General features: G+C 36.2%; 2 protein-coding genes, 1 long non-coding RNA gene and 1 other non-coding gene across 4 annotated transcripts; 1 reads left to right on the top strand and 3 right to left on the bottom strand.

Annotated features, from left to right (window-relative positions):
• Nucleotides 1-2746: 2746 nt before the first annotated feature.
• LOC145112172 (uncharacterized) lies at nt 2747-3766 on the bottom strand. Its single transcript, XM_079048377.1, has 2 exons — nt 3082-3766; nt 2747-3003 (listed from the first exon to the last, which is right to left on the bottom strand). The coding sequence occupies exons 1-2, from the start codon at nt 3764-3766 to the stop codon at nt 2747-2749; spliced, it is 942 nt and encodes a 313-aa protein (XP_078904503.1).
• Nucleotides 3767-25668: 21902 nt separating this feature from the next.
• LOC145115072 (uncharacterized) lies at nt 25669-26092 on the bottom strand. The gene is made up of 3 exons (XR_013711411.1): nt 26042-26092; nt 25865-25960; nt 25669-25721 (listed from the first exon to the last, which is right to left on the bottom strand). It is a non-coding gene; the product is annotated as an uncharacterized LOC145115072 (long non-coding RNA).
• Nucleotides 26093-29162: 3070 nt separating this feature from the next.
• LOC145118347 (small nucleolar RNA R71) lies at nt 29163-29269 on the bottom strand. The gene has a single exon (XR_013713302.1). It is a non-coding gene; the product is annotated as a small nucleolar RNA R71 (small nucleolar RNA).
• Nucleotides 29270-49674: 20405 nt separating this feature from the next.
• LOC145112170 (uncharacterized) lies at nt 49675-50121 on the top strand. Its single transcript, XM_079048376.1, has one exon. It carries the CDS (start codon nt 49675-49677, stop codon nt 50119-50121), a length of 447 nt encoding a protein of 148 aa, XP_078904502.1.
• Nucleotides 50122-72089: the final 21968 nt, after the last annotated feature.

The following is a 72089-nucleotide window of genomic DNA, read 5'->3' as shown; positions in this document are numbered from 1 at the left end:
ATATGTTCGGCTTCACATGAAGACAATGCAACCGTATCCTGCTTCTGTGAACACCAAGTAATTGGTGACTTTCCAAGATAGAACACATGCCCCGTAGTGCTTCTTCCATCATCTTCATCCGCATTATGACTGCTGTCACTATATCCCATTAAATTTCCATGATTCTCATGTGGATAGAAAATACCATACCCGATAGTTCCCTTCACATACCATAGTATTTGTTTAACCGCCGCCATATGTGATACTTTCGGTGTTTGCATATAAACGACTAACAATTCCAACCGAGAATGCAAGATCGGGTCTAGTTTGCAATAGATATCTCAGTCTTCCCACCAAACTTCTATACTCGGTAGCGTCAACCTCCTTTTCATCTTGTTCTTTTCAGAATTTCTTATTACAATCCATAGGAATCAATGTAGGATTGCAATTACTCATCCCCGCATCTTTTAGAACTTTCTTTGGATACGCTTCTTGAGTAACAATTACACCCCTCATACTTTGATATACTTCAATGCCCAAGTAATACCTAAGTATACCAAGGTCTGACATCTCGAACTTGGTTGACATTGCAGCTTTAAACCGCTTAATGATATCTACACTTGAACCCGTTACAATCAAGTCATCCACATAAACACCTACGACAATCAAATCATCACCGATCCTATGTCGATACACAACCTGTTCTTGCACACAACGTTTAAATTTCATAGCTTTTAGAATACCATCTAACTTAATATTCTATGTTCGGGGAGCCTGTCTTAACCCATATAATGCTTTATCTAACTTGTAAACCATTCTTTCACACCCGGCTTTAACAAATGCCTCAGGTTGTTCAACGTAGACATCTTCTTGAAGTTCACCATGAAGGAATGCCGACTTTACATCAAGATGGTGAATCTCCCATCCTTTTGATGCCGCTAGAGCTAACATGATCCTCACCGTTTCAATGCGAGCCACCGGTGCAAAAACTTCATCAAAATCAACACCCGCTTGTTGCAAGTATCCTTTTGCAACTAACCTAGCCTTATACTTACTTATTGCCCCACTAGCATCACGTTTGATTTTAAACACCCATTTTAGACCTATCACAATCACAGCCAACGGTCTTTTAGCGAGCCACCATGTCTTATTCTTCATAATGGAGTCAATTTCCTCCTCCATTTCTTTTACCCACCTAGGATTTTTCACCGCTTCCAAGAAGCTAGCTGGTTCGTCTTAATTCATTGATAAGAAAAGAAAATGATCTTCAATAAATAGATTGACAACATAATCATCAAAACTTCTTGGTCGCTAAATCTGCCTTGACGAACACCTTAGTTGTTCGTTATTGACCTAATCGTCAACTTGCGGCTCGTTATTGATCTCATCGTCAACTTGTGGCTCGTGAATTATATTATCAGGATCTCCATGATTAGCAAACTCTTCATGCCCGATTCTCGTTTTGGTTTAAATCACCCATAAGAGGCCCTGCTCCAGTGTCTACGATTGTTTCCCATTGGACACAAAACATTCCAGGCATCAACTCGTCTTCTAGCCCACTACTCCAAGCCCAAGTGGCCTTCTCATCAAAGATGACGTCTCGAGATATGATTATTTTTCTGGTAGATGGATCAAATAGTCTGTACGCCTTGGACCCCGGCTCCGACCGAAAGGAGACTAATTTCTTTGATCTATACAACCAAAAACCCGTTTTAAGTTTGGACCCAATACTTTGGCATATGCTATACAACCAAAAACCCGAAGGTGTTCAATGTTGGGTTTTCGTCCAAAATAGTTCTCGTAGGGTGTTGTATCAGACAAGGCCTTTGTGGTAATCCTGTTGATGATATATGATGCATGTCTCACAGCTTCACCCCAACAATAATTCGGTACCTATGTTGCCTTCATCAAACTTCGTGTCATCTCAAGAAGGGTGCGATTTCTTCTCTCAACCACCCCGTTCTGCTGCGGTGTATATGGTAGTATAAGGTGCCTCATCATACCATGGCTATCACATAGACTATTAAAATCTTGAGATGTAAACTCACCGACACGATCTGTCCTTAATGTTTTTACCGAATTACCCGTTTCCTTCTCAACTTTAAGCACAAAAGTTTTAAAGAAAGACAATGCATCACTTTTTTCTTTTAATAAATAACTCCACATAAACCTCGAGAAGTCATCTATTATTACGAAAATATATCCATTTCCTCCCATTGTGGGAGGTGTTATAGGCCCACACAAGTCACCATGAGTTATCTCTAACATTCGTTTTGCCCAAAATTGCGAATTCTTCGGAAAAGTGCTCCAAGAGTGTTTTCCTACTAAGCAAGATTCACATACCTTGTTTGACCCGCTGACTTTAGGTAGACCATTTACCGTCTTCTTTTTTCACATCGATGTTAACGTTCCAAAGTTTACGTGGCCAAGCCTTGCATGCCAAAGCCACTCAACGTCATCTAACCTACCATGCAAGCATACAGGTTTTCCAATAGCAATCTGAGTCTTATACAAACGATTAACTAACCTCTTCACCTTGAACAGTAATGTGTTTGTATTATCATACAAACATAAGTACTCACCCTTCATGCTAACTTCACAACCACACTCCGTTGCCTGCCCTAGGTTGATAATGTTTGTCTTTAAATCTGCAAATCTGAACATATGAATTATCACCAAACCGAACCCTACCTCCTATTCGAGTATTTATCTCACTGAAGTAACAGCGATTACCACTCATGTGAATGCTTGCTCCATTATCAAGGTATCAAACGTCATTGTCACCCATTTGTGGGTATCTTGATGGAATTACTACAGCCTCGTTTAACAGCACAGTTTCGAATAGGGTTTCCGCCATGAACACCGCCGGATCTTGCTCATCAACTTCGCCGAGATTAACCTCTTGTTGTTTGACCTTACGTTCCGGACAACGATTAGCGAAGTGTCCGAATTTATCACACCGATAACATTGGACTTTTGAGTGATCTTTCTCTTTACCTTTTATCTTTTCAGTTTCACTACTGGCTGAATTCAATGACAGGTTTTATTGTTGATTTTTCCCGTTATTATTCCTACTTCCACGACCCCGTCCACAACATTTACCCTTCCCACGATTGGACTCAATGTTCCGCGATGACGACACAGATTTGTTGAGTAGGAGTTTGCCTTGATCAATGGTTTGAGAGTCATCACAGGTCCTCTCTTCGTATGCCTTCAGCCTTCCAACGACATCTTCAAACCCAACTGACCCAAGGTCTAAGATTTTCTCTATAGAAGCAACTATGAGGATGAATCTTCTTGGTAAACTTGTTAGAAATTTTTTAACCATCTTCTTTTCATCGATCGTTTCCCCAAGAGAAGATGATTTAGACGCTATACCTGAAAGTTGGCTCGCATATTCATCAATTATATCCAACTCCTTCATCTTAATATTGTCAAACTCGGTAATTAGGGTTTGCAATCTAGCCTCCCTCACCCTGTCCGCACCCAGATTACGAGTTTTTATGGCGTCCCAAATTTCTTTTGCCGTATCCATCAACCCAACTTGTAAAATAAGATCTTCAGGTATCGCTTGGAAGATCACGGCAATAGCAACGTTATTCTTCTTTGGATCATTCGCTCCCGGATCTATGACATCCCACACCTGATGAACATTCAATATCCCTTTCATGCGAATTGCCCACACAGTATAATTCGTTGCATTCAACATTGGTACTTGAAACGAAAAAGGCGTTCCTTTATCGATTCCCCCTGGACCAAAAGACGACGGCGTATCTCCATCCACCATGTCTTCTTTTCTACAAGGCTCTGATACCAAATCAAAGCAAAACAGGAACTAACCAAACACACAATGGTTATTATTGAGAAAAACTAAAACACAAAAAAACTCAATTGGTTCACGCTTGATATCACAGCTCGATATCTTAGCATATATATTTCTAGAATACAAGACACAACAAACTTGCATCTATTTAGGATCCTAGCATCAATCCTTATTGGTATCTAATTTGTCAACCCACAAAACTAGATAACTCCTATTATACCTCATCGTATATAGGATAATTCAGAAATTTCCAACAAATTTCACACACACATACTCTGATATTAACATTATCAAAAAAAATGTTTTGTGGATACACTTTCAGAGGGTAAAAAATCATCTAATGATGCTCAACAAAAAGAGATTGAACTATTTGCTAACACATAACTAACATCTTATATCTTTGTTTCTATTCTCTAATATTTAATGAATTTTTAGTTTTTGAGTATGTGATGATTTTGCTTGTGTACTTATTAGTCTGATAGTGTTTTTAAGTAAGTTATTGAAATTTGAAGTTTTTATGTCATTAATTACTAATAGTTTTAAACTCTTAAAACCACAAATTAAAAGAACCAAATCCACATGGCAAATAACAGCACAAAAAATAACAGAAAGAAAATCCCACGAAATCCACATAGTCAAATACCAAACTACAAACTGCGTAAAAAAACAACATAACCACACCATTCAGTTCAAAAAATGAAATAATTGTTGTTGCGGTTTGCGATTTGGTTTGGTCAATAATTGCATCGAACCGCACTGTCCTCACCCCTATCTGTAGGTGGTATCTTTTTATCTACTAGTGGTGGCTTTGCTAATTTGTTAAACGCACTTTTGTTAACTACATTTGTGTGGTTCTTTTCGGTATTCGTGTTTGTAGAGGCGAGCAACCAAGTAGAGTGTGTTTCTCGGTTGGAGGGGTATATTACTCATTGATTTCGTCGTAGCAGTATAAGTGGATAATTTGAAGGAGTCCTTAGAGGGGTTCCAATTAGCAAGCGTGGAAGCTGAATGGGCTCAGGATTTTGTGAGGTTTTTTAATCAAAACCGGAGGCTGTCGTGGATGGGATTTGTGAATTCGAGGTTAAATTATGTCATCAAGGAGCAACGCTTTACTGATGCCTTGACTGAAATGTTTTAGATGATCAGTATGTCGAGAAGAAGCAACTTTTTGATCATTTGGCTTCTCTTGAGATAGATTTGGATTGGGTTTTTATATTAGTTTCCAAACAATGTGCTATAGTTCCCTAGATTTTTAGTTGCTCGACTATTTTCATGCATCATGTGTTGAGTACGGTATTCGTTTATATAGGGATCTTTTTTGTCTAAAGCATGATTTGCATCCCCCTATTGCCGTGGCTCCATCTCGTTCTCAACTTCAAAATGAGATTATTGTTGGGCTTGGTGACCTAGCTTCTACGAATTATGTCTATGAATATGGAGCGTAGCTCATAGGCTTTCACTAGCTTAGGTTGGGATACGTGGTATTGTTGAAGTGATTGGGTAACATCCCATATTTTATAATACACTTCAAGACCTAGCTTCTACGAATTATGTCTTTGAACATGGAGTGAACACCATAGCTTACACTAACATGGAGTGAACGACATAGCTTACACTAACTCATGTCATGGATGGGTGGTATTCTTGAAGACGTCGGGCAACATCCCAAATTTTATATCAAACACCAGGCAATCAAGAATATAAGAACTTTGAGGCATGTTGTTGGGCAAAACTAGAAATTAATAACTCGAAGTTTATTAAATGGAAACTAATAGAAAAATGAAGTAAATTAATTATTCATTTATTAAAAATTATATGTATGTTGAATAATTTTGTGATAATGTAGAAGGGTATTTTGAAATATTACCAGTTTAAAAATAGTGGGAAAAATCAGTTACTTGTTGTTTTTGGGTAATTTTGAAAATATATAGAAGAAAAAGGGCTTAATGTAAACATAGGTTAAATGATGGGATCAAAAGTTGGAATTCGGGAGCACCTTAACTTCTTTTCTTGTGAGCATCGATGGAATGTTAACAAAAGAAAAGAAAACCATGGTTTCCTTGTGTGGTTATTGGGGTTGAACAAAAACCGAACCGCAAACCGAAAAACCGCAAAATAACTGGCAAAACCGATATCGAAAAACCGAAACTGAATATATAACCGATGGCGCGGTTTTAGAAATTTAAAAAACCGCAACTTTTCGGTGTGGTGCGGTTTTATATTTAAAAAAACTGCAAAATAACCGAACCACACTGCGATATTAAAATATTATTATTAATTGAATATATATTTTATATTTTTAATAAAAATACAAATCCCAAAAAGAAAAGCCTCGTTCCCAGTTCTTTCACACGATTTCTTTCATTCGAGTTTTGTGTTCTAAAAACCGACTGGAGCAGCCAACGATCAAACCATTGAAGCCTCTAACAACCATCGAGCATCGATTCCGGCGACCGGAAGGCAACTCTCGAATCCCGGTGACCTGAAAACTGAAGCAATCTTCCTCTTCGTCTCAGGTAAACTGTAACTGCATTCGAGTTAATCTCATACTTGGATTTGACCATTCTTGTAGTTTTTTCAATTTCCTTTTCTGATCTTCTAGTCAACTGTGCTTAGACCTTAGTATGCTATAGCATTTTCACCAATAATCAACAAAGGACCACCTAACTCTTTTTTATTTTCTAACAATGAATTTACATATTTGTTTGAAGATATCTTTTTATATGCGACCAACACTTCGAATCTACTGTATTTTATCTCAAGGTCATTAATAAAGTATGGGGAGATGTATTATTGTATCCTCTGTCAATTTACTAGTATTTGAGAAAATACAGACTTGTTGAATCGTCCTTCAATTGCAAGATGATCTAGTTTTAATTAAGTTTTAATAATACTACTACATCAAATTCTCCAGATGCATAAGTTAACAGTTAACACCAACTCAGTATGTTTTCACCTGTTTTGAGTTTTAATTCCACTTGATAACTGTATAAAAAACATTTTATCTCATTGTTTTTAGATGTTTGCAACTCACCATGTTTTCAGCTGATTGAGTACTAACGTAATATGTATTACAACATGGCTACTAATGAAGGTCTGATTAATGTCGATGATCAACAAGACGATGGAGTTCAAGTCCCAGGTGAAGGTGATATTGAAGAAGAAAATAATGCAAAACCTAAGTTATGGTTCATTGTATGGCAGCATTTTCCATATGTTAAAGGCGCAAAAAAATCAGAATGCACACATTGTAAAAAGATTTTAGCTTGTGGCACTAGAGAGAAGGGTACCTCCTTATTCCTCATTCATCTAGTTAATTCTTGTAGGCGCATCCCCCTTTATGAAGGTAAAGACAAAGATGCAAAGAAACAAACAAAATTCAGCTTTTAGCCAAAAGATACCAAGGCGGGTGGGGCTTTGGCTAAGCATTCCTTTAGCTAGGAGAAGTGTAGATTGGCCCTTGCCAAAGTGTGCATTAAAGACCATCGACCGTTTAGCATTGTTGACGATGAGGGTTGTAAGGAATTTGTGTGGGAATTTGTCACACGCCCAAACCGGAACGGCGGAAACGTTCGGGGGCGGTTGACGTCATGCGTAGTATCACAACAGTTGTATCATAGTAAGCGAAGTAAACACTACCATTACATTACAATAAGAATATTTACATTGTTTGAAAACATAGTTTGTTCATATCAATATATAACAAAAGTAAAAGATGTGACACCATAATGCTCCATCTTCTCCAAAAGTTGACAAGAGTACCTGTCTATTGTTGTCCTGAGAATACAAGCAGTTTTAAAAATATCAGCATAAAGCTGGTGAGTTCATAAGCGTTTAGTTCTGGTGAAACAAATGTTTCTTTGATCCTTTGAAAAGTGTTTCCCAAGAAAATCCTATATTTTCTTATGAAAGATGTTTGATTATCCATTAGTTATATGTTAAACAGCCTGTTTATGTAAGGTTGAGTTATCCCAGGAAAATCCTATATTTTCCTTAAAAGTTGATAGTTGGTTATCTGTTCTTGTCTGAGGTGTACAAGTATCTACCATACTTGTATCGTTAGATGTAGTTTCCTTGAAAACCCTGTTTGTTCCCTATGAGGTGTATTAGCCTTATTACATAAATAAAACTAATAAATAGGTAGTGAACTAAATCCTAAGGGTATTATTAATACCCTCTAGTAATCAAATCGGTTATTACTTTGAGGTTAGTTCACTTGTTTCATTATTACAAAAGTAAATCACTGTTATCGAGGTTGCGAGTTTTATAACCATACATTAAACTAGATATGGCGCGTAACGGGGCCAGTATCCTTTTATGACTTTGTCACCCCAGGCATGGCTGCCTAACTGTAGCTAGTGGTTTAGGTGTTGGATAGTCAGTCCCGTATAGATTTTGGTTACAAGGGTTAGACCTACACTCTCTAATCTGGTGGAGTGTTACCAAGGACGTGTTTCCAACTTAAAATAACAAACTTACAACTAATAATACTGAAAATCCTGTTTATGATTTGTATAAATCCTTTACAAAATATCACATTTTATGACAAGATTTACAAGTTCCTTGCTTTAGTTTTGAAAACTGTTTCTACGAGTTGATTTCTTAATCGTTTGGTAAAATGGTTTTCTGTGTTAAAAGCATGCTGAACATATAATCATTTTATGCAAAATGAGATAACTTGAGCACAAGTTTCCTTGTACATTTGCTTGTATTCCCCCCCCCCCCTTGAAAACATGAAAAACTCGGAAAAAGCGTAGGGGTATGAACTCACCGTTTGACGTGGGATTCGAGTGTAAGTTGCTAGGAATTGTTGAGTGTCAATTAAAGCCTCGGACACAAACGGATCCTATTTAGCATGAAGAAGTACATATATACATTAGGTGAGGGCATAACACTATTCGTTATGGAAGGAAACCACCTTAGGGACTAGGAAACACTTAAAACTAAGTGTTAGAATCACATGTGATTTGAAAATGGGGAGTTTGCGGTCGTAAAAGGAGTGTACGGTCCATGGGTTTACGGCCCATGGGTTTACGGTCCATGGGTTTACGGTCCATGGGTTTACGGCCCATGGGTTTACGGTCCAAGGGTTTACGGTCCATGGGTTTACGGCCTTAAACTTTTGGCGAAAAGTGCAATTTTTGGTGTTTCAAGGTCCTTTCTAGCCTTCTGGAAGTGTTCTAGGCTTAGTTTCTAGGTTTAGGAGGGTGTTGTGGCAACTTTGCACCACTTAAATAGAGTTTACGGTCAAGGGAGATTGCCTTGACTGTAAACACCCTTCTGGTCACGATTTATAGATGTTTAACAAGTGATTCTTGTATCCAACAAGCTAAGGGTAGAGTACTTACATAATGGAAGCTTGAAAGGGTGGTTAGAGTCCAAAAACACTAGTGTGTGTTCTTGCTGTTCTTGGTGAGAGAGAAAATCTAGAAAAAGATGAGATTCATGAGATAGGCGTATGGATTTACCACTAGGAGTGAGATAGAAACACAATCAAGGTGAAGAATCACTTACATTCTTGAGGATCATTGAGCAAAATCGAAGTTTGTAGAGAGAGAGAGAGAGTAGAGAGAGAAAGCTTTTGGAGTGTGTAAAGTGAGAAATGAAGGCCACTCATCCCTTATATAGGGGTGAGTTTACGGCCAAGGGGTGGGGTGGAGGGTTTATGGCCATGAACAGTGTTTACGGTCGTAAACAGAGTTTACGGTCGTAAACTGAGTTTGCGGCCGTAAACTCCTCTTGAAGGGTTGTTTGGCCCGAATGCTATGTTTTGACTTAGAAAACCTCGTTTTCGAATACGGAACTCGATCGAACTGAGTTTAGAATATTCCGTTAGACCAAAAATAATACTAACGTGAATGGAAATAAATCCGAATTGATTTATTTAAACGTAAAGTCCTTCCTAAACTATCACATTTGACGGAATTAAATAAAAACCCAAATTTGATTAACGGAAATTGAGTAAGGATAATGGAAAAAGTTTCGGGTTGTCACATCATCCCCCCGTTAGAGGGAATTTCGTCCCGAAATTCGAACATAGAATACAAATCAAGGATTAGAAAAGAGATGCGGATACTTCTGTTTCATCTGATCTTCGCGCCCCCAAGTGAATTCAGGTCCTCGCTTGGCATTCCAGCGAACCTTCACTATCGGGATGCGACTTTGTTTCGTTCGTTTGATCTCTCTATCCATGATTTCGACTGGTTCTTCTACGAAGTTCAGATTCTCGTTGATTTCAATCTCGTCGAGAGGAATCATAAAGGTTTCGTCGGATACGCATTTCTTAAGATTCGAAACGTGGAATACAGGATGAATGTTGCTAAGTTCTTGCGGTAAACGAAGTTTCTAGGCTATGGGACCGATCCTAGCGAGGATCTCGAAGGGTCCTATGTATCTTGGATTTAGCTTTCCACGCTTTCCGAAGCGTATCATGCCTTTCCGGGGTGAGACTTTTAGCAGGACACGGTCTCCAACCTGGAACTCCAAGGGTTTTCGTCGTTTATCGGCGTAGCTCTTTTGTCTATCTTGTGAGGCCTTAAGTCGTTCTCGGATTTGTACGATCTTTTCGGTGGTTTCGCGGATGATTTCTGAACCAGTGAGAGTATTGTCAGGGACTTGCCCCTTGGCTAGCTGCGTGTCACCTACCTCAGCCCAACACAGAGGGGATCTGCACTTGCGACCATAGAGGGCTTCGAAAGGCGCAGCCTTAATGCTGGTGTGGTAACTGTTGTTGTAGGAAAACTCGACTAAGGGCAAATGGGTGTCCCACGACTCACCGAAGTCAATGACACATGCTCTCAACATGTCTTCCAAGGTCTGGATGGTTCTCTCACTCTGCCCATCTGTCTGAGGATGGTAAGCTGTGCTCATATCTAGCTTAGTGCCAAGAGCCTTCTGCAGGGACTGCCAAGATCTCGAGGTGAACCTGCTATCTCGATCGGAGATAATGGACACAGGCACACCGTGCAATCGGACTATCTCTTGGATGTAGATTCGCGTGAGTCTCTCCATTTTGAAAGTTTCTTTGATTGGTAGGAAGTGAATGGATTTAGTCAGTCGGTCGACAATTACCCAGATGGCGTCGTGCCCACTCGGAGACTTGGGTAATTTGGTAATAAAATCCATAGTAATTCTCTCCCACTTCCACTCAGGTATCTCCGGCTGGTGGAATAGACCTGAGGGCTTCTGATATTCGACCTTCACCTTAGCGCAAGTCAGGCACTTGCCCACGAAGGTAGCGATCTCTGCTTTCATGTTCGAACCTGGATGAACGGAGTATTTAGTCTTGTGAGCATCGCTCATTACAACCTCTCTGTAACCACCGAACTTTGGGGTCCAGATCCGGTCCATGAAATAATAGACTCCGTCTCCCTTGATTTCTAGGTTCTTTTCCATTCCTCTCAAGGCTTCACCCGGCATGTTCTCTGGTTTTAAGGCTTCCAGCTGAGCCTCCTTGATTTGCGCGGATAAATGGGAATGGATAGTCATGGTCAGTGCATTCACTCTACGACCTGATTACTCCTTTCGGCTGAGGGCATCTGCCACCACATTGGCCTTGCCGGGATGGTAGCGGATTTCGCACTCGTAATCGCTGAGTAGCTCAACCCATCGCCGTTGTCTCATGTTTAGTTCCTTCTGGTCGAAAATGTGTTGTAGGCTCTTATGGTCACTGAAGATAGTGCACTTGGTTCCGTAGAGATAATGTCTCCATATCTTCAGTGCGAAGACCACTGCTCCCAATTCCAAGTCGTGCGTCGTGTAGTTGACTTCGTGTGCTTTCAGCTGTCTTGAAGCATAAGCAATGACTTTTCCCCGTTGCATGAGCACACAGCCTAGGCCCTGATTGGATGCATCACAGTAGACAACGAAGTCCTCCGTCCCTTCGGGCAGAGACAGGATAGGTGCGTTGCATAGGGCCAACTTCAATGTTTGGAACGCAGTGTCTTGTTTTTCACTCCATCAAAAGGGTACGTCTTTCTGAGTTAGAGTGGTTAAGGGTTTGGCAAATCTAGAGAAATTCTGGATAAATCTGCGATAGTAGCCAGCGAGACCCAAGAATTGACGGATTTCTGTGGGTGTCTTCGGTGTTGACCAGTTCTCTATCGCTTTGATTTTGGAGGGGTCCACGTGTATGCCTTCTTCGCTTACCACGTGACCTAGGAAGGTTACTTTTCGAATCCAGAATTCGCACTTGGAGAATTTCGCGTACAGCTTCTTCGTCCTTAGGGTTTCCAGCACCGATCTCAAGTCCTTAGGGTTTCCAGCACCAACTTTCCCTTGGAATTCGGGAGCACCTTAACTTCTTGTCTTGTGAGCGTCGATGGAATGTTAACAAAAGAAAAGAAAACGTTGGTTTCCTTGTGTGGTTATTGGGGTTGAACAAAAACCGAACCGCAAACCGAAAAACCGCAAAATAACCGGAAAACCGATACCGAAAAACCGAAACCGAATATCTAACCGATGGTGCGGTTTTAGAAATTAAAAAAACCACAACTTTTCGTTGTGGTGCGGTTTTATATTTCAAAAAACTACAAAATAACCGAACCGCACTGTGATATTAAAATATTATTATTAATTGAATATATATTTTATATTTTTAATAAAAATACAAATCCCAAAAAGAAAAGTCTCATTCCCGGTTCTTTCACACGATTTCTTTCATTCGAGTTTTGTGTTCTAAAAAACGACTGGAGCAGCCACCGATCAAACCACTGAAGCCTGTAGCAACCATCGCGCATCGACTCCGACGACCGGAAGGCAACTCTCGAATCCCGGTGACCTGAAAACTGAAGCAATCTTCCTCTTCGTCTCACGTAAACTGTAACTGCATTCGACTTAATCTCATACTTGGATTTGACCATTCTTGTAGTTTTTTCAATTTCCTTTTCTGATCTTCTAGTCAACTGTGCTTAGACCTTAGTATGCTATAGCATTTTCAGCAATAATGAAGAAAGGACCACCTAACTCTTTTCTGTTTTCCAACAATGAATTTACATCTTTGTTTGAAGATATCTTTTATATGCGACCAACACTTCATTTTATCTCAAGGTCATTTATAAAGTATCAGGAGATGTATTATTGTATCCTCTGTCAATTTACTAGTATTTGAGAAAATACAGACTTGTTGAATCGTCCTTGAATTGCAAGATGATCTAGTTTTAAGTAAGTTTTAATAATACTACTATATCAAATTCTCCAGATGCATAAGTTAACAGTTAACACCAACTCAGTATGTTTTCACCTGTTTTGAGTTTTAATTCCACTTGATAACTGTATAAAAAACATTTTATCTCATTGTTTTTAGATGTTTGCAACTCACGATGTTTTCAACTGATTGAGTACTAAAGTAATATGTATTTCAACATGGCTACTAATGAAGGTGTTATTAATGTCGATGATCAACAAGACGATGGAGTTCAAGTCCCAGGTGAAGGTGATATTGAAGAAGAAAATAATGCAAAACCTAAGTTATGGTTCATTGTATGGCAGCATTTTCCATATGTTAAAGGCGCAAAAAAATCAGAATGCACACATTGTAAAAAGATTTTAGCGTGTGGCACTAGAGAGAATGGTACCTCCTCATTCCTCAGTCATCTAGTTAATTCTTGTAGGCGCATCCCCCTTTATGAAGGTAAAGACAAAGATGCAAAGAAACAAACAAAATTAAGCTTTTAGCCAAAAGGTACCAAGGCGGGTGGGCCTTTGGCTAAGCATTCCTTTAGCTAGGAGAAGTGTAGATTGGCCCTTGCCAAAATGTGCATTAAAGACAATTGACCGTTTAGCATTGTTGATGATGAGGGTTGTAAGGAATTTGTGTGGGAATTGAATCCGGAATTTAAGATGACATCTAGATATTGTATAGAGATTTATGAACTAGAGGCAAAAAAAAGTTAAAGAGATGTTGAAAGGCCAAACAGTGTGCCTAACTATCGACACATGGTCATCTATTTAGAACGTGAATTATATGTTTGTTATGGCTCTTTGGATTGACGATGCATGGATTTTAAAAAAGAAAATTATAAACTTTTGCCCTATAGAGAATCATAGGGGTGAAACCATTGGGACTTTGGTTTATGAGTGCATACAAAGGTGGGGGATTGAAATTGTGTTTACTGTGACAGTGGATAATGCGTCTTCAAATGAAGGGGATATAAGATTTTTGAAGAGGATGTTGAAGGGACCGAATGGTATATTAGATTTTAAATATTTTCACCTTCTTTGTTATGCATAAATCATCAATCTTGTTGTTAGAGATGGTTTGGAAAAGCAATTCAATTATGTTACTAGAATTCGAAATGCAGTGACGTATGTTCGATCATCACCGACTCGGTATAAAACATTTGAAGACCGTGTTGTTGGTGTTGAAGTAGAATCCAAACAAAAGTCATCTCTTGATGTTGACACGAGATGGAATTCAACATATCTGATGTTGGAAACAGTCGTACTTTATGAGAATGCGTTTGAAAGGTATGTTTATTTGTTTTATATTTATATTATTTTTCCTTTAACTAACATCGAATGCTTGTTTTATATTCTCAATAGGCTTTATATGATAGACCCTTCTTACGGGGCTTATTTTCGCACCGTGGCAGATGACGATGTGGACGGGAGCATAAGAAAAAGGAAAAGAAAGGCTAAAGTAGTTGGTGCACCAAGTGATGTTGATTGGGACAAAGCTAGTTATGTTTAATTATTTTAGTTATTACTTTGTATATATCATTTTAATACTTACATATTGATATTGGCATTTAAAATAGGAATTTGATCAAGTACTTGAAGATATTTTCCGATGTTACAACTAAGATGTCTGGTTCGAAGTATGTAACCGTGAATATTTTTTTTCTGAGTTTGTAAAAATGCAAGCTACCATCACTAAGATGACCTTGAGTCAAGTTGAACAAAAGAAGAAGATGGCGATATCGATGAAAGAAAAGTATGAAAAATATTGGGATAACGTAGATAATGTGAATTTGAGAGATTGTTGAGGTAATAACCAAACCGTAGTAAGTTCAATTTTCAAGATTATTCAAATAAATGTTGAAATTGGATTTGGACTTATGAATTGCGATTTGTGATAAGCATAGAAACATGATTGCACGGAAAAAAAAACTTTAATATCTTGAATGGGACAGATTTGAGTTTTACTAAACTTTATTCAAACTGGAGGAGTTTGTTGGATAAGCTAGTAACAACATATGCTTACACATACATGAAGAACCAAAATCAAATATCAATGTTTTTTTCATTGTCTTGTAACTGTCAAAGTGCATACTCATGATTAAACATAATACTTCCACAGATGTTCTATGGTTCTCAGTTAATGTTGTATGCAACAATTTCACATATTAATTGGTTGTGATAAGGAAATTGCATAGCTTTAACAGCATGATTCATTGGCTTTAATTTACATTATCCTTGGCTGTATAAGTAATCAAAACAATAGTTAATCATTGTTATAACTTTCTTCGTATATCTAAGCATTATCTTCGTTTTTCATGCGATGGAATTGTTTTCAAGTGGGACCCAATTCGTCTTGTAATGCATCAATGTCTTGCCAACTTATAATTTACTTTGGTTAAAGAACAAAATCATGTGAGACTTAATGGTTGATATATCACCATCATATGGTCATGGACCCAAGTGCTACATATTGTTTACCAATTATATTTTGGATGATAGGTCATGAACAAAAGCAACTATCTTCGTTAACTCAATTTCACTCCCAAAATTCACATTTCCAAAATAATCAACGGTGAAATTAGTTTCTCATTCATACAAACAAATTATAGTGAGCTCAAAATTGCTCCTTGATCTGATTTCATACAAGTGGAAAAATTGTCTCGATTTAACTACAAATAATAATAAAAAAAAACTAGTGGTTAGTTGGTTGTAAGAATGTTGTATAGAAGTCAAAATGCGCCCAACTGAGAAGCAATATCACTGAATGTATATTCACTGCATGGAATTGTGAGGCCGCCCATTTGATGAACATACCCAAATTCTTGCTCTGCCTGATCTAGTAGTTCTTGAAATGCAGGTTGGCTTAACAACCATACAGGAACCACAAACCGCTTCTTCTCTTGCTCACCAACATAAATTGCTAAATAGCCTTTTGGGGTTTCCATAGATTTGGTTGTGCTGCTTCCGTTGGATAATGATCTTCTGAGAATTTGTTTTGCTTGAATGATCCGAGGAAAAAGGATGGCCATTTTTAAGGATGGTAGTTTCTGTTCACTTCAAAAGCCTGATTGTGGATGGATACTCTCAAAGCATGCACTTCATCTTGGTGAAAAGTTGCCAAGGATTTCAGAGGTAGTTGTGGTTGTGTGATTCATATCGAATGTTTTTTATGTACAGAGATTCAAATAGATCTTGATTGAGGATGGTGACATATGGTGGAAGAAAAGGCAAACTCACATGGCTTTGTCTTCCAATCTGTAAGACAGATCCAATGTCTAATTCACCTATTAATGATAGGGCCACATATGTTTCAAGAAAACCCCAGAGCCCTTAGCCACAATTTCGTGCTTGTTAGGAGGCATTACCACATTCCTCTTAATATTACATGGGACCATGATACTTCTACCGTTTTTCATACCCACGTTAATTCAGAATACTGGTGATACAAGTTATATTCTTTTTTAATTCTTTTTCTATACACAAGTACATGATTAATACATATTATTGCCTGTGACTTTGTGGTTGTGCTATTCAAGATCATACTATTATAAAAGTTAGAAGACACAGCACATGATCTTGCCTTCCTGTTGCAATATCACCATCTGACATTTAATTTCCTTTTTCTCACTTATTTTACATTTCATTCTCGAATAAACCTTTGTATATAGAATATGATAGGCAAAAGCACCGGCATAATTTCCTCTCAAACTCGTCCTGAAAATCGTTCGGAATACTCTCAAATTGTTTTGTTCCTCTGTGATAACCCTTCAGAATAATGGTTATTCGTATGCCTTGGATCTTTCAAGCTAGACAAATACTCTGATGGTCTTTGTCAAATGGGACCCGGACAACAGCAATGGATCTACCAAAACGGTATTTTGCAGTTTATGTTGGAGAGCAAGAAAAGAAGCGTTTTATGATTCCAGTGTCATTGTTAAGCCATCATTCATTCCAGGACTTATTACGTTAGACAGAGGAAGAGTTTGGATATGACCATCCAATCGGCGGCCTAACAATCCCGTGTAGTGAGCAGACATTCTTTGAACTTGCAAGTTGCCTAGGAGCATTTTGAAGTCAAGTTACATCATTCTTTTTGTTAACACATTTTTGTAAACCACGGATCACAGACCATTTTGCAACATGCGAGACTGAGCCACTTGTCCCGGTTGTATAAAATGTGAATTTTGACTTGTTTGGAATACCATGTCTATTATTTGACGATACAAGCTTATACTTGTAGGAGAAAGAGCTACCATCCTTGTTAACTATGTTTGCTTGATGCAGTTTTATAAGAAAAGCCAAGATATAACGTTAAATACAATACTCTCCGTTTCACTCCCAAAAAAAATCAATTTTCTAAAATAGTAGACAATAAAATTTGTTTCTCATTCGTACATTGAACAAAATATAGTGAAATAAAAATTGTTCCTTGGTCTGATTTTATACAATTAGGAAAATTGTCGATATTTTTGGCCTTAATTTCACACACACATACTCTGAGATTAACATTTTCAAAAAAAAAAAAAAAGTTATGTGGATACACTTTCAGAGGGTAAAAGATCATCTAATGATGCTCAACAAAAAGAGATTGAAGTATTTGCTAACACATAACTAACATCTTATATCTTTGTTTCTATTCTCTAATATTTAATGAATTTTTAGTTTTTGAGTATGTGATGATTTTGCTTGTTTACTTATTAGTCTGATAGTGCTTTTAAGTAAGTTATTGAAATTTGAAGTTTTTATGTCATTAATTACTAATACTTTTAAACTCTTAAAACCACAAATTAAAAGAACCAAATCCACATGGCAAATAACAGCACAAAAAATAACAGAAAGAAAATCCCACCAAATCCACATAGTCAAATACCAAACTACAAACTGCATAAAAAAACAACATAACCACACCATTCAGTTCAAAAAATGAAATAATTGTTGTTGCGGTTTGCGATTTGGTTTGGTCAATAATTGCATCGAACACTGTCCTCACCCCTATCTGTAGGTGGTATCTTTTTATCTACTAGTGGTGGCTTTGCTAATTTGTTAAACGCATTTTTGTTAACTACATTTGTGTTGTTCTTTTCGGTATTCGTGTTTGTAGAGGCGAGCAACCAAGTAGAGTGTGTTTCTCGGTTGGAGGGGTATATTACACATTGATTTCGTCGTAGCAGTATAAGTGGATAATGTGAAGGAGTCCTTAGAGGGGTTCCAATTAGCAAGCGTGGAAGCTGAATGGGCTCAGGATTTTGTGAGGTTTTTTAATCAAAACCGGAGGCTGTCGTGGATGGGATTCGTGAATTCGAGGTTAAATTATATCATCAAGGAGCAACGCTTTACTGATGCCTTGACTCAAATGTTTTAGATGATCAGTATGTCGAGAAGAAGCAACTTTTTGATCATTTGGCTTCTCTTGAGATAGATTTTGATTGGAATTTTATATTAGTTTCCAAACAATGTGCTATAGTTCCCTAGATTTTTTAGTTGCTCGACTATTTTCATGCATCATGTGTTGAGTACGGTATTCGTTTATATAGGGATCTTTTTTGTCTAAAGCATGATTTGCATCCCCCTATTGACGTGACTCCATCTCGTTCTCAACATCAAAATGAGATTATTGTTGGGCTTGGTGACCTAGGTTCTACGAATTATGTCTTTGAATATGGAGCCTAGCTCATAGGCTTTCACTAGCTTAGGCCGTGATACGTGGTATTGTTGAAGTGATTGGGTAACATCCCAAATTTTATAATACACTTCAAGACCTAGCTTCTACGAATCATGTCTTTGAACATGGAGTGAACGCCATAGCTTACACTAACATGGAGTGAACGACATAGCTTACACTAACTCATGTCATGGATGGGTGGTATTCCTGAAGACGTCGGGCAACATCCCAAATTTTATATCAAACACCAGGCAATCAAGTATATAAGAATTTTAAGGCATCTTGTTGGGCAAAACTAGAAATTAATAACTCGAAGTTTATTAAATGGAAATCAATAGAAAAATGAAGTAAATTAACTATTCATTTATTAAAGATGATATGTATGTTGAATTATTTGGTGATAATGTAGAAGGGTATTTTGAAATATTACCAATTTAAAATAGAGGGAAAAATCAGTTACTTGTTGTTTTTGGGTAATTTTGAAAATAAATAGAAGATAAAGGGCTTAATGTAAACATAGCTTAAATGATGGGATCAAAAGCTGGAATTTGGGAACACCTTAAGTTCTTTTCTTGTGAGCGTCGATGGAATGTTAACAAAAGAAAAGAAAACGTTGGTTTCCTTGTGTGGTTATTGGGGTTGAACAAAAACCGAACCGCAAACCGAAAAACCGTAAAATAACCGGAAAAATCGATACCGAAAAACCGAAACCGAATATACAACCGATGGTGCGGTTTTACAAATTAAAAAAACCACAACTTTTCGGTGTGGTGCGGTTTTATATTTCAAAAAACTGCAAAATAACCGAACCGCACAGCGATATTAAAATATTATTATTAATTGAATATATATGTTATATTTTTAATAAAAATACAAATCCCAAAAAGAAAAGTCTCGTTCCCAGTTCTTTCACACGATTTCTTTCATTCGAGTTTTGTGTTCTAAAAAACGACTGAAGCAGCCAACGATCAAACCATTGAAGCCTGTAGCAACCATCGAGCATCGACTCCAGCGACCAGAAGGCAACTCTCGAATCCCGGTGACCTGAAAACTGAAGCAATCTTCCTCTTCGTCTCAGGTAAACTGTAACTGCATTCGAGTTAATCTCATACTTGGATTTGACCATTCTTGTAGTTTTTTCAATTTCCTTTTCTGATCTTCTAGTCAACTGTGCTTAGACCTTAGTATGCTATAGCATTTTCAGCAATAATCAACAAAGGACCACCTAACTCTTTTTTGTTTTCCAACTATGAATTTACATCTTCGTTTGAAGATATCTTTTTATATGCGACCAACACTTCGAATCTACTGTATTTTATCTCAAGGTCATTAATAAAGTATGGGGAGATGTATTATTGTATCCTCTGTCAATTTACTAGTATTTGAGAAAATACAGACTTGTTGAATCGTCCTTGAATTGCAAGATGATCTAGTTTTACTTAAGTATTAATAATACTGCTACATCAAATTCTCCAGATGCATAAGTTAACAGTGAACACCAACTCTGTATGTTTTCACCTGTTTTGAGTTTTAATTCCACTTGATAACTGTATAAAAACATTTTATCTCATTGTTTTTAGCTGTTTGCAACTCACCATGTTTTCAGCTGATTAAGTACTAACGTAATATGTATTTCAACATGGCTACTAATGAAGGTGTGATTAATGTCAATGATCAACAAGACGATGGAGTTCAAGTCCCAGGTGAAGGTGATACTGAAGAAGAAAATAATGCAAAACCTAAGTTATGGTTCATTGTATGGCAGCATTTTCCATATGTTAAAGGCGCAAAAAATAAGAATGGACACATTGTAAAAAGATTTTAGCTTGTGGCACTAGAGAGAATGGTACATCCTCATTCCTCATTCATCTAGTTAATTCTTGTAGGCGCAGCCCCCTTTATGAAGGTAAAGACAAAGATGCAAAGAAACAAACAAAATTAAGCTTTTAGTCAAAAGGTACCAAGGCGGGTGGGCCTTTGGCTAAGCATTCCTTTAGCTAGGAGAAGTGTAGATTGGCCCTTGCCAAAATGTGCATTAAAGACAATCGACCATTTAGCATTGTTGATGATGAGGGTTGTAAGGAATTTGTGTGGGAATTGAATCCGGTATTTTAAGATGACATCTAGATATTGTATAGAGATTTATGAACAAGAGGCAAAAAAAAGTTAAAGAGATGTTGAAAGGCCAAACAGTGTGCCTAACTATCGACATATGGTCATCTATTCAGAACGTGAATTATATGTGTCTTATGGCTCTTTGGATTGACGATGCATGGATTTTAAAAAAGAAAATTATAAACTTTTGCCCTATAGAGAATCATAGGGGTGAAACCATTGGGACTTTGGTTTATGAGTGCATACAAAGGTGGGGGATTGAAATTGTGTTTACTGTGACAGTGGATAATGCGTCTTCAAATGAAGGAGCTATAAGATTTTTTTAGAGGATGTTGAAGGGACCGAATGATATATTAGATTTTAAATATTTTCACCTTCTTTGTTATGCATAAATCATCAATCTTGTTGTTAGAGATGGTTTGGAAAAGCAATTCAATTTTGTTACTAGAATTCGAAATGTAGTGACGTACGTTCGATCATCACCGGCTCGGTATAAAACATTTGAAGACCGTGTTGCTGGTGTTGAAGTAAAATCCAAACAAAAGTCATCTCTTGATGTTGACACGAGATGGAATTCAACATATCTGATGTTGGAAACAGTCGTACTTTATGAGAATGTGTTTGAAAGGTATGTTTATTTGTTTTATATTTATATTATTTTTCCTTTAACTAACATCGAGTGCTTGTTTTATTTTCTCAATAGGCTTTATATGATAGACCCTTCTTACGGGGCTTATTTGCGCACCGTGGCAGATGACGATGTGGAGGGGAGCATAAGAAAAAACAAAAGAAAGGCTAAAGTAGTTAGTGCACCAAGTGATGTTGTGATATTGCCATATTTATACATATTTTTAGGCAATATTTATTTACATTTTTATTGATATTTTGGTTATTTGCATGGAATTATGGTATTTATATGGATAAATTGTTAATTGCAGTCAAAGTAAAGCATTTTCGAAGAAAGGGACCAGAATTGACAATACTTGGAACATTGGAGACTTGGAGTACAAAAGTTGAAGAAATTCATGGATTTAAACCACGTCATGACGTCAACCATAAGCCCACGACGTGGCATGAATATTCCAGAAGATAAGTACGTGCGAAGCAAGAATCCTTGCCCGATACGGATAACTCTCAAATCACGACGTGAAGCTTCCTGTCACGACGTGGATAACGATTTTCGGGAAAACTATATAAACTCTTGGCCATTACGAATTGAGAACTTTTTGGCTGATAGAAGGAAGACCTGGAGACGATTTTCAGAGGAGAAGAAATTCTGGAATAGGGTTTCAACACCAAGGAAGAAGAAGTTCATAATTTGATTCATGGTTTGGTACACTTTTATTATATTTTTGATTCTGGATTGTGTTTGCTTATTTGCTAGGATGTCCGGCTAAATCTACCTGCTTCTTTTAGCTAGATGAAGCTGGAACTCATGGTTTTATTTAATTAAACTAGATTTTGCTTGTTGGTTATGTCTTGTGTTTGATTGGTTTACCTAGCATGCTTGACTTGTAAATTTAATTGCTTAAACTTCTTATTTTGGGTAGTTAATGAGCATTATTCTGCATGAATTTGAACACCTAGTAATTTAGTGAACATTAGATTATTAGAGCTAAGATCAAACCAATCTTAGTTAAGAACTTGAATTAATGAATTAGGCTGTGCTAGAGAACTCATATTATGACCATAATTGTGTTTATCAAATCAATCTTACATAGCTCCAATCCAGTAAATAATTGATTATGTGTTAGCTATTGTATGACCATACATAGTTCTACATGAATTAGTTAATATTACTAAATTTAGACCTAAATTGCTAATACTGTTTTAATTGGTTACCAACAGTAATTGTCATGACTAATTTATAAACCATTGAGTGAAAGCGGATTCGAACTAACAGAAGTGTTTGTTTATTGATTGAATTTGCGTTAAAGAATTAAGTTCATCTAAACTTGTAAAATTAGATAAAAACCCTTTCTTTGTTAGTAATTAGGTTAATTTAGTAGTAGATAAATTAATTAGTCAACACCGTTCCCTGTGATCGACACCCGACTTACCCAACTATTCTATAATTTTGACTAGGTACACTGCCTAGGTGCAATTTAGTTAGTAAGGAAGTTAGGTTATAAATATTAAAATTAAGTGTAGCTATTTGAACGCATCAAGTTTTTGGCGCCGTTGCCGGGGAACGACTTAGTAATTGCTAATTTATTTGCTTTAAATTAATCGATCCTTTTTGTGGAGTAAAACCTACAAAGAGTTATTTTTTTTTTCAGTTTCAATTTTTTCTGCATTACAGAACTCACGACGTGAGCTTTACAGGCTCACGACGTGAATACTGTGATCCTCGTTTTCTTAGTTTTTAGTTTGTCTTTCTTAGTTCAGTTTTACGTTTTTTGTTTATTTTGTTTATCTTGCAGAAGTACATGACCAGAGGGTCCAACACACCTTTGGTGCCACCTCTTGAAGATCCAGAGTCTGCCCTTCAAAAAAAGAAAGATAAGAACGCGAAAGAAGATCACACACCAAAGAAGACACCCTTACAAGAACTCAAGTCAATTTTCTCAAAGAAGTCGGGGAAGAAAACGGGAGAGTCAAGTTCATCCTCAAAGGAAAAGAGCAAAGTTGAGAGCATCGATCAAATACCGATCCCAAACGAATCTGAATACGAATCTGAGACCGAGTTTGGACTATTTACAAGTGAACCCGAAGACGAGCAAAGAGACGAGACGGAAAACATTGAAGAAATGACGATGAGAGCTTATAAGAAGCGAATTTGAGACGATGTTGGTCCCGGTTTAGTACAACCCGCGATTCCTACCACTGCCACATTCGAGCTGAAGGGACATATCTTCACTGCACTGAAGGATATTCCATTCTATGGAAAAGATCATGAGGATGCTTTTAAGCACCACTACTAGAAAAACAGTCTTTTACGACGTGCAATACGTGTTGTAAAACGCTCAGACGACGCGCAAATGCGCGTCAAGGAAGGCCCTGTCATAACGAGTGACGACACCCTTTTGCGCGTCGTCTATAGACGACGCGCATTTACGACGCGCATTTATGACACGCAATGCGTATAATTAAAAACCCTGTCAAGAAAGGCCATGTCATAAATGAAGACGACACACATTTTTGCGTATCGTAAATTTAAATGCTTAAAAAAAATATATTTATATATTTATTAATTTTTAAATTAAATTTGCATTTAATGTCTCATAATAGAAATAAAATACCATATACAAAAAATACATTCCATTACATAAAATTTAATGTCATACAATTCTATTTCTTACAATATATAAATTTGCATTCATCTAATCTACTATGTGTTTCATACTAACAATTGAAATGAAGAATGCAACACTTGCATTTGCAACATCTTATCTCTTTCAGCTTGAGCTTTCTTTTCCTCTTCTAACTCAGAGTTATTCGCTTTCATCAACCCTGTAAACACAACACAAAATCACTTGTCATTTTCATTCTACTTTTAAAATTAATTCTTATTAGGACATTCTACTTTTAAACCTACCAATCTAGCAAATTTTTCAAAGAATATAATTTATAATTTTTTTTATGGAGAGTACATTGCTATTTCTTAAGCTACAATACTCCACAACCATTTTGTTATTATAATTATATTATGATTCTAAAATAAAATAAGGGGGCCATATTCGTATAATAGAAAAAGTAAAATAGCTTTCTAATAGTAGAAGAAATTTCACATACCAAAGCAACAGAATTAGAAAGTGCTCGAGAGCGTGCATTCAGAGACTGAAAATAAACCGATACAAGTTGAAACGATAAAAAGGACCTGATAATCATATTTAAAAACAATATGAGAAAATAAAACTGTGTGTGAAAATCCATGATATAAACAATTTCGTTATTAATAAAAAATGTATGTTTATAAATTCCAACAAGGCAAAGAAGGGGTGCTAATACTAACCAGGCCACCTCCTTCGTCATCATCAAAATCATCAGGATTTACACCCATTTCTTGCATTCCAGATTGATCAGTAATGGCAGATACCTGTAAATTAGTAGATTATTAATAGTGTTTGACACAATTTTAGAGAAAATGACAGCAGATTTGGCGAAATGTAAAGAAAAAATATTCAAGGCAAACTTGTAAACAGGTGGCACATTTTCTGCAAAGGTGTTCATTCTGCATCATGTCAAAAAGAAACATCTACATATAGTTTCCATGATTAAGTGCATGCTTCTTTTTGACTTGATAGACTTAATATTTGTTTTTTAACCTATTAAATAGTGTGTCAAAATTAAGTTGTTATTGATATTATGTTTGGTTTTAAGTTACTAATCATGTTGTGATAATAAATAATTGCAATTGTATATAATTATTTATATCAAATAACCAGCCATTTACAATTTCAGTTTTTAAAAGTTCTTGATTAAACAGTCAGTTCTTGTTCAGCATCACTTCCAAACAGAAAGGGTAAAATGGTCATTCACTAACATCCAGACGATTAATCTTAACACAATCACATGAGAAATTTGTACCTTCATCATTCGACCTGCAATCTCCAATTTTCCATTTAAACTCTATGCAGCTCTAGCATCTTCAAGGCGTGCAAACTGAATAGTAACACAAAAAAGTCTTGTTCTTCTTAATCCCTTTAAATCAATAAAAGCCAGCATCTAAAATCTAAATATATGGAAAAGTAAACTCACCTGAATGAAACCAAAACCTTTACAATTTCCAGTCTCATCAGTAGGTAACTGCACCAGCTCTACAACACCAAATGATTCAAACACCTGAAATCTAAACATAAGGAACCTACAACCTCATATTCATATCATTCTTAACTCTATATGTATGATAACAAGTAAAATTGTGTATTTAATTATTACCTTGGCTGTCACAAGCTCCCATAAAGCAATCGCAAAATTGAAAAGATCCGCCTTTTCATCATATTGTTGATGATTTATAACCTGCAAACCACGACAATACATAAGTAGCTCCATTCATCATGGTAAATTTAGAGTTTAGAGGATGATTCACAAATTAGTTAGGGTTTATCACGGAAAAAGGAAATATATTCAAATATTATATGTAAAGAGGAAGAAAGAGAAACCTCAGGAGCCATCCATCTGTATGTTCCAGTCTCTGCTGTCATAACTCCCCCTTGACTCAGAAACCGGGCAACCCCAAAATCTGCCACCTTCACAACCTAAAATTAAATTTAAAAAAACAGAGAAACAGTTAACAAGCTAATAAGTCAAAGTGTAATTAATGCCTTTCTAGTTTTTACATTTTGAGTGTCCATGAGCAAGTTTGCAGTCTTGAGATCCCTATGAATTATGTTGGTTTCTCATTTGAGGCGTCCAACTTCTTAGAAGGCCTTTGCCTCTGATCAAGAAAAATTGGAGGAGGGTCAGCAGACGAAAAATGAGTCCCAAGAATCAGCTGGGATGGTGCCTGAAACTGAAACTGCTGGTTAAAGCAGCAGTGGTACTGGTAATGATGATCAAGTTCCTCCTTCTATTCCTTTGAATGGCTCTAGAGGCACACCTGCAGTAGATGATGAATCTCAAGGGGGCACAAATGCAACTTTGGGACATCCTCATGATATGCAGTTTGAGAGCAATGATAGTGGTGTGAGGGATGTTGAGGCAGTGAGCCAAGAAAGTAGTGGAAGTGGAGCTACATTAGGAGAAAGCCTTCGGAGTTTGGATGTTGAAATTGGAAGCGCTGATGGCCATGACGATGGTCCCACAAGGAGAACAAATGTTGTTTGGATCAGAAGTTTAGGAACTTGGCTCCACACGTCCCACTTCTGCTTTAAAGTCCAAACCTGTGATACTCATCTTCCCAATATTAACTGCATATTTTTAAGGTGCTCATTATTCATTAACAACTGAAAAACACAAATCCCAGTGAGTTTGAACTAGATATGCTTACCAACAGCATCCAATCCAGTTAATTTGGGCATGAACTGCCTAATATTCCCTTATGCTGCTTCATCGGCTTTAAGCGTTTCACACTCAAAAGAAATTGCAACCTTCCTCTTCTCTTGCTCCTTGGCAACTAAACTAACCACATCCTTCTCCCATATGTCAAGAAATGGAAAAATTCATGAGTTTATTTGAATATTTACAATGTAAATAATGTCTAGAAGGATTCTTAATTTACATAATGAATACCCACCTATGAGCATGATCAATGTTACATAAGCGTGCAGCATCATGGCCTCTTCGTTCAACCACTACATCCCTTTCTTTCTTGCTCTGTAACAACATGTAAAAACTGATTACAAAAGCTTATATAAGTGCTTAAAACATTGAGCAAGCTAAAGATTAAACTTACATTGAAGTCTATTATAGTCATTTTGACTAAACGGTAGTCTTCACCCCTGCTACATTCCCTTTCACATGCTATCTCTGTTTTCATGGCAACACATTTATTACCAAAAAGCATTGCATCTTTTAAAGTTCTTTCTACATGTTTCTACACTTGACAGATTTTAAATAGTAACTATTCAAGTGGAACATATATGAACAAGAAAACAAAATGCATCTGAAAATTTTAAGACAAGAAGATTAAAATGTGATTTCTAGATATACCTCAAGGTTGGAAACTCAGCCTCCACAGAAGACTCGCCTGCTTCATTTCCATTTTCTGGATTATTTGTAAATGAAGACCTGCTTTGGGTTTGTGGGTTTGTGACAGCTGGCGCTGGTCTGTCAGTCCTCTGTGGAAAAATTGCTCAAAGGCGCTGAAACATATAGAGCAACATGAATCAAGAAAATATATATTTCTTCCAAGAAATCTCAATAAAAAAGTTCAAGACAATATATATTTTTCTAACATAACTTACCAATAATACAAGAAGATATATGAAGAAACATAAATCAAAAAGTTCTAGAAAGATAAGAGCAGTAGTTTTCTTTGTGCTTACTGTTAATACAAGAAGTTGAACTTTTGGATTCTTGCTTCCAAGACGCTTTTTTATGCCTTTAACAACATCCTTAGCTTGCCTGAATAGTAATTACATCAATGTTAATACCATATGAAGATATATACATATTTGCTTGATCTTCCGATAACAACAAGCAGCGATTGGAAGAACTTGTGGATTCAAAATCTTATGGGAAAGTACCTGATTGTATATTTCAAAAATAAAATGACTTTTAACAAAAATTTGGAAAGACAAACCACCCAAATCAGAAAAAACTCTTACACAAATCAAACCATGTGATCTTGATAGAAAAATAAAAACTGAATACAAATTAGGGCTCACATAATCAAATCTAGAAAATAAAATCACCTTTAAGAAAACGGTGGAGGCATATTATCTTGATAGCAAAGATGATTGAAGGGGGTCGATTGGGCAGAGTTATAAGATCGCTTGTGGTAGGGAGGCAATGAATGGATGAAACAAGCCCTAACAAATCCAGAACCGAGCAACGTGTGGTGATGATGGAGCGTAGCCACGATTTGAGGTTCGGGAGTGGTGCTTCTAGACAAAGAACCACCGAGTGCAGATGTGTAAGTAAGACAAGCTGATGACATCGCGTGAGGATGGTTTGGGCTCGAAACGTAAAGCTTACATGGAAACCAGATCTTGGTGAAGACCAAAATATGCAAAGAAATAGTGTGTTCGTCGCCCCTTACGTGCTTTCAACCAGGCGAGAGGGATGAGATGGAAATACGAGAGTGAGATAGAAAAAATTAGGGTCGGATTTAGGAACCCTAAATCATCGGCTCAAATTGTTAACTGGGAGGTAAGAACCCTAAATCCTCAGCTCATTAGGGACGAATTAAGAGTGTAAGAACTTGATGGAACCGAGAATTAGGTTTTTGGTGGAGGTGATGGATCGAGGAATTGAGGAAGCTGTGGATGAAGACGAAGGCCCTAATTCGAAGAGGTAGGGAATTTTTGGGATGAATAGGCGGGGGTTAATTTTTTGGATTTCATTTTTCCCCCTAAAAACGCGTGTTTCCTAAAAAAAATATAAAGCGACACAGTTACACGACGCACATTTTTTGATAGGTGCCCTCCGTATTTTTTTTTTCTGACACTAATTTTAGGGCATACAAAAATGCGTATCCTCTATGCTTCAAATTTTGGAAAACCGACATTAATTTTTAGGGCAGGCACAAATGCGCGTCCTCTATCAGTGTGTGTCATTAATTGCGTGTCGTAAAAGGCTATTTTTCTAGTAGTGCACCTAGATGAAGTTAATGACATTGCGGATTATTTTAATGTTCCGAATGTGAATAGAGATACCGTCTTATTAAGGATGCTTCTCGTTACTTTTAAGGGAGCTGCAAAAGACTGGTTGAAAGCACTTCCTCCGGATACAATCACTACTTGGGCTCAAATGCGTGAAAATTTTCTAGATCAGTTTTGCCCACCTTCCAAGATAGCTAAACTCAAGAAGGCAATAGCCAACTTTGAGCAACAACCGGGGGAGTCATTATACGAAGCTTGGGAGCGCTACAAGGGGTTGTTAAGGAATTGTCCTCAACATGATCTAAATGTTCAACAAGAGATGTCTATTTTCTACGATGGGGTCAATGTTATGACAAGACAACTCCTTGACTCTCAAGGGCCATTGACATAGAAGAATCCAAGGGAGGTCAAGGAGTTAGTTGAAGAATTCGCAAGACACTCTTGTGAGTACCACAACCCAAGACAAGATGGAGCAAAAGGTAGTAGGGGTGCACATTCTGAAGAAATGGTTGCCATGATGGCGATGCTCAATACTATGGACCGGAGATTGACACAAATGGACCAATCAATTCATACAATTAAAGTTGGGTGTGAACGATGTAATGGACCACACTTGACTAAAGATGCAACTTGGATGAGTATGGGAAGAAAAGGGCTCAAGTTTGCTACTCGAGTGGGGATAAGTTTGATGAGGATTGGAGAAAACCAAAGAAAGAGTGGCTGCCATATGATGAATACAAGAAGCAAAAGGAAGATAAATTTAAGCAGACAGGCCGAGGCTTCTATCAAAAAGAGCAACCAGCAGTCGAGAACAAAGTAAACTTGGAAAATATTTTGACCCGATTTATGGAAGCATCCGAGAAAAGGCATGATGATACCGATGCAGTGCTAAAGGAACACATGAATATGATGAAAGAACAACACAAAATGATGATTGACTAGCAAGCTTCATTAAGAAATCATCAAGCATCGATTCATAGTTTAGAAGTCCAAGTTGGTCAACTCACTACTTTGGTGAACAACAAATTTTCCTCACAACTTCCCGAAAAGAAAGCTCAACCTCATGTTATGGCTATTGATACTGAAGAAGAAGCAATCTCTGAGTTTTTGGAGGCACTAGAAGTGGAACCAAAGCAGCCCGATCCAAAGCCGAAGAAGCCGAAGCTCGAAAATGAAGATGTTGTTGAAATACCAGACTCACGTCGTGAGCCCGCCATTCTCACGTCGTGGGCCCAGTCAGAACAGAAAAATTCAGAATCCGTTCCGGCTTACCGACCGCCTTTGTCGTTTCCATCCCGAGCTAATCTCAGTCCACTGGAAAGAGAACATCTAGAGTTTATCAAGCAAGTAAAGGGTATTCCTATTAATACTCATTTTATAGATTCACTATCCAAAATTCCAGAATACGCGAAGTTCCTACAAGATCTTGTAAACACTCGTCAGCAAGTTCCTACAAGAAAGCCGAAGCTCGAGAAAGGGAAGCCCGTGAAGCCCAAGTCACTCTGGAAACTCAAAAGCTTCTATTTCATTCTTGGTCTATGGAGCGTATTCTGAACGAAGCCGTTGATAATCCAATTATTTACTGGCTTGAGCCCGTGGTATCATTTGATTTGGAGAACTCTCTGGATTCGCAGCTTGATCTTCCAATCACTCCGAAGGCTTTTCAGTTTTGTAGCTTTGAAAAGATTGCGAATGCTCCTCTTCCAAACCATGATGTTGATTAGGTGCTTTTCTCGTTCTATCTCAAGAACATGAAGCCTCAGTACCAAACTTGGAGTTCAATGAAGATTACTGCTGTCAAAGTTTTTGGACCAATTGAAACTCAGAGTTTTATCAATGCTCATTTCAAGGTTGCTCGTGGGGCTGTGAGTTCTGTTTTTGAATTTACTCTCGCTGATTTGCCCTGCCTTAACCCATTCGACTGGATTTCTCTTTGGCATCTTTTGTTAAAGGATGAAAAGAAATTCGAACCTATTGTGGGGCATCTGAAAAGGATGTTGGTCTCTTGCATTCAAGAAGTTGGTAAGATGGATGTGGAGATTGCAACCATGCTCAGAAAGAAACTCACCGTGCTGCCCAAAGAAACTCCAAAAGACCTCGAAAAGATGAAGTTGGGACGCATTCATAAGGACAACTGGAGTATGGCATTTCTGATACGAGAAAGGGACGGTATGAATTTTTCAAAGATGTTGTTTTTTTCTTCCTAACAAGCATATTTACTCCACTTCGTGCATGGAATACATTTTAGAGTTAATAGAACAGTGCAAAACGAACAGTGTTGTGGATAAGAAGTCCTTTGCAGATATGATAAGATGGTATATTTTGGTTCGCAAATCTTTGCTTAGTCTAATGTCGATTCTCTTCAAAGTTCAAAAGCGTCAACAAGACTGAAGAATCTGCCTTCCGTATTTGACACAAAGGGGGCGACTGTGTGAAATTTATTATGTATGTATTTAGCCTTTTTTACGGATTGGGCCATTCCATCCGTCTTTATGATGCTAGGGTTAGGTTTTAAATATTGCTTGCATGTATTGTATTAGGGTTAATCGTTTTGTGATTCCCTACGGTTCCTTTACAAAGAATTTCTTCATCAAGCTCTTCTAAGGCATTGATTATTAATCATTCGGCACAACTTCGATCATTGCTCTTATTGTTTTGATTCATATTCCAGTTTAGAATCTTTCGATCTATTCATTTTTGAACTAACAATATCTTCCTTTGGCGGAATTTTCGTATAACAAAAGTTATCACACCAGCATTGATCGACCTCCTTTTGAGATGCTCTACGAAAGGAAGTGTAGGACCCCGATTTGTTTATGAGAGGTCGTTTAGCGTGTCATGGGGAGTACCGAGGTGGTGCTCAAGATGACGAAATTGATTCAGCAGGTCCGCGACAGACTTCAGATAACATAGAGTCGAGAAAAGAGCTATGCGGATAGACGTTGGTCAGACTTGGAATTTCAGGTTGGAGATATGGTACTCCTGAAGGTATCACCCTGGAAAGGTGTCACCCGATTCAGGAAGCGGGGCAAATTGGGCCCCAGATATATTGGTCGTTTCAGGGTTTTTGCCCTGGTAGGCAGGGTGACGTATGGTTTGGATCTGTCGGAGGAGCTTAGTCAGATTCATAACACTTTTCATATCTCAACTGTGGAAGTGTTTGGTTGATGATTCCGTAGTGGATCCATTAGAGGACATTTAGGTGAATGATCGCCTGAATTATATACAGAGACCACTGGCGATCCTTGACAGGAGGTCGAAGACTTTGCGAAACAAGATGGTGTATCTAGTGAAAATGTAGTGGCAACACCGAAAGGGTTCTGAATGGACATGGGAGCCTAAGGAAGAGATGAGGGAGCATTACCCGGAGTTATTCGCGGCAGCAGACTTCGAGGACGAAGTATAATTCAAGTAGGGAAGAATTTTAACACCCGGTTCAAGGCACTTTTCATTTTCAACCTTTGGGCATACGCACCCAGGGGACAAACCCTAATTTATAGGGTGTGGACCCTATTTAAGCAACATTATGACCCATGATCCCTTCATTTCTCAAACTCCATTATCCTTTGAGCCTCATTTCGAAACCCTATCCCCTCTAGAGAATATTTTACCCTCTTTGTGTGTGTTTTAGTGTGTGTTGGTGAGCTCAGAGGAAGAAGAGCTTTGAAGAAGGAGCTTTAATCAAAGGAGATTGTGTAGATCCAGATTCTACTCATCATTTCCAGCTTCATTGAGATATAAAGCTTGGAACTTGCCAACTTGCTGACGTATTTTAAAATGCGTGGTATGGGCATGGTTGCTAAGTTGGAGAGGTTTTGGACAAAGGTTTACGAGAGGGTTGATTTTTCTTTTGCATGTCACGGTTGGAGGAACTTGTTTACAATTAAAGAACCCGTTTATCAGGAATTGTCGGTGGAGTTTTTCTCTACCGTAAGCTTTGAGGAAAGGACTATGGATTTTGATTACAACCGGGTGCTTTTTTTTCCGGTTGGGTGGGGTTTATCGCGAGTGCAGTCTTCGCGAGTTCGCATGGTGCATGGGCTTGTACACGGAGGTGGAAACCCAATCTCCATTTTTTGTGCCATTCTTGCTTGGATGTGTTCGGTATTTTACACTCGACACTTTCGATGCCCAATTTTGGAGGATTATCTCAAATCACACGTATGATTCTCGTGATTCTAGTGAATCACAGATTTGGAATCCCGTGTATCGTTTTCTTCATCGCCTTGTCACCTTTTCTATCAATCATAAGCACCATGGTGATAAGGTTTCCCTCCAGAATTTGTTTTACTTGTGGAGTATTATCACTCGCGGGGTTTGTTGCGACCTTCCCTATATGCTTGCTCGATTTTTGGGGAAGAAAGCGGTTAATTCTAGGCCCGGGAGTCCGATTACGGGTGGACATTTGGTTACCCGCCTTGGCCGATCATACAATATTTTGACTCATAATTTTGTTCGGAACCTTACCCGATTCCCGGACAATGATTTGACAATTCAAGTGTTGGGGGTTATGAGAGTAGTGGTAAATGTCGGGGGAGGGTATGTTATACCCCCGGAGGATGTTGAGCAACAAATGGAACAACTCGAGCAACAACCTCCACCGAGGCCCGGAAGGCGGAATGTTAGAGCCCGGGGAGACGTGGAGAGAGAACGTCAAGCAGCACCACAATATGAGGGTGGAGTACCCACCGACCCGTTTCAAAGTTGGGTTGGTTCTTACTTGGATAATCTTCGTGGTGGGATGTCTTATACCACCCAACTTCTTGAAACCATGTTTTCATACATGGGTGTGGTTCGACCACCTTCCGTGCCACCGCAAGGCCCTTACATACTGACTTGGGAGGACTTTGGATACCGAGGGGAGATGGAGAAAGACCGAGTGGAGCTCAAGGACGTGAAGATGATGATTGATCGCTTTATTTTAGTTTTTATTTGGTTTTTAGTTTTTATTAGCTTTTGTTTGGTTTGGAACTTAATTTGGTTTGTAAGACTTGTTAAATTATTATGTTACTGATATCTTTCCTTTGGTTGCTATATTTCAGATTTGTTACGGAGTCTAGGGAAGGAAGTCGGGAGTTATGAGCATTTACGTTTAGCCAAGGGTCGTTTAGAGTTTCAAGTCAAGATTCGAGACCCACAATTGGAAATAAGCGTGGGGTGCGTCAAAAAGAGAGGATGGAGTCAGAAAGGGTCCTTAAAATACTAAATTAGAAGGGTCTTAACCAATTGAGACATTGGTAAAAATTCCAAAGTTGAAAGAAAAATGGGAAAATTATATTTCTGATAGCCCAGTTTTCACGACGTGGTTCAACATTTCACATCGTGAATCGCAACTCAGTGGAGTTTTCAGAACGCGTTTTAAGCGAAACCACGACGTGGCTATTCTACTCACGACGTGATTTCTAATTTTTCACAGAAGTAAAATCCATTGATGCATTTTACTTTTTGGCTTGCCATGGTTCTTCGTGGGATCATTATGAAGATAATTATGGCTAGTTTCCTCTACCATACAATGTGGCGTATGCTTTCCCACATTATTCTACACGCTTTGGAGATTTGCATCCACTCTTATGGAAGATTGAAGTTTCGATTAGTTGCTTGTTGGCTCATTCACATATTTCGCGAGTTCAAGGTCCAAGTTCCGATTTAGAAGAAGTCCATATTCGAGATACACATTTCATCCACACGATTAGATTTCGATCACGCCACTATCCCAGGGGAGTCTGTTCCTTTTTCTCCCTTTTATTGCTTTTATTTAGTTTATGCATACAATGAGGGCATTGTATGTAATAAGTATGGGGTAGGAGGTCGAAAAAGTAATTGCTTAGATTGCTAAAAGTCAATTGCTAGAATTTAGTAGAATTAAAAATTTGGATACAGAATTAAAAATCTACATAACAATTCTAGTAATAATGATAATCTAAAAACTTAAGTTGCTAGCGTTGTGTGGGATGATCTGATAAGATCTCAAATGTTTAGTTGAGCCAATATACGTTATAGTGCATTTGTGACCTCCTTTATTCTAGTAAATCATGGGACAAAAACACAACCTCGCTTAGTTTGAGGGATGCAATATGTTTAGCAGCCTGTACTTGAAATGTATCCAGGAAAATTAATATACTTAACCAATAAAGGTTGAAGTTAAGCGCCCCTGCTTAAGCATGTAGGTTTTGAGTGGAAAAAGTGAGATATTTATAAAAAAACGAGAGAGAAAAATTACCAAAAAGTGAAAAATTGAAGAATTTTTGGAGTTATAGAAGTATCAAAGTTGAAGATCAAAGATCAAAAATTCTGAAAAAAATCAAAAGTTTAAGATACCAAAAATTACAAAAGATGGTGAATTCAAAGAAATTGAAGATCAAATATCGAAGAAGTGAAGAATTCAAGAGCTCCATAGTGTGGTATCTTAAAAGTTGTAATTCTCTAGTTTATGTATGCTTGGGTAGCTTTACAAAAATACCTTGAGGTTAGAAAGTTTTCTGCGGATGGATTCGGAGGGATGCATAAAATGAGCATTGTTCAAAAGAAGTGGGCGCGTGTTTATGAGGATTGTGAGTATTTAGAATTGAGGGGGGTTATTTAGGAAACATTTTAGACACAAATGCACGCGTTGAGGTCTTGGCATAATGGCTGAGTTTGAGTTGGATCGTTCTATGTGATGTTGGTGATAATGGTTTAATTTAAAAATAATCAGATTTGCTTGAGGGCAAGCAAAGCATAAGTGTGGGTATTTTGATATTGCCATATTTATACATATTTTTAGGCAATATTTATTTACATTTTTATTGATATTTTGGTTATTTGCATGGAATTATGGTACTTATAAGGATAAATTGTTGTTTGCAGTCAAATTAAAGCATTTTCGAAGAAAGGGACCAGAATTGACAATACCTGGAACATTGGAGACTTGGAGTACAAAAGTTGAAGAAATTCACGGATTTAACCCATGTCACGACGTGAACCATAAGCCCACGACGTGGCATGAATATTCCAGAAGATAAGTACGTGCAAAGCAAGAATCCTTACCCGATACTCGATTGAACTGAGTTTAAAATATTCCGTTAGACCAAAAATAATACTAACGTGAATGGAAATAAATCTCAATTGATTTATTTAAACGTAAAGTCCTTCCTAAACTATCACATTTGACGGAATTAAATAAAAACCCAAATTTGATTAACGGAAATTGAGTAAGGATAATGGAAAAAGTTTCGGGTTGTCACATCATCCCCCCGTTAGAGGGAATTTCGTCCCGAAATTCGAACATAGAATACAAATCATGGATTAGAAAAGAGATGCAGATACTTCTGTTTCATGTGATCTTCGCGCTCCCTAGTGAATTCAGGTCCCCGCTTGGCATTCCAACGAACCTTCACTATCGGGATGCGACTTTGTTTCGTTCGTTTGATCTCTCTATCCATGATTTCGACTGGTTCTTCTACGAAGTTCAAATTCTCGTTGATTTCAATCTCGTCGAGAGGAATCATAAAGGTTTCGTCGGATACGCATTTCTTAAGATTCGAAACGTGGAATACATGATGAATGTTGCTAAGTTCTTGCGGTAAACGGAGTTTGTAGGCTACGAGACCGATCCTAGCGAGGATCTCGAAGGGTCCTATGCATCTTGGATTTAGCTTTCCACGCTTTCTGGAGCGTATCATGCCTTTCCGGGGTGAGACTTTTAGCAAGACACGGTCTCCAACCTGGAACTCCAAGGGTTTTCGTCGTTTATCGGCGTAGCTCTTTTGTCTATCTCGTGAGGCCTTAAGTCGTTCTCGGATTTGTACTATCTTTTCGGTGGTTTCGCGGATGATTTCTGAACCAGTGAGAGTATTGTCAGGGACTTGCCCCTTGGCTAGCTGGGTGTCACCTACCTCAGCCCAGCCCAGAGGGGATCTGCACTTGTGACCATAGAGGGCTTCGAAAGGCGCAACCTTAATGATGGTGTGGTAACTATTGTTGTAGGAAAACTCGACTAAGGGCAAATGGGTGTCCCACGACTCACCGAAGTCAATGACACATGCTCTCAATATGTCTTCCAAGGTCTGGATGGTTCTCTCACTCTGCCCATCTGTCTGAGGATGGTAAGCTGTGCTCATATCTAGCTTAGTGCCAAGAGCCTTCTGCAGGGACTGCCAAGATCTCGAGGTGAACCTGCTATCTCGATCGGAGATAATGGACACAGGCATATCGTGCAGTCGGACTATCTCTTGGATGTAGATTCGCGTGAGTCTCTCCATTTTAAAAGTTTCTTTGATTGGTAGGAAGTGAGTGGATTTAGTCAGTCGGTCGACAATTACCCAGATGGCATCGTGCCCACTCAGAGACTTGGGTAATTTGGTAATAAAATCCATAGTAATTCTCTCCCACTTCCACTCAGGTATCTCCGGCTGGTGGAATAGACCTGAGGGCTTCTGATATTCGACCATCACCTTGGCGCAAGTCAGGCACTTGCCAACGAAGGTAGCGATCTCTGCTTTCATGTTCGAACCTGGATGAACGGAGTATTTAGTCTTGTGAGCTTCGCTCATTACAACCTCTCTGTAACCACTGAACTTTGGGGTCCAGATCCAGTCCATGAAATAATAGACTCCGTCTCCCTTGATTTCTTGGTTCTTTTCCATTCCTCTCAAGGCTTCACCCGGCATGTTCTCTGGTTTTAAGGCTTCCAGCTGAGCCTCCTTGATTTGCGCGGATAAATGGGAATGGATAGTTATGGTCAGTGCATTCACTCTACGACCTGATTACTCCTTTCGGCTGAGGGCATCTGCCACCACATTGGCCTTGCCGGGATGGTAGCGGATTTCACACTCGTAATCGCTGAGTAGCTCAACCCATCGCCGTTGTCTCATGTTTAGTTCCTTCTGGTCGAAAATGTGCTGCAGGCTCTTATGGTCAGTGAAGATAGTGCACTTGGTTCCGTAGAGATAATGTCTCCATATCTTCAGTGCGAAGACCACTTCTCCCAATTCCAGGTCGTGCGTCGTGTAGTTGACTTCGTGTGCTTTCAGCTGTCTTGAAGCATAAGCAATGACTTTTCCCCGTTGCATGAGCACACAGCCTAGGCCTTGATTGGATGCATCACAGTAGACAACGAAGTCCTCCGTTCCTTCGGGCAGAGACAGGATAGGCGCGCTGCATAGGGCCAACTTCAATGTTTGGAACGCAGTGTCTTGTTTTTCACTCCAACAAAAGGGTACGTCTTTCTGAGTTAGAGTGGTTAAGAGTTTGGCAAATCTGGAGAAATTCTGGATAAATCTGCGATAGTAGCCAGCGAGACCCAAGAATTGACGGATTTCTGTGGGTGTCTTCGGTGCTGACCAGTTCTCTATCGCTTTGATTTTGGAGGGGTCCACGTGTATGCCTTCTTCGCTTACCACGTGACCTAGGAAGGTTACTTTTCGAATCCATAATTCGCACTTGGAGAATTTCGCGTACAGCTTCTTCGTCCTTAGGGTTTCCAGCACCGATCTCAAGTCCTTAGGTTTCCATCACCAACTTTCCTTTGGAATTCGGGAGCACCTGAACTTCTTGTCTTGTGAGCGTCGATGGAATGTTAACAAAAGAAAAGAAAACGTTGGTTTCCTTGTGTGGTTATTGGGGTTGAACAAAAACCGAACCGCAAACCGAAAAACCGCAAAATAACCGGAAAACCGATACCGAAAAACCGAAACCGAATATATAACCGATGGTGCGGTTTTAGAAATTAAAAAAACCACAACTTTTCATTGTGGTGCGGTTTTATATTTCAAAAAACTGCAAAATAACCGAACCGCACTGTGATATTAAAATATTATTATTAATCGAATATATATTCTATATTTTTAATAAAATAAAAAATCCCAAAAAGAAAAGTCTCGTTCCCGGTTCTTTCACACGATTTCTTTCATTCGAGTTTTGTGTTCTAAAAAACGACTGGAGCAGCCACCGATCAAACCATTGAAGCCTGTAGCAACCATCGCACATCGACTCCGACGACCGGAAGGCAACTCTCGAATCCCGGTGACCTGAAAACTGAAGCAATCTTCCTCTTCGTCTCACGTAAACTGTAACTGCATTCAACTTAATCTCATACTTGGATTTGACCATTCTTGTAGTTTTTTCAATTTCCTTTTTTGATCTTCTAGTCAACTGTGCTTAGACCTTAGTATGCTATAGCATTTTCAGCAATAATGAACAAAGGACCACCTAACTCTTTTCTGTTTTCCAACAATGAATTTACATCTTTGTTTGAAGATATCTTTTTATATGCGACCAACACTTCATTTTATCTCAAGGTCATTAATAAAGTATGAGGAGATGTATTATTGTATCCTCTGTCAATTTACTAGTATTTGAGAAAATACAGACTTGTTGAATCGTCCTTGAATTACAGGATGATCTAGTTTTAATTAAGTTTTAATAATACTACTACATCAAATTCTCCAGATGCATAAGTTAACAGTTAACACCAACTCAGTATGTTTTCACCTGTTTTGAGTTTTAATTCCACTTGATAACTGTATAAAAAACATTTTTTCTCATTGTTTTTAGCTGTTTGCAACTCACCATGTTTTCAGCTGATTGAGTACTAACGTAATATGTATTTCAACATGGCTACTAATGAAGGTGTGATTAATGTCGATGATCAACAAGACGATGGAGTTCAAGTCCCAGGTGAAGGTGATATTGAAGAAGAAAATAACGCAAAACCTAAGTTATGGTTCATTGTATGGCAGCATTTTCCATATGTTAAAGGCGCAAAAAAGATCAGAATGCACACATTGTAAAAAGATTTTAGCTTGTGGCACTAGAGAGAATGGTACCTCCTCATTCCTCAGTCATCTAGTTAATTCTTGTAGGCACATCCCCCTTTATGATGATAAAGACAAAGATGCAAAGAAACAAACAAAATTAAGCTTTTTGCCAAAAGGTACCAAGGCGAGTGGGCCTTTGGCTAAGCATTCCTTTAGCTAGGAGAAGTGTAGATTGGCCCTTGCCAAAATGTGCATTAAAGACAATCGACCGTTTAGCATTGTTGATGATGAGGGTTGTAAGGAATTTGTGTGGGAATTGAATCCGGAATTTAAGATGACATCTAGATATTGTATAGAGATTTATGAACTAGAGGCAAAAAAAAGTTAAAGAGATGTTGAAAGGCCAAACAGTGTGCCTAACTATCGACACATGGTCATCTATTTAGAACGTGAATTATATGTTTCTTATGGCTCTTTGGATTGACGATGCATGGATTTTAAAAAAGAAAATTATAAACTTTTGCCCTATAGAGAATCATAGGGGTAAAACCATTGGGACATTGGTTTATGAGTGCATACAAAGGTGGGGGATTGAAATTGTATTTACTGTGACAGTGGATAATGCGTCTTAAAATGAAGGGGATATAAGATTTTTGAAGAGGATGTTGAAGGGACCGAATGGTATATTAGATTTTAAATACTTTCACCTTCTTTGTTATGCATAAATCATCAATCTTGTTGTTAGAGATGGTTTGGAAAAGCAATTCAATTATGTTACTAGAATTCGAAATGCAGTGACGTATGTTCGATCATCACCGGCTCGGTATAAAACATTTGAAGACCGTGTTGTTGGTGTTGAAGTAAAATCCAAACAAAAGTCATCTCTTGATGTTGACACGAGATGGAATTCAACATATCTGATGTTGGAAACAGTCGTACTTTTTGAGAATGCGTTTGAAAGGTATGTTTATTTGTTTTATATTTATGTTATTTTTCCTTTAACTAACATCGAGTGCTTGTTTTATATTCTCAATAGGCTTTATATGATAGACCCTTCTTACGGGGCTTATTTTCGCACCGTGGCAGATGACGATGTGGACGGGAGCATAAGAAAAAGGAAAAGAAAGGCTAAAGTAGTTGGTGCACCAAGTGATGTTGATTGGGACAAAGCTAGTTATGTTTAATTATTTTAGTTATTACATTGTATATATCATTTTAATACTTACATATTGATATTGGCATTTAAAATAGGAATTTGATCAAGTACTTGAAGATATTTTCCGATGTTACAACTACGATGTCTGGTTCGAAGTATGTAACCGTGAATATTTTTTTTCTGAGTTTGTAAAAATGCAAGCTACCATCACTAAGATGACCTTGAGTCAAGTTGAACAAAAGAAGAAGATGGCGATATCGATGAAAGAAAAGTATGAAAAATATTGGGACAACGTAGATAATGTGAATTATCTACTTTATGCTGAAGTTGTTTTGGATCTGCACAATAAGCTTGGAAACGTTACTTATTGCATTGAACTGATCTATGGTAAGGATTGTGAGAAAAGCAATAAGATATTGGGATTGGTGACTAAGACTCTTGAAGATTTGTTTAACCATTACAAGGGCAAAACGGAAAAAGTGAATGTACAAAACACACATGATAATCTTGTTGGTGAAAATTTAAGTAGCTTTGGTGAGATGTATATTGATTTGGAGCTAGAATTTGACAAATTTGATCATGAGGGTCAAGATATTAAGAGTGAGGTGGAGATTTATCTAGCGGATGGAAGGAAAAAAGGGACATCAGGTTTGATCTTTTGGGATGGTGGAAATTAAATTCAATAAAATTCCCTATATTGTCTACCTTAGCTAGGCATGTTTTGGCTATGCCGATATTGAAATATCATTAGAGTCGGCCTTTAGTACATGTGGCAGGGTTATTGATAAGTATAGGAGTTCACTTAACCCCGACACCGCGAAAGTTCTAATTTGTGCACAAGATTGGATAAGGTGTTCATTAGTAGATCTTGAGCTTGGTTGTGCTATGAAGAGTAAAGAAATACATGAATTTAATGAGAAGATGGCGGGTTTCAAAACTGGTAAGGTTTTTTTCCATATTATGATTTCATATTATGATTATCATTACAAGTGATTTATATACTAATAATCTAATATTTATATTTATTTATGTAGATTGAAAACAATAAAAAATCATCCAAGGATCAAGGAGATTATGATAAATGGTGGTTTATTTTATGTTTTATTGTTGGTGATAAAAACATGTTTATGCTTTTTGATGAAGTTTGAACTTTGATAGACATTATGTTGTATGAAGTTTAAACCAAGATGTTGATGACTTAATGGTTATGAATTAAAATGAATTTATTAATTTCAAAATGTTGTTGGATCGTGTGTTTATATCTATTTTATTATTTTTTGGATGCAAGTTTAAGTTGGCAAGTTGTAACTTCAAAAAAATTGAAGCGAATATATTGATATAATATGAATTGATGCTTATGACCTATTATTGTATGTTGTTTCTAATGCTAGTTGTCATATAAGAAAGTCAAAGTTAATAAAGGAAATAATGAACAGTCGAAAGCTAAAAGTTGTGGTTCGACACAAAAATAACCGCACCATCCAAATAAAACCATACCAATTCTATATTGCGGTAAATAACCGAAAAACGCAAAAAAAAAAAAAAAAAAAAAGACCGCAAAACCGAACCGCAACAAAAACCGCACCTATCGGTTACATGGATATAAAAACCGCAGTTTCGGTTTTTAGTTTTAGTTTGGTGTAAAAACCGCACCATGCTCACCCTAGTGGCTATGTCTAAAATCTGGAAAGAAGGAGAGACGTTCAAGATCCCTTAGTTTTCTGCTAAGTGCAAACCGAACCACAGAAAAGGAAAGAAGAATCGGAGCACATAAATCATATAAGAGGTTCGAGATTTTTCTCACATTTGGTAACCCAAAATTCCTATTGTCCTTCAATTTGAGAGAGTGTTGAGGTAATAACCAAACCGTAGTAAGTTAAATTTTCAAGATTATTCAAATAAATGTTGAAATTGGATTTGGACTCATGAATTGCGATTTGTGATAAGCATAGAAACATGATTGCATGGAAAAAAAAAAAACTTTAATATCTTGAATGGGACAGATTTGAGTTTTACTAAACTTTATTCAAACTGGAGGAATTTGTTGGCTAAGCTAGTAACAACATATGCTTACACATACATGAAGAACCAAAATCAAATATCAATGTTTTTTTCATTGTCCTGTATGTAACTGTCAAAGTGCATACTCATGATTAAACATAATACTTCCACAGATGTTCTATGGTTCTCAGTTAATGTTGTATGCAACAATTTCACATATTAATTGGTTATGATAAGGAAATTGCATAGCTTTAACAACATGATTCATTGGCTTTAATTTACATTATCCTTGGCTGTATAAGTAATCAAAATAATAGTTAATCATTGCTATAACTTTCTTCGTATATCTAAGCATTATGTTCGTTTTTCATGTGATGGAATTGTTTTCAAGTGGGACCCAATTCGTCTTGTAATGCATCAATGTCTTGCCAACTTATAATTTACTTTGGTTAAAGAACAAAATCATGTGAGACTTAATGGTTGATATATCACCATCATATGGTCATGGACCCAAGTGCTACATATTGTTTACCAATTATATTTTGGATGATAGGTCATGAACAAAAGCAACTATCTTCGTTAACTCAATTTCACTCCTAAAATTCACATTTCCAAAATAATCAACGGTGAAATTAGTTTCTCATTCATACAAACAAATTATAGTGAACTCAAAATTGCTCCTTGATCTGATTTCATACAAGTGGAAAAATTGTCTCGATTTAACTACAAATAATAATAAAAAAAGACTAGTGGTTAGTTGGTTGTAAGAATGTTGTATAGAAGTCAAAATGCGCCCAACTGAGAAGCAATATCACTGAATGTATATTCACTGCATGGAATTGTGAGGCCGCCCATTTGATGAACATACCCAAATTCTTGCTCTGCCTGATCTAGTAGTTCTTGAAATGCAGGTTGGCTTAACAACCATACAGGAACCACAAACCGCTTCTTCTCTTGCTCACCAACATAAATTGCTAAATAGCCTTTTGGGGTTTCCATAGATTTGGTTGTGCTGCTTCCGTTGGATAATGATCTTCTGAGAATTTGTTTTGCTTGAATGATCCGAGGAAAAAGGATGGCCATTTTTAAGGATGGTAGTTTCTGTTCACTTCAAAAGCCTGACTGTGGATGGATACTCTCACAGCATGCACGTCTTCTTGGTGAAAAGTTGCCAAGGATTTCAGAAGAAGTTGTGGTTGTGTGATTCATATCGAATGGTTTTTATATACAGAGATTCAAGGAGATCTTGACTGAGGATGGTGACATATGGTGGAAGAAAAGGCAAACTCACATGGCTTTGTCTTCCAATCTGTAAGACAGATCCAATGTCTAATTCACCTATTAATGATAGGGCCACATATGTTTCAAGAAAACCCCAGAGCCCTTAGCCACAGTTTCGTGCTTGTTAGGAGGCATTACCACATTCCTCTTAATATTACATGGGACCATGATACTTCCACCGTTTTTCATACCCACGTTAATTCAGAATACTGGTGATACAAGTTATATTCTTTTTTAATTCTTTCTCTATTCACAAGTACATGATTAATACATATTATTGCCTGTGACTTTGTGGTTGTGCTATTCAAGATCATACTATTATAAAAGTTAGAAGACACAGCACATGATCTTGCCTTCCTGTTGCAATATCACCATCTGACATTTAATTTCCTTTTTCTCACTTATTTTACATTTCATTCTCGAATAAACTGACAAAATTATAAACGAGATTTGACAACATGAACAGCTTGATTTTAAACCAAACCAGGACGTTTACACATACTTTTACAATCAAAACCTCACTACAGATTCCCTACACTACTCTCACACATATACACTCAGATAATTGGGAACTATGAACCAAGAACACAAGTTTTACAATGAACCCTAATCTGGAGAATAAAATCTCTGAGAGAAAGTTACAGACGAGAGAAAAAAAACGTAACTATCAAACGTACAGAAATAAACATTATATACACCGGATAGTTTTTGACCCGATTACCCGCAAGATAACCCGACGAAATTTACACTTTGAACCCTTCAACAACTTGTACATGTTTAAACTGCAACACAAACATAAAAAAACAAAATATACCAACAAAGGGCAAAATAGTAAAATGATTAGATTGATAAAAAAACCTTTCATTATTTTCAACACCCCCGGTCAAGCTAATCATTTGACTATTTATTTGATAGAAAAAGGATCAGTCAAACACATTTTTCTACAAAGATTTTCATGCTGATAAGAACTAAGAGACTTAGTCAAAATATCAGCAACTTGATTTAAAGATCCAATTTTAACAACTTTGACAACACCATCTGCAATCTTTTCCCTAATAAAATGAACATCTATTTCAAAATGCTTGGTTTTATCGTGAAACACCGGATTTAAGGCTAGTTTGATTGCAGATTCATTATCACAAAAAAGATCAACTGGAACCATATTAGTAAATTTTAAATCATACAGAATTTTTAGCACCCAAATTATTTCACAAGTTAAAGAACCCAGTGCTCTATACTCAGACTCAGTAGATGATCTAGAAATTGTAGATTGCTTTTTACTTCTCCATGAAACAAGAGAATCACCAAAATAGACCAAATAACCACTTACTGATTTTCTGGAGAATAGACACTTAGCCCAATCAGCATCAGAAAAACCTTTTAAAACAAGAGAGTTAGTCTTTAAATAACAAACCCCTTTTCCAGGATTGTTTTTAAGATACCTTAACAACCTCAAAGCAATTCGTAAATGAGATTTTCTGGGTTTGTGCATAAACTGACTCAAAACCTGAACAGAGTAAGCAATATCTAGTCTAGTTATAGTGAGATAGATTAATTTACCAATTAATTTCTGAAACTCAGTAATATTATCAAGCAAACTATCATTATTTTGATCATTATCACGATTAATAACAAGATTAGTCTCAAGAGGAGTATTGACAGGCTTACACCCCGACATCCCAAACTCATTTAACAATTCTAAGCAATATTTTCTTTGCGAAAGACAAAGACCATTCGGAACATCAATAACTTCTATCCCTAGAAAATATTTTAATTTTCCTAAGTCTTTAATCAAAAATTGAGACTTCAGAAAATTTTTGACTTTAGTTATTTCAGTTTCATTATTCCCTGTTAGGATTATATCATCTACATAAACAAGCAAAACAACAAGAGAACTATCAACAGATTTTACAAACATAGAATAATCATTAACACTTTGAGTGAAACCAAAACTAAACAAAGCAGCACACAATTTTTCATTCCACTTACGTGGGGCCTGCTTTAGACCATATAAGGACTTCAACAACTTACAAACCCTTGTGTCATCCTTACTATGATAACCAGGAGGCAAAACCATGTAAACATCTTCTTTAAGATCACCATATAAAAATGCATTATTAATATCAAATTGATGTAAAGTCCACTTACTACTAACAGCAATAGCAATTATAATCCTAATGGTAACAATTTTAGCTACAGGGGAGAATGTTTCTTCATAGTCAACACCTTCCCTTTGACTATAACCTTTGGCAACTAAACAAGCTTTATATCTTTCAACCTCTCCATTAGCTTTGTACTTAATTTTGTAAACCCAACGACAGCCAATCGGCTTTCTATTTTTAGGTAACTCGGTTATTTCCCAAGTTCTATTTCTGTAAAGTGCTTCCATTTCAAGATTCATGGCCTTAATCCATTCAGGATTCTTAGACGCCTCAAGATAAGATTGAGGTTCCACTGTTTTATTAAGGTTAGTTACAAAACACTTAGTTTCATTAGACAAATTAGAATAGTTAACAGATTTTTCTATTCCATATTTATACTTTCCTTCAACAATATAATCATCAAATCTACTAGGAAAACGAGTCTCTCTTTTAGAACGAGTAAGACTTATCGAAGAATCATGATGACTAGAATTGTCTTGACTACTTTCCTCAGCCATGCTGGGAGAACTAGAAACAGACTCATCAGTTTGGGGTACAAAGGACTCTCCAAGGTCAAAAATAGTATCTGTTTGTAAAGTATATGTTCTATTGTGACCTTGAACAGCCCCAGCACCATCCACCTGATGATCTATTATCTTGTTATCCAAATTTAAGTCATCATTAGACAACTCAGTTAACATAGGCTATTCATAGGAAAAAGGATCCACAGAGCCTGTCTTTTCATGGGTGTCACTAAAAACAGTATTTTGCATTTTAAAAGGAAATACAGACTCAAAGAACTTCACATCCCTGGAAACAAAAAAAGAATGTGAATCAAGACTTAAAAGCTTATAACCCTTTTTATCCAAAGAATAACCAAGGAAAATACATTTTTCAGCTCTAGATGAGAACTTATCACAGTTATTAAGTTTAGTAGAGAAACATAAACATCCAAAAACACGAAGATTATCAAAACTTGGAGCCTTTTTATATACTAATTCATATGGAGTAAGCCCTTTTAAAACAGATGAAGGAGTTCTATTTATTAAGAAAACTGCAGTTAAAATGGCATCACCCCAATGTTTTAAAGGTAAACCAGATTGAAATAAAAGAGACCTTGCAACATTGAGAATATGCCTGTGTTTTCTCTCCACAACACCATTTTGTTGTGGAGTGTGAACACACGAGGTTTGATGTAAAATTCCATTGTTTTCAGTAAAAGTTTTCATACTAGTATTTGAAAACTCAGTCCCATTATCAGATCGTATACATTTAATATTTGTGTCAAAATGATTTCTTAACATATTGGAAAAAATAACAAAACATTGATAAACTTCATCTTTGGACTTAAGAAGAAAAACCCATGTAGCTCTAGTGAAATCATCAACAATAGTCAAGAAGAACCTAAAGCCATCTACACTCTTAATACGATAAGGACCCCAAACATCAAGGTGAACAAGTTCTCCTAGTTTTTTTTGAAACATGTTGGCTCATAGGAAAAGATTCTCTAGTTTGTTTAGCCTTATGACACACCTCACATGGAGGTAAAGGATCACTTTTGAAATTAAGTTTATCTTTAAGAACATTAAGAGCTTGATCAGCGGGATGTCCAAGTCTGTTGTGCCATGTGAATTTGGAAGCAAAACAATGAGACTTATTTATAATTGGAGACTTATTACCTGAATATAGACTATTAAGGTAATAAAGTCCACCAGATTGATTACCAGTCTCCACCGTCCCCTTGGACTGTGAATCCTGAACATAGCAATTATGTTCATTAAAAACAACATTACAGTTACTATCTTTACATAGCTTATGAACAGACAGAAGATTTATATTGAAATCAGGAACAGCAAAAACATCAAACAAGGTAAGAGAATTTGAAAATTGCATGTTCCCTATTTTGTTAATTTGAGCAGAAGAGCCATTAGGATGGCTAACTCTTAGATTCAATTTAGAAACATCAACAGAATCATGAAGTAGTGATTCGGAGGCTATCATATGCTGACTTGCTCCTGAATCAACCACCCATTTTTGACAATCAGAAACAATAAAGGAATTACAAGAAATACCTGCCATGTTAGCACTGACAGGTCCTTCATCCAACCCTTGCTTATCACCAATGAGTTTCAAAAACTTGGAATATTGTTCATTAGTGAGATAATGACAGTCAGAGTTATTAGCATTATCGTTAGAATTAACAGACTCAGAATTATGAGTAGAAGAATTTACAGAGAAAACCTTATTTTGAAATAGATGTTCATTTTATTAGGGAAAAGATTGCAGATGGTGTTGTCAAAGTTGTTAAAATTGGATCTTTAAATCAAGTTGCTGATATTTTGACTAAGTCTCTTAGTTCTTATCAGCATGAAAATCTTTGTAGAAAAATGTGTTTGACTGATAATAAATAGTCAAATGATTAGCTTGACCGGGGGTGTTGAAAATAATGAAAGGTTTTTTATCAATCTAATCATTTTACTATTTTGCCCTTTGTTGGTATATTTTGTTGGTATCAGAGCACAAGGTTGCTCTGTTGGTTCGATTTCTCTGATCTGTTCACGATCGTTCGTCGCCTGGATTTTGTCGTAAAACAAGGTGATGTTTCTTGTTCTCTTTATTAGATCAGATTTTATATCTCTCTTTCTTTGAGACGATTTGTGTTCTCTGTGAAGAAAATTGTAGGTCATACTTGTGTTGTACGATCTACCAATTTCTTCATCTTGATCGTCTCTTGGTTACGACCTTTGCTGTCGTTTGTTCTCTGTTCAAAAGTACTGTGAGTTCTTGTTGTTTCTTTGCAGATCAGATCTGGTGCGGTTTCAGATCTGGTGCGGCTGGTTTGTCATTCAAAAGGTCGTCAGTGCTCCTGCAAGTTTGAAACTACAAACTAAACCATCTTGGTTTTGGATTAACTCTGTAAGGGAACGGATTAATACCGTTAACTCTTACAGGAAAAGGAGCCTAGTTTAACCCTAACCTTGGTCTTTGCGGCTAAAAGCCCTGACTAAGCCGTTTATAAAGCGTTTTCGTTCATCACTGTGAGATCCTTCTTCTCTTTACTTGTCTTGATCTGTGTGATATTCGTTTGTCTATTTGGTCTGTGTGATATTTGTTTGATCTGTTTGATTTGGAAACTGTTTTCTGTTTTCTGATTGGTGATTGACCCTGGGCTCCCAACATACCGTGGAGTTATCTTGGTTGTTCTCAGTTGTGTTCTTGCTTATCTCTTCATTAGTTTTTCACTATGGTGCTGTAGAGTCTGGTAGTAACTCTAAGAAGGATCCTATTGACTTTGATGATCCTCTCTATGTGCATCCATCTGATAACACTATAACGAGTGTTATTAATTTCAAACTTCTAGGAACTGAAAATTTTCGACTTTGGCGCAGTTCCATGATTAGAGCTTTAAAAGCTCGCAACAAACTTGGTTTCACTGATGGAACTGTTCCAAAACCTTCTAATGATCCTATTAAGGAGTCTAAGTGGGAACGTGCTAATGCTGTTACTTGTTCCTGGATTCTTGGGTCTATTTCAGAAAATATATATGCAAATCATGCATGCTCTGAAAATGCTCAAGAAATCTGGAAAGAACTTTCTGAAACTTATCATAAGACTGATGGATCTGTGATCTTCAATATACATCAGAAAATTAATTCTTTTACTCAGGGTAACCTGTCCTTATCTGATTACTTTAATAAACTTGATTCATATTGGAAAGAATTTGATGGGCTAACCAATCTCACTGATTGCACCTGTGACGCTGCTACTAGTTTCAACATTCATGCAAAACTAATGAAACTAATGCAGTTCTTAAGTGGCTTAGATGATTCATATAGTTAAGTTAAAAGTCATATTTTGTTAATGGATCCTCTTCCAACTGTTAAAACTGCTTTTTCCTTAGTGTCTCGTGAAGAATCTAATAAAAAACATGGGACTAATTCCAACTCTTCTGGTAATAATAAGTCTCAGTCTTCCGCTTTTCTTTCTAAATTTGTTGATCAAAAGAAATTTAAAGGAAAAAATCAGATTCCTCAATGTAAAAATTGTGGTTTAAAAGGTCACTCAATTGAAAAATGTTTCAAAATTATTGGTTATCCAAAAGATTATAAACCTAAGTCTGAGCTTAATAATCAAAATAAGGTTTTGCTCTGATACCATGACAAAATTATAAACGAGATTTGACAACATGAACAGCTTGATTTTAAACCAAACCAGGACGTTTACACATACTTTTACAATCAAAACCTCACTACAGATTCCCTACACTACTCTCACACATATACACTCAGATAATTGGGAGCTATGAACCAAGAACACAAGTTTTACAATGAACCCTAATCTGGAGAATAAAATCTCTGAGAGAAAGTTACAGACGAGAGAAAAAAAAACGTAACTATCAAACGTACAGAAATAAACATTATATACACCGGATAGTTTTTGACCCGATTACCCGCAAGATAACCCGACGGAATTTACACTTTGAACCCTTCAACAACTTGTAATGATCCTATTAAGGAGTCTAAGTGGGAACGTGCTAATGCTGTTACTTGTTCCTGGATTCTTGGGTCTATTTCAGAAAATATATATGCAAATCATGCATGCTCTGAAAATGCTCAAGAAATCTGGAAAGAACTTTCTGAAACTTATCATAAGACTGATGGATCTGTGATCTTCAATATACATCAGAAAATTAATTCTTTTACTCAGGGTAATCTGTCCTTATCTGATTACTTTAATAAACTTGATTCATATTGGAAAGAATTTGATGGGCTAACCAATCTCACTGATTGCACCTGTGACGCTGCTACTAGTTTCAACATTCATGCAAAACTAATGAAACTAATGCAGTTCTTAAGTGGCTTAGATGATTCATATAGTTAAGTTAAAAGTCATATTTTGTTAATGGATCCTCTTCCAACTGTTAAAACTGCTTTTTCCTTAGTGTCTCGTGAAGAATCTAATAAAAAACATGGGACTAATTCCAACTCTTCTGGTAATAATAAGTCTCAGTCTTCCGCTTTTCTTTCTAAATTTGTTGATCAAAAGAAATTTAAAGGAAAAAATCAGATTCCTCAATGTAAAAATTGTGGTTTAAAAGGTCACTCAATTGAAAAATGTTTCAAAATTATTCGTTATCCAAAAGATTATAAACCTAAGTCTGAGCTTAATAATCAAAATAAGGTTTTGCTCTGATACCATGACAAAATTATAAACGAGATTTGACAACATGAACAGCTTGATTTTAAACCAAACCAGGACGTTTACACATACTTTTACAATCAAAACCTCACTACAGATTCCCTACACTACTCTCACACATATACACTCAGATAATTGGGAGCTATGAACCAAGAACACAAGTTTTACAATGAACCCTAATCTGGAGAATAAAATCTCTGAGAGAAAGTTACAGACGAGAGAAAAAAAACGTAACTATCAAACGTACAGAAATAAACATTATATACACCGGATAGTTTTTGACCCGATTACCCGCAAGATAACCCGACAGAATTTACACTTTGAACCCTTCAACAACTTGTAATGATCCTATTAACGAGTCTAAGTGGGAACGTGCTAATGCTGTTACTTGTTCCTGGATTCTTGGGTCTATTTCAGAAAATATATATGCAAATCATGCATGCTCTGAAAATGCTCAAGAAATCTGGAAAGAACTTTCTGAAACTTATCATAAGACTGATGGATCTGTGATCTTCAATATACATCAGAAAATTAATTCTTTTACTCAGGGTAACCTGTCCTTATCTGATTACTTTAATAAACTTGATTCATATTGGAAAGAATTTGATGGGCTAACCAATCTCACTGATTGCACCTGTGACGCTGCTACTAGTTTCAACATTCATGCAAAACTAATGAAACTAATGCAGTTCTTAAGTGGCTTAGATGATTCATATAGTTAAGTTAAAAGTCATATTTTGTTAATGGATCCTCTTCCAACTGTTAAAACTGCTTTTTCCTTAGTGTCTCGTGAAGAATCTAATAAAAAACATGGGACTAATTCCAACTCTTCTGGTAATAATAAGTCTCAGTCTTCCGCTTTTCTTTCTAAATTTGTTGATCAAAAGAAATTTAAAGGAAAAAATCAGATTCCTCAATGTAAAAATTGTGGTTTAAAAGGTCACTCAATTGAAAAATGTTTCAAAATTATTGGTTATCCAAAAGATTATAAACCTAAGTCTGAGCTTAATAATCAAAATAAGGTTTTGCTCTGATACCATGACAAAATTATAAACGAGATTTGACAACATGAACAGCTTGATTTTAAACCAAACCAGGACGTTTACACATACTTTTACAATCAAAACCTCACTACAGATTCCCTACACTACTCTCACACATATACACTCAGATAATTGGGAGCTATGAACCAAGAACACAAGTTTTACAATGAACCCTAATCTGGAGAATAAAATCTCTGAGAGAAAGTTACAGACGAGAGAAAAAAAACATAACTATCAAACGTACAGAAATAAACATTATATACACCGGATAGTTTTTGACCCGATTACCCGCAAGATAACCCGACGGAATTTACACTTTGAACCCTTCAACAACTTGTAATGATCCTATTAAGGAGTCTAATTGGGAACGTGCTAATGCTGTTACTTGTTCCTGGATTCTTGGGTCTATTTCAGAAAATATATATGCAAATCATGCATGCTCTGAAAATGCTCAAGAAATCTGGAAAGAACTTTCTGAAACTTATCATAAGACTGATGGATCTGTGATCTTCAATATACATTAGAAAATTAATTCTGTTACTCAGGGTAATCTGTCCTTATCTGATTACTTTAATAAACTTGATTCATATTGGAAAGAATTTGATGGGCTAACCAATCTCACTGATTGCACCTGTGACGCTGCTACTAGTTTCAACATTCATGCAAAACTAATGAAACTAATGCAGTTCTTAAGTGGCTTAGATGATTCATATAGTTAAGTTAAAAGTCATATTTTGTTAATGGATCCTCTTCCAACTGTTAAAACTGCTTTTTCCTTAGTGTCTCGTGAGGAATCTAATAAAAAACATGGGACTAATTCCAACTCTTCTGGTAATAATAAGTCTCAGTCTTCCGCTTTTCTTTCTAAATTTGTTGATCAAAAGAAATTTAAAGGAAAAAATCAGATTCCTCAATGTAAAAATTGTGGTTTAAAAGGTCACTCAATTGAAAAATGTTTCAAAATTATTGGTTATCCAAAAGATTATAAACCTAAGTCTGAGCTTAATAATCAAAATAAGGTTTTGCTCTGATACCATGACAAAATTATAAACGAGATTTGACAACATGAACAGCTTGATTTTAAACCAAACCTGGACGTTTACACATACTTTTACAATCAAAACCTCACTACAGATTCCCTACACTACTCTCACACATATACACTCAGATAATTGGGAGCTATGAACCAAGAACACAAGTTTTACAATGAACCCTAATCTGGAGAATAAAATCTCTGAGAGAAAGTTACAGACGAGAGAAAAAAAACGTAACTATCAAACGTACAGAAATAAACATTATATACACCGGATAGTTTTTGACCCGATTACCCGCAAGATAACCCGACAGAATTTACACTTTGAACCCTTCAACAACTTGTAATGATCCTATTAACGAGTCTAAGTGGGAACGTGCTAATGTTGTTACTTGTTCCTGGATTCTTGGGTCTATTTCAGAAAATATATATGCAAATCATGCATGCTCTGAAAATGCTCAAGAAATCTGGAAAGAACTTTCTGAAACTTATCATAAGACTGATGGATCTGTGATCTTCAATATACATCAGAAAATTAATTCTTTTACTCAGGGTAACCTGTCCTTATCTGATTACTTTAATAAACTTGATTCATATTGGAAAGAATTTGATGGGCTAACCAATCTCACTGATTGCACCTGTGACGCTGCTACTAGTTTCAACATTCATGCAAAACTAATGAAACTAATGCAGTTCTTAAGTGGCTTAGATGATTCATATAGTTAAGTTAAAAGTCATATTTTGTTAATGGATCCTCTTCCAACTGTTAAAACTGCTTTTTCCTTAGTGTCTCGTGAAGAATCTAATAAAAAACATGGGACTAATTCCAACTCTTCTGGTAATAATAAGTCTCAGTCTTCCGCTTTTCTTTCTAAATTTGTTGATCAAAAGAAATTTAAAGGAAAAAATCAGATTCATCAATGTAAAAATTGTGGTTTAAAAGGTCACTCAATTGAAAAATGTTTCAAAATTATTGGTTATCCAAAAGATTATAAACCTAAGTCTGAGCTTAATAATCAAAATAAGGTTTTGCTCTGATACCATGACAAAATTATAAACGAGATTTGACAACATGAACAGCTTGATTTTAAACCAAACCAGGACGTTTACACATACTTTTACAATCAAAACCTCACTACAGATTCCCTACACTACTCTCACACATATACACTCAGATAATTGGGAGCTATGAACCAAGAACACAAGTTTTACAATGAACCCTAATCTGGAGAATAAAATCTCTGAGAGAAAGTTACAGACGAGAGAAAAAAAAACATAACTATCAAACGTACAGAAATAAACATTATATACACCGGATAGTTTTTGACCCGATTACCCGCAAGATAACCCGACGGAATTTACACTTTGAACCCTTCAACAACTTGTAATGATCCTATTAAGGAGTCTAATTGGGAACGTGCTAATGCTGTTACTTGTTCCTGGATTCTTGGGTCTATTTCAGAAAATATATATGCAAATCATGCATGCTCTGAAAATGCTCAAGAAATCTGGAAAGAACTTTCTGAAACTTATCATAAGGCTGATGGATCTGTGATCTTCAATATACATCAGAAAATTAATTCTTTTACTCAGGGTAATCTGTCCTTATCTGATTACTTTAATAAACTTGATTCATATTGGAAAGAATTTGATGGGCTAACCAATCTCACTGATTGCACCTGTGACGCTGCTACTAGTTTCAACATTCATGCAAAACTAATGAAACTAATGCAGTTCTTAAGTGGCTTAGATGATTCATATAGTTAAGTTAAAAGTCATATTTTGTTAATGGATCCTCTTCCAACTGTTAAAACTGCTTTTTCCTTAGTGTCTCGTGAAGAATCTAATAAAAAACATGGGACTAATTCCAACTCTTCTGGTAATAATAAGTCTCAGTCTTCCGCTTTTCTTTCTAAATTTGTTGATCAAAAGAAATTTAAAGGAAAAAATCAGATTCCTCAATGTAAAAATTGTGGTTTAAAAGGTCACTCAATTGAAAAATGTTTCAAAATTATTGGTTATCCAAAAGATTATAAACCTAAGTCTATAATCAAAATAAGGTTTTGCTCTGATACCATGACAAAATTATAAACGAGATTTGACAACATGAACAGCTTGATTTTAAACCAAACCAGGACGTTTACACATACTTTTACAATCAAAACCTCACTACAGATTCCCTACACTACTCTCACACATATACACTCAGATAATTGGGAGCTATGAACCAAGAACACAAGTTTTACAATGAACCCTAATCTGGAGAATAAAATCTCTGAGAGAAAGTAACAGACGAGAGAAAAAAAAACGTAACTATCAAACGTACAGAAATAAACATTATATACACCGGATAGTTTTTGACCCGATTACCCGCAAGATAACCCGACGGAATTTACACTTTGAACCCTTCAACAACTTGTACATGTTTAAACTGCAACACAAACATAAAAAAACAAAATATACCAACAAAGGGCAAAATAGTAAAATGATTAGATTGATAAAAAACCTTTCATTATTTTCAACATAAACCTTTATATATAGAATATGATAGGCAAAAGCACTGGCATAATTTCCTCTCAAACTCGTCCTGAAAATCGTTCGGAATACTCTCAAATTGTTTTGTTCCTCTGTGATAACCCTTCAGAATAATGGTTATTCGTGTGCCTTGGATCTTTCAAGCTAGACAAATACTCTGATGGTCTTTGTCAAATGGGACCCGGACAACAGCAATGGATCTACCAAAATGGTATTTTGCAGTTTATGTTGGAGAGCAAGAAAAGAAGCGTGTTATGATTCCAGTGTCATTGTTAAGCCATCATTCATTCTGGGACATATTACGTTAGACAGAGGAAGAGTTTGGATATGACCATCCAATGGGCGGCCTAACAATCCCGTGAAGTGAGCAGACATTCTTTGAACTTGCAAGTTGCCTAGGAGCATTTTGAAGTCAAGTTACATCAATCTTTTTGTTAACACATTTTTGTAAACCACGGATCACAGACCATTTTGCAACATGCGAGACTGAGCCACTTGTCCCGGTTGTATAAAATGTGAATTTTGACTTGTTTGGAATACCATGTCTATTATTTGACGATACAAGCTTATACTTGTAGGAGAAAGAGCTACCATCCTTGTTAACTATGTTTGCTTGATGCAGTTTTATAAGAAAAGCCAAGATATAACGTTAAATACAATACTCTCCGTTTCACTCCCAAAAAAATCAATTTTCTAAAATAGTAGACAATAAAATTTGTTTCTCATTCGTACATTGAACAAAATATAGTGAAATAAAAATTGTTCCTTGGTCCGATTTTATACAATTAGGAAAATTGTCGATATTTTTGGCCTTAATTTCACACACACATACTCTGATATTAACATTATCAAAAAAAAAAAGTTATGTGGATACACTTTCAGAGGGTAAAAGATCATCTAATGATGCTCAACAAAAAGAGATTGAAGTATTTGCTAACACATAACTAACATCTTATATCTTTGTTTCTATTCTCTAATATTTAATGAATTTTTAGTTTTTGAGTATGTGATGATTTTGCTTGTTTACTTATTAGTCTGATAGTGTTTTTAAGTAAGTTATTGAAATTTGAAGTTTTTATGTCATTAATTACTAATAGTTTTCAACTCTTAAAACCACAAATTAAAAGAACCAAATCCACATGGCAAATAACAGCACAAAAAATAACAGAAAGAAAATCCCACCAAATCCACATAGTCAAATATCAAACTACAAACTGCAAAAAAAAACAACATAACCACACCATTCAGTTCAAAAAATGAAATAATTGTTGTTGCGGTTTGCGATTTGGTTTGGTCACTAATTGCATCAAACCGCAGTGTCCTCACCCCTATCTGTAGGTGGTATCTTTTTGTCTACTAGTGGTGGCTTTGCTAATTTGTTAAACGCATTTTCGTTAACTACATTTGTGTGGTTCTTTTCGGTATTCGTGTTTGTAGAGGCAAGCAACCAAGTAGAGTGTGTTTCTCGGTTGGAGGGGTATATTACTCATTGATTTCTTCGTAGCAGTATAAGTGGATAATGTGAAGGAGTCCTTAGAGGGGTTCCAATTAGCAAGCGTGGAAGCTGAATGGGGTCAGGATTTTGTGAGGTTTTTTAATCAAAACCGGAGGCTGTCGTGGATGGGATTCGTGAATTCGAGGTTAAATTATATCATCAAGGAGCAACGCTTTACTGATGCCTTGACTGAAATGTTTTAGATGATCAGTATGTAGAGAAGAAGCAACTTTTTGATCATTTGGCTTCTCTTGAGATAGATTTTGATTGGGATTTTATATTAGTTTCCAAACAATGTGCTATAGTTCCCTAGATTTTTTAGTTGCTCGACTATTTTCATGCATCATGTGTTGAGTACGGTATTCGTTTATATAGGGATCTTTTTTGTCTAAAGGATGATTTGCATCCCCCAATTGTCGTGGCTCCATCTCGTTCTCAACTTCAAAATGAGATTATTGTTGGGCTTGGTGACCTAGCTTCTACGAATTATGTCTTTGAATATGGAGCGTAGCTCATAGGCTTTCACTAGCTTAGGTCGGGATACGTGGTATTGTTGAAGTGATTGGGTAACATCCCATATTTTATAATACACTTCAAGACCTAGCTTCTACGAATTATGTCTTTGAACATGGAGTGAACGCCATAGCTTACACTAACATGGAGTGAACGACATAGCTTACACTAACTCATGTCATGGATGGGTGGTATTCTTGAAGACGTCGGGCAACATCCCAAATTTTATATCAAACGCCAGGCAATCAAGTATATAAGAATTTTAAGGCATGTTGTTGGGCAAAACTAGAAATTAATAACTCGAAGTTTATTAAATGGAAACTAATAGAAAAATGAAGTAAATTAATTATTCATTTTTAAAAAATGATATGTATGTTGAATAATTTTGTGATAATGTAGAAGGGTATTTTGAAATATTACCAATTTAAAAATAGAGGGAAAAATCAGTTACTTGTTGTTTTTGGGTAATTTTGAAAATAAATAGAAGATAAAGGGCTTAATGTAAACATAGGTTAAATGATGGGATCAAAAGTTGGAATTCGGGAGCACCTTAACTTCTTGTCTTGTGAGCGTTGATGGAATGTTAGCAAAAGAAAAGAAAACGTTGGTTTCCTTGTGTGGTTATTGGGGTTGAACAAAAACCGAACCGCAAACCGAAAAACCACAAAATAACCGGAAAACCGATACCGAAAAACCAAAACCGAATATATTACCGATGGTGCGGTTTTAGAAATTAAAAAAACCACAACTTTTCGTTGTGGTGCGGTTTTATATTTCAAAAAACTGCAAAATAACCGAACCGCACTGTGATATTAAAATATTATTATTAATTGAATATATATTTTATATTTTTAATAAAAATACAAATCCCGAAAAGAAAAGTCTCGTTCCCGGTTCTTTCACACGATTTCTTTCATTCGAGTTTTGTGTTCTAAAAAACGACTGGAGCAGCCACCGATCAAACCATTGAAGCCTGTAGCAACCATCGCGCATCGACTCCGACGACCAGAAGGCAACTCTCGAATCCCGGTGACCTGAAAAGTGAAGCAATCTTCCTCTTCGTCTCACGTAAATTGTAACTGCATTCGACTTAATCTCATACTTGGATTTGACCATTCTTGTTGTTTTTTCAATTTCCTTTTCTGATCTTCTAGTCAACATTGTTTAGACCTTAGTATGCTATAGCATTTTCAGCAATAATCAACAAAGGACCACCTAACTCTTTTCTGTTTTCCAACAATGAATTTACATCTTTGTTTGATGATATCTTTTTATATGCGACCAACACTTCATTTTATCTCAAGGTCATTAATAAAGTATGGGGAGATGTATTATTGTATCCTCTGTCAATTTACTAATATTTGAGAAAATACAGACTTGTTGAATCGTCCTTGAATTGCAAGATGATCTAGTTTTAATTAAGTTTTAATAATACTACTACATCAACTCAGTATGTTTTCACCTGTTTTGAGTTTTAATTCCACTTGATAACTGTATAAAAAACATTTTATCTCATTGTTTTCAGATGTTTGCAACTCACCATGTTTTCAGCTGATTGAGTACTAACGTAATATGTATTTCAACATGGCTACTAATGAAGGTGTGATTATTGTCGATGATCAACAAGACGATGGAGTTCAAGTCCCAGGTAAAGGTGATACTGAAGAAGAAAATAATGCAAAACCTAAGTTATGGTTCATTGTATGGCAGCATTTTCCATATGTTAAAGGCGCAAAAAAATAAGAATGGACACATTGTAAAAAGATTTTAGCTTGTGGCACTAGAGAGAATGGTACATCCTCATTCCTCATTCATCTAGTTAATTCTTGTAGGCGCAGCCCCCTTTATGAAGGTAAAGACAAAGATGCAAAGAAACAAGCAAAATTAAGCTTTTAGCCAAAAGGTACCAAGGCGGGTGGGCCTTTGGCTAAGCATTCCTTTAGCTAGGAGAAGTGTAGATTGGCCCTTGCCAAAATGTGCATTAAAGACAATCGACCGTTTAGCATTGTTGATGATGAGGGTTGTAAGGAATTTGTGTGGGAATTGAATCCGGAATTTAAGATGACATCTAGATATTGTATAGAGATTTATGAACAAGAGGCAAAAAAAAGTTAAAGAGATGTTGAAAGGCCAAACAGTGTGCCTAACTATCGACACATGGTCATCTATTTAGAACGTGAATTATATGTGTCTGATGACTCGTTGGATTGACGATGCATGGATTTTAAAAAAGAAAATTATAAACTTTTGCCCTATAGAGAATCATAGGGGTGAAACCATTGGTACTTTGGTTTATGAGTGCATACAAAGATGGGGGATTGAAATTGTGTTTACTGTGACAGTGAATAATGCGTCTTCAAATGAAGGGGATATAAGATTTTTGAAGAGGATGTTGAAGGGACCGAATGATATATTAGATTTGAAATATTTTCACCTTCTTTGTTATGCATAAATCATCAATCTTGTTGTTAGAGATGGTTTGGAAAAGCAATTCAATTCTGTTACTAGAATTCGAAATGCAGTGACGTACGTTCGATCATCATCGGCTCGGTATAAAACATTTGAAGACCGTGTTGCTGGTGTTGAAGTAAAATCCAAACAAAAGTCATCTCTTGATGTTGACACGAGATGGAATTCAACATATCTGATGTTGGAAACAGTCGTACTTTATGAGAATGCGTTTGAAAGGTATGTTTATTTGTTTTATATCTATATTATTTTTCCTTTAACTAACATCGAGAGCTTGTTTTATATTCTCAATAGGCTTTATATGATAGACCCTTCTTACGGGGCTTATTTTCGCACCGTGGCAGTTGACGATGTGGACGAGTGCATAAGAAAAAGGAAAAGAAAGGCTAAAGTAGTTGGTGCACCAAGTGATGTTGATTGGGACAAAGCTAGTTATGTTTAATTATTTTAGTTATTACTTTGTATATATCATTTTAATACTTACATATTGATATTGGCATTTAAAATAGGAATTTGATCAAGTACTTGAAGATATTTTCCGATGTTACAACTAAGATGTCTGGTTCGAAGTATGTAACCGTGAATATTTTTTTTCCGAGTTTGTAAAAATGCAAGCTACCATCACTAAGATGACCATGAGTCAAGTTGAACAAAAGAAGAAGATGGCGATATCGATGAAAGAAAAGTATGAAAAATATTGGGACAACGTAGATAATGTGAATTATCTATTTTATGCTGAAGCTGTTTTGGATATGCACAATATGCTTGGATACGTTACTTATTGCATTGAATTGATCTATGGTAAGGATTGTGAGAAAAGCAATAAGATATTGGGATTGGTGACTAAGACTCTTAAAGATTTGTTTAACCATTACAAGGGCAAAACGGAAAAAGTGAATGTATAAAACACAGATGATAATCTTGTTGGTGAAAATTTAAGTAGCTTTGGTGAGATGTATATTGATTTGGAGCTAGAATTTGACAAATTTGATCATGAGGGTCAAGATATTAAGAGTGAGGTGGAGATTTATCTAGCGGATGGAAGGAAAAAAGGGACATCAGGTTTGATCTTTTGGGATGGTGGAAATTAAATTCAATAAAATTCCCTATATTGTCTACCTTAGCTAGGCATGTTTTGGCTATGCCGATATTGAAATATCATTAGAGTCGGCCTTTAGTACATGTGGCAGGGTTATTGATAAGTATAGGAGTACACTTAACCCCGACACCGCGAAAGTTCTAATTTGTGCACAAGATAAGGTGTTCATTGGTAGATCTTGAGCATGGTTGTGCTATGAAGAGTAAAGAAATACATGAATTTAATGAGAAGTTGGCGGGTTTCAAAACTGGTAAGGTTTTTTTCCATATGTTATGATTTCATATTATGATTATAATTACAAGTGATTTATATACTAATAATCTAATATTTATATTTATTTATGTAGATTGAAAACAATAAAAAATCATCCAAGGATCAAGGAGATTATGATAAATGGTGGTTTATTTTATATGTTTTATTGTTGGTGATAAAAACATGTTTATGCTTTTTGATGAAGTTTAAACTTTGATAGACATTATGTTGTATGAAGTTTAAACCAAGATGTTGATGACTTAATGGTTATGAATTAAAATGAATTTATTAATTTCAAAATGTGGTTGGATCATGTGTTTATATCTATTTTATTATTTTTTGGATGCAAGTTTAAGTTGGCAAGTTGTAACTTCAAAAAAATTGAAGGGGATATATTGATATAATATGAATTGATGCTTATGACCTATTATTGTATGTTGTTTCTAATGCTAGTTGTCATATAAGAAAGTCAAAGTTAATAAAGGAAATAATGAACAGTCAAAAGCTAAAAGTTGTGTTTTGACACAAAAATAACCGCACCATCCAAATAAAACCATACCAATTCTATATTGCGGTAAATAACCGAAAAACGCAAAAAAAAAAAGACCGCAAAACCGAACCGCGACAAAAACCGCACCTATCGGTTACATGGATATAAAAACCGCAGTTTCGGTTTTTAGTTTTAGTTTGGTGTAAAAACCTCACCATGCTCACCCCTAGTGGCTATGTCTAAAATCTGGAAAGAAGGAGAGACGTTCAAGATCCCTTAGTTTTCTGCTAAGTGCGAACCGAACCACAGAAAAGGAAAGAAGAATTGGAGCACATAAATCATATAAGAGGTTCGAGATTTTTCTCACATTTGGTAACCCAAAATTCCTATTGTCCTTCAATTTGAGAGATTGTTGAGGTAATAACCAAATCGTAGTAAGTTAAATTTTCAAGATTATTCAAATAAATGTTGAAATTGGATTTGGACTTATGAATTGCGATTTGTGATAAGCATAGAAACATGATTGCACGGAAAAAAAAAACTTTAATATCTTGAATGGAACAGATTTGAGTTTTACTAAACTTTATTCAAACTGGAGGAGTTTGGTGGCTAAGCTAGTAACAACATATGCTTACACATACATGAAGAACCAAAATCAAATATCAATGTTTTTTTCATTGTCCTGTATGTAACTGTCAAAGTGCATACTCATGATTAAACATAATACTTCCACAGATGTTCTATGGTTCTCGGTTAATGTTGTATGCAACAATTTCACATATTAATTGGTTGTGATAAGGAAATTGCATAGCTTTAACAGCATGATTCATTGGCTTTAATTTACATTATCCTTGGCTGTATAAGTAATCAAAATAATAGTTAATCATTGCTATAACTTTCTTCGTATATCTAAGCATTATGTTCGTTTTTCATGCGATGAAATTGTTTTCAAGTGGGACCCAATTCGTCTTGTAATGCATCAATGTCTTGCCAACTTATAATTTACTTTGGTTAAAGAACAAAATCATGTGAGACTTAATGGTTGATATTAGGGGTGTTCGCGGGGCGGTTTGGTGCGGTTTAGAGTTGAAACCGCAAACTGCACCGCACATGCGGTTTGAGTTTTTGGAAACTGCAAACCGCACCGCGAAAGCTCTAAACCGCATTATGCGGTGCGGTTTCATGTGGGCGGTTTGTGCGGTTTGTTTGCGGTTTATGCGGTTTGATAAGTTGTTCCAATTTATAACTTTTGTTGTTAATCATTCCATTTAAACACTTTCAAAATTTATTAATTATATTGCATACCCTTTAAAATGCATAGATATTGCAAACAAAAAAACCACAAAATCTTTTTCTAACTTGTTGTGACTTATGAAATTGATATCATAGTCTTTTAAGTCATTAATTATCAAATTTTACCATCATGATATAGAAAAAAAGTTATTCGACAGTATCAAGTATTTGGCGATTGGAAACTTTGATATATATATATATATATATATATATATATATATATATATATATTATATATATATATATATATATATATATATATATATATATATATATATATATATATATATATATATATAATTTTTATTAATACGATGCAGTGCGGTTTGGTAACTATAAACCGCAAACCGCGCCGCGTAGTGCGGTTTGACAAAATTACGAACACCAAACCGCCCCGTGAAATTCTAAACCGCATTACGCGGTGCGGATTGGTGCGGTGTGGGCGGTTTGTGCAGTTTATGCGGTTTTTTGCACACCCTAGTTGATATATCACCATCATATGGTCATGGACCCAAGTGCTACATATTGTTTACCAATTATATTTTGGATGATAGGTCATGAACAAAAGCAACTATCTTCGTTAACTCAATTTCACTCCCAAAATTCACATTTCCAAAATAATCAACGGTGAAATTAGTTTCTCATTCATACAAACAAATTATAGTGAACTCAAAATTGCTCCTTGATCTGATTTCATACAAGTGGAAAAATTGTCTCGATTTAACTACAAATAATAATAAAAAAACTAGTGGTTAGTTGGTTGTAAGAATGTTGTATAGAAGTCGAAATGTGCCCAACTGAGAAGCAATATCACTGAATGTATATTCACTGCATGGAATTGTGAGGCCGCCCATTTGATGAACATACCCAAATTCTTGCTCTGCCTGATCTAGTAGTTCTTGAAATGCAGGTTGGCTTAACAAACATACAGGAACCACAAACCGCTTCTTCTCTTGCTCACCAACATAAATTGCTAAATAGCCTTTTGGGGTTTCCATAGATTTGGTTGTGCTGCTTCCGATGGATAATGATCTTCCGAGAATTTGTTTTGCTTGAATGATCCGAGGAAAAAGGATGGCCATTTTTAAGGATGGTAGTTTCTGTTCACTTCAAAAGCCTGATTGTGGATGGATACTCTCACAGCATGCACGTCTTCTTGGTGAAAAGTTGCCAAGGATTTCAGAAGAAGTTGTGGTTGTGTGATTCATATCGAATGGTTTTTATATACAGAGATTCAAGGAGATCTTGACTGAGGATGGTGACATATGGTGGAAGAAAAGGCAAACTCACATGGCTTTGTCTTCCAATCTGTAAGACAGATCCAATGTCTAATTCACCTATTAATGATAGGGCCACATATGTTTCAAGAAAACAGTAGAGCCCTTAGCCACAATTTCGTGCTTGTTAGGAGGCATTACCACATTCCTCTTAATATTACATTGGACCATGATACTTCTACCGTTTTTCATACCCACGTTAATTCAGAATACTGGTGATACAAGTTATATTCTTTTTTAATTATTTTTCTATACACAAGTACATGATTAATACATATTATTGCCTGTGACTTTGTGGTTGTGCTATTCAAGATCATACTATTATAAAAGTTAGAAGACACAGCACATGATCTTGCCTTCCTGTTGCAATATCACCATCTGACATTTAATTTCCTTTTTCTCACTTATTTTACTTTTCATTCTCAAATAAACCTTTATATATATAATGTGATAGGCAAAAGCACCGGCATAATTTCCTCTCAAACTCGTCGTGAAAATCGTTCGGAATGCTCTCAAATTGTTTTGTTCCTCTGTGATAACCCTTCAGAAAAATGGTTATTCGTATGCCTTGGATCTTTCAAGCTAGACAAATACTCCGATGGTGTTTGTCAAATGGGACCCACACAACAGCAATGGATCTACCAAAATGGTATTTTGCAGTTTATGTTGGAGAGCGTCATTGTTAAGCCATCATTCATTCCAGGACTTATTATGTTAGACAGAGGAAGAGTTTGGATATGACCATCCAATGGGCGGCCTAACAATCCCGTGTAGTGAGCACACATTCTTTGAACTTGCAAGTTGCCTAGGAGCATTTTAAAGTCAAGTTACATCATTCTATTTGTTAACACATTTTTGTAAACCACGGATCACAGACCATTTTGCAACATGCGAGACTGAGCCACTTGTCCCGGTTGTATAAAATGTGAATTTTGACTTGTTTGGAATACCATGTCTATTATTTGACGATACAAGCTTATACTTGTAGGAGAAAGAGCTACCATCCTTGTTAACTATGTTTGCTTGATGCAGTTTTATAAGAAAAGCCAAGATATAACGTTAAATACAATACTCTCCGTTTCACTCCCAAAAAAAATCAATTTTCTAAAATAGTAGACAATAAAATTTGTTTCTCATTCGTACATTGAACAAAATATAGTGAAATAAAAATTGTTCCTTGGTCCGATTTTATACAATTAGGAAAATTGTCGATATTTTTGGCCTTAATTTCACACACACATACTCTGATATTAACATTATCAAAAAAAAAAAAAAGTTATGTGGATACACTTTCAGAGGGTAAAAGATCATCTAATGATGCTCAACAAAAAGAGATTGAAGTATTTGCTAAAACATAACTAACATCTTATATCTTTGTTTCTATTCTCTAATATTTAATGAATTTTTAGTTTTTGAGTATGTGATGATTTTGCTTGTTTACTTATTAGTCTGATAGTGTTTTTAAGTAAGTTATTGAAATTTGAAGTTTTTATGTCATTAATTACTAATAGTTTTAAACTCTTAAAACCACAAATTAAAAGAACCAAATCCACATGGCAAATAACAGAACAAAAAATAACAGAAAGAAAATCCCACCAAATCCACATAGTCAAATACCAAGCTACAAACTGCATAAAAAAACAACATAACCACACCATTCAGTTCAAAAAATGAAATAATTGTTGTTGCGGTTTGCGATTTGGTTTGGTCACTAATTGCATCAAACCGCAGTGTCCTCACCCCTATCTGTAGGTGGTATCTTTTTGTCTACTAGTGGTGGCTTTGCTAATTTGTTAAACGCATTTTCGTTAACTACATTTGTGTGGTTCTTTTCGGTATTCGTGTTTGTAGAGGCGAGCAACCAAGTAGAGTGTGTTTCTCGGTTGGAGGGGTATATTACTCATTGATTTCTTCGTAGCAGTATAAGTGGATAATTTGAAGGAGTCCTTAGAGGGGTTCCAATTAGCAAGCGTGGAAGCTTAATGGGCTCAGGATTTTGTGAGGTTTTTTAATCAAAACCGGAGGCTGTCGTGGATGGGATTCCTGAATTCGAGGTTAAATTATGTCATCAAGGAGCAACGCTTTACTGATGCCTTGACTGAAATGTTTTAGATGATGATTATGTCGAGAAGAAGCAACTTTTTGATCATTTAGCTTCTCTTGAGATAGATTTGGATTGGGTTTTTATATTAGTTTCCAAACAATGTGCTATAGTTCCCTAGATTTTTTAGTTGCTCGACTATTTTCATGCATCATGTGTTGAGTACGGTATTCGTTTATATAGGGATCTTTTTTGTCTAAAGGATGATTTGCATCCCCCAATTGTCGTGGCTCCATCTCATTCTCAACTTCAAAATGACATTATTGTTGGGCTTCGTGACCTAGCTTCTACGAATTATGTCTTTGAATATGGAGCGTAGCTCATAGGCTTTCACTAGATTAGGTCGGGATACGTGGTATTGTTGAAGTGATTGGGTAACATCCCATATTTTATAATACACTTCAAGACCTAGCTTCTACGAATTATGTCTTTGAACATGGAGTGAACGCCATAGCTTACACTAACATGGAGTGAACGACATAGCTTACACTAACTCATGTCATGGATGGGTGGTATTCCTGAAGACGTCGGACAACATCCCAAATTTTATATCAAACACCAGGCAATCAAGTATATAAGAATTTTAAGGCATCTTGTTGGGCAAAACTAGAAATTAATAACTCGAAGTTTATTAAATGGAAACCAATAGAAAAATGAAGTAAATTAATTATTCATTTATTAAAGATGATATGTATGTTGAATAATTTGGTGATAATGTAGAAGGGTATTTTGAAATATTACCAAATTAAAATAGAGGGAAAAATCAGTTACTTGTTGTTTTTGGGTAATTTTGAAAATAAATAGAAGATAAAGGGCTTAATGTAAACATACGTTAAATGATGGGATCAAAAGCTGGAATTTGGGAACACCTTAACTTCTTTTCTTGTGAGCGTCGATGGAATGTTAATAAAAGAAAAGAAAACGTTGGTTTCCTTGTGTGGTTATTGGGGTTGAACAAAAACCGAACCGCAAACCAAAAAAACCGCAAAATAACCGGAAAAATCGATACCGGAAAACCGAAACCGAATATACAACCAATGGTGCGGTTTTAGAAATTAAAAAAACCGCAACTTTTCGGTGTGGTGCGGTTTTATATTTCAAAAAACTGCAAAATAACCGAACCGCACTGCGATATTAAAATCTTATTATTAATTGAATATATATTTTATATTTTTAATAAAAATACAAATCCCAAAAAGAAAAGTCTCGTTCCCAGTTCTTTCACACGATTTCTTTCATTCGAGTTTTGTGTTCTAAAAAACGACTGGAGCAGCCAACGATCAAACCATTGAAGCCTGTAGCAACCATCGAGCATCGACTCCAGCGACCGGAAGGCAACTCTCGAATCCCGGTGACCTGAAAACTGAAGCAATCTTCCTCTTCGTCTCAGGTAAACCGTAACTGCATTCGACTTAATCTCATACTTGGATTTGACCATTCTTGTAGTTTTTTCAATTTCCTTTTCTGATCTTCTAGTCAACTGTGCTTAGACCTTAGTATGCTATAGCATTTTCAGCAATAATCAACAAAGGACCACCTAACTCTTTTTTGTTTTCCAACAATGAATTTACATCTTTGTTTGAAGATATCTTTTTATATGCGACCAACACTTCGAATCTACTGTATTTTATCTCAAGGTCATTAATAAAGTATGGGGAGATGTATTATTGTATCCTCTGTCAATTTACTAGTATTTGAGAAAATGCAGACTTGTTGAATCGTCCTTGAATTGCAAGATGATCTAGTTTTAATTAAGTTTTAATAATACTACTACATCAAATTCTCCAGATGCATAAGTTAACAGTGAACACCAACTCTGTATGTTTTCACCTGTTTTGAGTTTTAATTCCACTTGATAACTGTATAAAAACATTTTATCTCATTGTTTTTAGCTGTTTGCAACACACCATGTTTTCAGCTGATTAAGTACTAACGTAATATGTATTTCAACATGGCTACTAATGAAGGTGTGATTATTGTCGATGATCAACAAGACGATGGAGTTCAAGTCCCAGGTAAAGGTGATACTGAAGAAGAAAATAATGCAAAACCTAAGTTATGGTTCATTGTATGGCAGCATTTTCCATATGTTAAAGGCGCAAAAAAATAAGAAAATGGACACATTGTAAAAAGATTTTAGCTTGTGGCACTAGAGAGAATGGTACATCCTCATTCCTCATTCATCTAATTAATTCTTGTAGGCGCAGCCCCCTTTATGAAGGTAAAGACAAAGATGCAAAGAAACAAACAAAATTAAGCTTTTAGTCAAAAGGTACCAAGGCGGGTGGGCCTTTGGCTAAGCATTCCTTTAGCTAGGAGAAGTGTAGATTGGCCCTTGCCAAAATGTGCATTAAAGACAATCGACCATTTAGCATTGTTGATGATGAGGGTTGTAAGGAATTTGTGTGGGAATTGAATCCGGTATTTTAAGATGACATCTAGATATTGTATAGAGATTTATGAACAAGAGGCAAAAAAAAGTTAAAGAGATGTTGAAAGGCCAAACAGTGTGCCTAACTATCGACATATGGTCATCTATTCAGAACGTGAATTATATGTGTCTTATGGCTCTTTGGATTGACGATGCATGAATTCTAAAAAAAAAATTATAAACTTTTGACCTATAGAGAATCATAGGGGTGAAACCATTGGGACTTTGGTTTATGAGTGCATACAAAGGTGGGGGATTGAAATTGTGTTTACTGTGACAGTGGATAATGCGTCTTCAAATGAAGGGGCTATAAGATTTTTTTAGAGGATGTTGAAGGGACCAAATCATATATTAGATTTTAAATATTTTCACCTTCTTTGTTATGCATAAATCATCAATCTTGTTGTTAGAGATGGTTTGGAAAAGCAATTCAATTTTGTTACTAGAATTCGAAATGCAGTGACGTACGTTCGATCATCACCGGCTCGGTATAAAACATTTGAAGACCGTGTTGCTGGTGTTGAAGTAAAATCCAAGCAAAAGTCATCTCTTGATGTTGACACGAGATGGAATTCAACATATCTGATGTTGGAAACAGTCGTACTTTATGAGAATGCGTTTGAATTAGGCTGTGCTAGAGAACTCATATTATGACCATAATTGTGTTTATCAAATCAATCTTACATAGCTCCAATCCACTAAATAATTGATTATGTGTTAGCTATTGTATGACCATACATAGTTCTACATGAATTAGTTATTATTACTAAATTTAGACCTAAATTGCTAATACTGTTTTAATTGGTAACCAACAGTAATTGTCATGACTGATTTATAAACCATTGAGTGAAAGCGGATTCGAACTAACAGAAGTGTTTGTTTATTGATTGAATTTGCGTTAAAGAATTAAGTTCATCTAAACTTGTAAAATTAGAGAAAAACCCTTTCTTTGTTAGTAATTAGGTTAATTTAGTAGTAGATAAATTAATTAGTCAACACCGTTCCCTGTGATCGACACCCGACTTACCCAACTATTCTATAATTTTGACTAGGTACACTGCCTAGGTGCAATTTAGTTAGTAAGGAAGTTAGGTTATAAATATTAAAAGTGAACCCGAAGACGAGCAAAGAGACGAGACGGAAAACATTGAAGAAATATCGATGGGAGCTTATAAGAAGCGAATTTGAGACGATGTTGGTTCCGGTTTAGTACAACCCGCGATTCCTGCCACTGCCACATTCGAGCTGAAGGGACATATCTTCACTGCACTGAAGGATATTCCATTCTATGGAAAAGATCATGAGGATGCTTTTAAGCACCACTACTAGAAAAACAGCCTTTTACGACGTGCAATGCGTGTCGTAAAACGCTCACACGACGCGCAAATGCGCGTCAAGGAAGGCCCTGTCATAACGAGAGACGACACCCTTTTGCGCGTCGTCTATAGACGACGCGCATTTACGACGCGCATTTATGACACGCAATGCGTATCATTAAAAACCCTGTCAAGAAAGGCCATGTCATAAATGAAGACGACACACATTTTTACGTATCGTAAATTTAAATGTTTAAAAAAATATATTTATATATTTATTAATTTTTAAATTAAATTTGCATTTAATGTCTCATAATAGAAATAAAATACCATATACAAAAAATACAATCCATTACATAAAATTTAATGTCATACAATTCTATTTCTTACAATATATAAATTTGCATTCATCTAATCTATTATGTGTTTCATACTAACAATTGAAATGAAGAATGCAACACTTGCATTTGCAACATCTTATCTCTTTCAGCTTGAGCTTTCTTTTCCTCTTCTAACTCCAGAGTTATTCGCTTTCATCAACCCTGTAAACACAACACAAAATCACTTGTCATTTTCATTCTACTTTTAAAATTAATTCTTATTAGGACATTCTACTTTTAAACCTACCAATCTAGCAAATTTTTCAAAGAATATAATTTATAATTTTTTTATGGAGAGTACATTGCTATTTCTTAAGCTACAATACTCCACAACCATTTTGTTATTATAATTATATTATGATTCTAAAATAAAATAAGGGGGCCATATTCATATAATAGAAAAAGTAAAATAGCTTTCTAATAGTAGAAGAAATTTCACATACCAAAGCAACAGAATTAGAAAGTGCTCGAGAGCGTGCATTCAGAGACTGAAAATAAACCGATACAAGTTGAAAAGATAAAAAGCACCTGATAATCATATTTAAAAACCATATGAGAAAATAAAACTGTGTGTGAAAATCCATGATATAAACAATTTCGTTATTAATAAAAAATGTATGTTTATAAATTCCAACAAGGCAAAGAAGGGGTGCTAATACTAACCAGGCCACCTCCTTCGTCATCATCAAAATCATCAGGATTTACACCCATTTCTTGCATTCCAGATTGATCAGTAATGGCAGATACCTGTAAATTAGTAGATTATTAATAGTGTTTGACACAATTTTAGAGAAAATGACAGCAGATTTGGCGAAATGTAAAGAAAAAATATTCAAGGCAAACTTGTAAACAGTTGGCACATTTTCTGCAAAGGTGTTCATT

The sequence above is a fragment of the Lactuca virosa genome, chromosome 5 (genome assembly GCF_052849685.1).
Source record: "Lactuca virosa cultivar CGN04683 chromosome 5, Lactuca_virosa_CGN04683_v6, whole genome shotgun sequence".
In the NCBI taxonomy this organism is placed as follows: domain Eukaryota; kingdom Viridiplantae; phylum Streptophyta; class Magnoliopsida; order Asterales; family Asteraceae; genus Lactuca; species Lactuca virosa.
Note: the sequence above shows the minus strand (reverse complement) of the source record. Positions and strands in the feature narration are given on the sequence as shown.

Bases quoted from the DNA above. Each gene is read 5' to 3' on its own strand.
- LOC145112172 (XM_079048377.1), bottom strand. From the start codon at position 3,766: ATGGTGGATGGAGATACGCCGTCGTCTTTTGGTCCAGGGGGAATCGAT. The intron at 3,004-3,081 runs GTAAATGTTGTG...CATTGAATTCAG, and splicing joins TGAGTCCAATCGTGGGAAGG to CCAGTAGTGAAACTGAAAAG.
- LOC145112170 (XM_079048376.1), top strand. From the start codon at position 49,675: ATGATTAGAGCTTTAAAAGCTCGCAACAAACTTGGTTTCACTGATGGA.